General features: G+C 48.2%; 2 protein-coding genes and 1 long non-coding RNA gene across 7 annotated transcripts; 1 reads left to right on the forward strand and 2 right to left on the reverse strand.

The window, feature by feature from the left end:
• Positions 1 to 3,498: 3,498 nt before the first annotated feature.
• LOC144246977 (nuclear pore membrane glycoprotein 210-like) lies at positions 3,499 to 23,742 on the reverse strand. 3 transcript variants are annotated; one of them, XR_014958210.1, is made up of 9 exons: positions 17,811 to 18,346; positions 16,493 to 16,630; positions 13,663 to 13,818; positions 12,149 to 12,346; positions 11,429 to 11,573; positions 10,305 to 10,526; positions 8,919 to 9,092; positions 7,388 to 7,950; positions 3,499 to 5,244 (listed from the first exon to the last, which is right to left on the reverse strand). XR_014958210.1 is itself a non-coding variant. In XM_085590811.1 (5 exons), the coding sequence occupies exons 1-5, from the start codon at positions 23,657 to 23,659 to the stop codon at positions 12,263 to 12,265; spliced, it is 729 nt and encodes a 242-aa protein (XP_085446937.1). In that variant the 5' UTR covers positions 23,660 to 23,742; the 3' UTR covers positions 11,585 to 12,262. The 3 variants fall into 3 exon arrangements, 1 of the variants encoding a protein (XP_085446937.1); XR_014958209.1 differs by lacking the exon at positions 3,499 to 5,244 and adding an exon at positions 23,450 to 23,742 and having other exon boundaries at positions 7,559 to 7,950; positions 17,811 to 17,951; XM_085590811.1 differs by lacking the exons at positions 3,499 to 5,244; positions 7,388 to 7,950; positions 8,919 to 9,092; positions 10,305 to 10,526; positions 11,429 to 11,573 and adding an exon at positions 23,450 to 23,742 and having other exon boundaries at positions 11,585 to 12,346; positions 17,811 to 17,951.
• Positions 23,743 to 23,778: 36 nt separating this feature from the next.
• On the reverse strand, positions 23,779 to 32,182 carry LOC144246976 (uncharacterized). Of its 2 annotated transcripts, XR_014958212.1 has the most exons (4): positions 28,102 to 32,182; positions 26,449 to 26,599; positions 25,984 to 26,116; positions 23,779 to 25,274 (listed from the first exon to the last, which is right to left on the reverse strand). It is a non-coding gene; the product is annotated as an uncharacterized LOC144246976 (long non-coding RNA). The 2 variants fall into 2 exon arrangements; XR_013340691.2 differs by having other exon boundaries at positions 26,449 to 32,182.
• A 5,288-nt stretch (positions 32,183 to 37,470) lies between these two features.
• LOC146766301 (nuclear pore membrane glycoprotein 210-like) lies at positions 37,471 to 45,300 on the forward strand. 2 transcript variants are annotated; one of them, XR_014958211.1, is made up of 5 exons: positions 37,471 to 38,968; positions 39,937 to 40,129; positions 40,400 to 40,506; positions 42,647 to 44,228; positions 44,678 to 45,300. XR_014958211.1 is itself a non-coding variant. In XM_085590816.1 (4 exons), exons 2-4 carry the CDS (start codon positions 40,081 to 40,083, stop codon positions 42,938 to 42,940), a joined length of 450 nt encoding a protein of 149 aa, XP_085446942.1. In that variant the 5' UTR covers positions 37,471 to 38,968; positions 39,937 to 40,080; the 3' UTR covers positions 42,941 to 45,300. The 2 variants fall into 2 exon arrangements, 1 of the variants encoding a protein (XP_085446942.1); XM_085590816.1 differs by having other exon boundaries at positions 42,647 to 45,300.
• The last annotated feature ends 24,605 nt before the right edge of the window (positions 45,301 to 69,905 follow it).

Raw genomic sequence — 69,905 nt, forward strand, 5'->3', positions numbered from 1 at the left:
CTTATGTCAGAGAGTCATCACATGCTAAATGCCTTTTTATACAGCTTAGAAATTGATGCCTTTCCTACGAGAGCACAGGGGCTTTGCTGTGGAGAACACAGGCTGGAGTTTAAGGCCAGCTATAACCTTGAACTTGAAATTGATACAAAGAAACAGCTGAAAAGGAATGGTTTTAATCAAATCACCAATACTACACTAACTTAACACAGAATCATAAAGCTAAATACACAAACAATACCTCTAGTTGCCTTACCAGGAAAAAAAAAAAAAAAAAAAATTAACTGGAGAGCATGTACCTTGCCCAAACACCATCTGTCTCCAGGGCTGCTCCAAGGAAAGTTCCTTGGGGAGGATTGCTGCAATCCCTGGGACACAGCGAGGAGACACAGCCTAACACAGCTGTGTCTCTAACTGGGGAAACTGGGATGGGGAAACTCCTCAAGCTTCTTGGGGAGCCTCTACTAAGAAATCACCAGAGGATGTTCACGAACGAACTGACATGCGCTCCTGAGTGCCAGAATCAACCACCAAACACAGAAGGCAAGAATGCCTTTATCTGCAGGCCAAGGCAGGGGTTAGCCAAGGCTGGACTCTCACCTGGACAACTTTAATCCTTCACATAAACTGCAAAAGGCAGCTAACAGGCTGCCAGGAAAACCTTCCCCTGAAGCAGCACACCATAATCTTGGCTGCCCATCAGAAAGAGCTCTTTGCTGAAAGGTGTGTGCCGTGTTTCATTCATCATCTGCCTTGCTTTTGAAAGGGGGCAGATGGAGAAATAAAGATTGGGCTGTGTTTGGGATGTTTGATTAGGGAGCAGATTGGCTTGAAGACCAGTATTAACCCAGCCTTGCTGACCTTAATCTAATTGAGTAATTCCTTGGGACACACCTGTTGATCAGCTGTGGGCAGGCAAGGATTTTCTGGATGCAGGAGTCAGCCTGGCACAGCTCAGACATTTCAACTCAGATAAGGGCTGGACCTTGGAGCAGACACACTGCCAGCAGCCCTTCTCCCTCTCAGGGAGAAAACAGGAACAAGCAGTAAGTGAACCGGGAGGGAAATCAGCATTAAATGCAAATCTCAGTTTATTTAATAATAAGAAAAAAATCTTTACATTGGCAGCAACCTGCTGAGAAAAATTTATATCCCCAAATCCCCCCAGCCCCAGGAATGGCCCCACAGGTGAGGTGAGCTCCTCGAGCCAAAGCCTGGCTGTTGCTTGCAGGAGGTTGGCTCCTGAGCCATACCAGCTCCCTACTTCATACCTTTTTTTTTTCCTTAACAGGACACTGCAACTTTTCCTAAAGAAATGAAATAAACAGCAAGCATTTGCCAAAGTACTCCCATCACTTGGAGCAGTTTGTTTTTCAGAACATTCAGTGCCAGATTGCTGAATGGGAAAGGGAAACAACAGGAGAGCAAAATCTCTCCTTTAATCATTTCTGAAGAGTTTATCACAGGAGCACTGAGATATTCACAGCCCACTGGTTTCTTGCTGAATTCAAGTGATTCAAGTGGAAAAAAGATCACATCTTTCTTTTAAAACCCAAATGAACAAAATGGTAAGTTTGAACAAACCTAGAAAACGAGCAGCTGCTTCTACAGTCATCACTGATTTCAGCAGGAATTGAAGATGCTTTGTGAAAACTGGAAGAAATCTCTGACAACAAATGCTAGTGGAAGAATTGTCAAAGTATTTCAAAACATTACATTGCCAACAGAGAGAAAATTAAGATTGGAAAATTGTGATTGCAAACACTGAGGGGCTGTAGGAAGTGAAGTTCCAACAACAGCCAATGCTAAATTCTAAACAGCCAAACTGCAAAAAATTCTTCAACAGCAACATGAAGGAATCCTTAAAAGCTTTATTAAATAATACAGATTTAAATAATATAGTCCAGTGCTAGACTCTGAACAACCGCACCACAAGAAAATTCAAAATAAAGAAGTCTAAAAAAGCTTTAATACAGATTCAACTGATTATCTACATCCAAACTGACCTTTTTTAGTAGTACTAGCAGTTAAGGCAGATTTTTTCCAAAATTAGCCAGTAAGTTAAACAAGACTCAATACAATTTCATGTAACAATCCTTTTGTTTATAACACTGTGTGAAACCAAGTCTCCATGCCATGCACTGGGTTTGCATTCCATTCATCTATTTGCCTGCACAGTTCTGCACACAAAGTATTTTGTTATTTCACTTTTGTTATGGTCCTTGGCAAAGTTCAGAGAGCCAGAATATTATTCACAGTTAAAACTGGGATGCCTGATATATCTAAAGAAAACCCTTATCTGATAGTTGAAAAACCCTGCTTACAAAGAAAAGTGACTGGGATGTGATTATATCCTCAAAAGAAAGGATTCCTACCAGAAGAAGGGTGCACTTAGAAGGCACATGCTTTCACAGTCCCAGTTCAGAAAAGTGCTTACAGTACCAAGGAATACTGCAGTTGTACCCAAAGCAACTCACACTAAGTTCTGGGTTTCTTTTTTTTTATTCCTTTTCCAATCATTGTTGTAAAAAAACATTTTATTATTCACAGTTGTTCCAGCATTTCTCATGCTAAACCAGCATATTGTGCTGGCGAATCCCAGTGTAAGGCTAAACAAAGAACACTTATCAGTGCAATACAATCCTGAGTTTTTGGAACACAAAATAAAAAACAGTTCTTCAAAATAAACAATCCTTCAACATTTTTGGCTCATATTTCACCTGTTTCTCTAATTTCCCCTTTTTAAAAAAAGTTCATTAGAAATAAATCTTATTTTTATAAAAAGTAAATAAAAAACTGTTATTGGTCTAACTTAGATATAACTTCTAGTTGCTTGAAGAATCCAAGAAAGCCAGACTAGCCTAAACATTGCTTTTTGTGCAGGCAGCAAAAAACAACAGATAGAACAAGCTTTTGAGAATTGAAGCACTGACATAAAAAACAAAAATAAACTCAGAGCCCTAAATAGTAAAAAAAGTAAATAAATTAAGGTCCTAGTAATATTCCAGAGCAAACCTGAATTACATCCCAACTGCTGAAGTTGCTGAGCTTGCTAAGGCACTGAGCTGTACATTTGTTTTGATTTGCCAGGAGGAGAAGCCGTGCTGCCCCTACTGAGAGGCGTAACCCGTGCTCCAGAGCCTGGCCGAGGGGATGCTCTGCCTGCTGGAGGCCTGGGAGCTGAAGGAATGTGCAGGTGACCCGATGGAACCTGAAACAGGGGAAGGAGAAGACAACACTCACGCTTGGGAATGAATGGTGGGAGAAGGAGCAAACAACTGCTCTTGAGCATCTGCTGGACACTGGCAATGAACCTGATGATCCATTCCAAGTGAAATCATCCCTTTAGCTCAGTGCCTCTTGGAAAGATACCCTGCAAGTATCAGAATTTGTGGGTCTTCCCGTTCAGGACTTAAGTCTGAGGGGAGCACAGTACATTTCCCCTCAGCAAGTGACATTCACTTGAATTTGCCTTATTTTACCTGAAGCATCATCTGTGTGTACAACCATGCCTGCAGCTCACTGTAACTTCAACACATCTGTAGGAATGTGAATTATTTTTCATTGCCACTCTTGATTACAGACCTTCCTACATTCAATTCCAGAGCAATGGCCAGACTAATCAATTAATTCCCTTCTAACTGGGTGACAGCTGCTTACTGTTAGGTGTGTGCTGAAGACTTGTCCTTGGGTGGAATACTGGCTGACTGTGCTGTTCATTCGGTGAGAAATGGTAGGCTGCAAGAGAATTGAAAAACAAACCTAAATAATTTTGCATGGCAATCATTCCTTTTTTATCTTACAGCTAATGCACTGTAAGAAGCTATGGAGAAAAATTCTTGTGCAATCTTTCCTTCTCTTACCTATGATCATTACAGCTGTCCCTGCTAAGAGTGCAAAAAGCGTGAAGATCATCACCTGGTAAGACTCAACAAACTGCTGGAAGAGACTGGCTTCATCTGCAGAATTGATTAGGAGGAGGCAATATTGAGTTAAAAGGAGCATCTTCTCCAACCTGCTTTAAGAGTTAACCTCATAAACATCAGAGAAATTAAGGGTTCCTGCTGGCATACGGAGTGCAGATCTAAACTTACAACTCACGGGTGCAGTGGTTCTGTCAGTCAGGTAGATCACTGTCACTGGGATGGTGATGGACTGGTCTGTCATGGGACTGGAGACAGTCACACTGGTGGACAGGGAGCCCTGGCTGGGAACTCTGGGATCAGCCAGGCTCACAGTGTACACCACATCACTGGGCAGCCCATAGGACTTCTCCTTCTCCAGCACCTTCACGGCTGGGGACTCACATTTCACCTGCACAGGGAACATCCAACCTGGAACAGACTGCTGGCACAGCACAGCACAGCTCCCTCTTCCAGGCCAGCTGCCAGCAATGGGCGATTCCTCAGAAACACTGAGCAATTCACCCCTCCAGAGGAGTCAGGTGCACCCGTACAGTGACACCTGCAGCATTTCCCCCTGCCTATTGCCTCTCACCTGCCCCGTCCACAGGTCTGGGCTAACCCCACACAGCCAAAACCCACAGAGCCTCAATGGGCTGTGTGAGCTATGGGCAGTCAGTCACACACTTACTTGGGCAAGACCCCCACAGGGGTAAAGCAGGTTTTGGCTTCCTGACCCGTGAGCTGGCTCACACATGCCAGGCTGTATGCCCAGGTGAGCCTGCCACACCTGCACGAGCCCAAAACCCGAGGCCAGGCTGGATGGGCTCCTGAGCAACCCAGTGAGTGAGTGGCATCCCATGGCAATGCATTGGAACAGGATGAGCTTCAGGGTCCTGCCAACCCAAAGCATTCTGGGATCCTGTGAAAAGTGAAAACTGAGGAATAATCAGCATTCCAAGATGAGCATTTCCAAATCATCTCAGGAATAAACCTTGACACGGTGAAGATGGCAGGGAGTGCCTCGCATTAGAAAGCTGCATGTGACAGCTCAGAATGCTCTCAGCTGTGCTGAGACACTCCCTGGGAATGCCCTCACCTCCAGGCTATCCAGGATTTCCCTGGCACCAAAGATTCTCAGCACGGAGCTGCCATCCTGGTTGCTGAGCAGCATCTCAAGCATCAGTAATGTGTGATGTTTTCCTCCCTGCAGCTGGAAAGCAGCAGAGTAACTCCTCACCTGGATGTCAGGGTGGTTGTAGATGGAGAGCCCAGTGGGGCTCACTTTCACATCTTCCACAAGCACCAGTTCAATGGTGGCAGGCCCTGGGAGCACAGCCTCGTGCTGCAAGAACAATGGTAGCAGTTACAGAAAGAGGCACAACACTGTAGAGTCCTGTGTGTGCAGGGAGGATGTTTAAGGCAGGCAACCAAAGCTCAGAGCACAGGCTGAGGGATGAGATGCCCACAAGATCCAGAGGGCTCAGTCAGTCAGCACAGGGAAGGGCATCCTCAGGGCTGCTCTGTTCTGCACCCTTGGCACAGGCAGAGGACCAGGGCCCAGCACTGCAGCATCAGTGAATGATGTCTGACAAGCACAGACAGGGTATTAACTCTGAGCCACGGCCCAAGTTCATACAGAATGATAAGGAACATGCACAAGGTGTTCTAGCTCTAACGCATCTTTTCATGCTTCTTAGCAGGCCACCAAAAGAAATTCTTCCTTAAATGTAAGTACATGAATACTGGAACAAATGCAGCTTTAATCACTCACTCATAACAACATTAGCTCAGAAAAGGAAAAGATTTCTAGAGGAAGTCAGTACTCTGTACCCATTTCACTTCATTAGTAGAATTATCTCCTTGATGTAGAAAGGATGTGATCTTTCCCTAATGGCATAATAGGGTGTTCCACTTAAACATGGAACAACAGTCAAGGCATCTTAATATCCCATCTACTAGATTTCTGTTTGTGTTTTTGGCTGCAAGAAAGGAGAATGGGCAGGTTTGAAAGCAGAGCAGAGCAGCCCATTGCTGATGTACTTGAAAAATGCACCCACGTCACCTCATTTAAAAAAAAACAGCTCATTCATGAGCCCACAAAGTGCAGCAGGACTGGCATCTACAGAGTCCTCCTAAATTTAAACACAGAGAATAAAACTTAAGAATATGCCAGTGTTCTCTGAACTCAAGGCAAAGTTTACAGCAGTCTCTTTACTAATTATTTCAAAAAGTAAGAAAGAATATATAATACTGGCTTAACAAAGCAGAGCACAGTGAACTACAAAATGATTGTAGAACATCAAGTATCCATATTACAGCTCGATTTCTAAGAGAGAAAAAAAAAAAAACCACAACCAAATATCTCAAATAACTTCAGCAGCAAAGTAACTGTGTCTCTGCAGTAATTCTCATTAAGCCATAGTCAAATGCTTCAGGGGAAATACATCTGCACCATGCTTTCCCAACATGAGAAGAGTGGAAACCTCACAGAAAAGTCAAGAACCAAGTGGCAAAAAAGATCACTTCTCAAAGAATTTACTAAGCAGATGCCACACCTGGGCCAAGCTGAGAGGAACCTGGCCCACAGAGTATTTCACATTACTGGTGCCCATCTGCTACCTGCTTTGAGTTAAACCCTGTAACCTCTCAGTGCATATTTAACTTTTTGCCTCAAGTATGTTTTCAAGGTACTGCATATAGTTCAAATCCACTTAAATCTTGCTAACAAGATTAAACAGAAATTCCAGTTAGGAAGCAGAATATTTTAAGAGTCAGTTATTGCACATGTCAGGTTATTCCACAGGCTGAAACCTGCCCTTATATTCAGCTTACAAAAGTGACATACACAGAAAACTGCCAGCTGTTTACACCTGCCCCCTTTGCTCATCATCATCACCTTTTACTGTTTTTCTTCCCTAGCCTGAGTATCAACACACTAAGTATTTCAGGGAATGGCTAATGACTTGTAAAATGAGAGCCTGGGCTTATGGCTGGCATCAGAAAGAAAAAAAAAAAACAGAGCATCAGTCAGAGCCCAGAATAACACATGGTCCATATGAGGAATCAGTCAGCTTTTGCTTTGCTCATGCAGAACTTTCCCACCCAGCTCTGCAGGGGCAATAATTCATTTGCTTTCCCCAGTGACAGCTGCATGAAGCACATGGCTGCTTTAGTGAAGGACAAGCAGCAGAGATTCATTAAAAAACCCTAAACTGAAACAAAACCAACTGAAACACTTCTCTGTAATGCCCTTGCTCAGATGGTTAAAAAACTTCCAAGAATTTGGACAAATTTGATTTGGATAGCAGCACCTAGCGCAGAGGAAAGCAGGAAAACCATGAACCAGTATCAAACCTCTGCAGAATGAACCAGACTGCACCAGGGGGCTGCCTGATTTGTACAGTACTGTGTGTGGAGGAAATAAAGCCACCAGAACACTGGGCATTGACCACAGGGAAATGGCAAATCCCCCCAGGTACTGTTACCGGTGTTTGGGCTCTGGCTGCCTTCAGGTGGGGCTGCTGGAATCCAGTGGCAGTGGCAGAGATGGCAGCAGTTCCAAACTCACGGTCAGCTACCACAGTTTGTAAGCCTAGAATGCAACAAAGATGAGATACATCCAGCTCCTCTAGGCTCATTCTCATCAGAACTTTCTCTCTCAACACAGGTTCTAGACATTGGACTTGGTTCCTTTTCTCTCCTCTCTTTAATAGCACACACTAAAACATGCACACTGATGTTAAACTGAAGTATGACTGCAGATTACAGTAATTTCTTTAATCAAGATCAGACACTGCCAAACAGATTTAATCTGGACCTTCAAACAAAGAAATGCTCATTTCAGCTCACTCATACCCTGCATTTTCTTCTGACCATTGCCCTCCTCCTTCAGAGTCAGCTCCATTAGCAGCTCCGCCTCAATACGAGCAATGGCCTTATTTGTGGATTCCCACACAATACTAAGGGAGCTGAAGCTATCAAATTTCCTGCCTTGCTGGTCATAGGCAGCCAACTCCAGCACTGGATTGTGGTAATTGGAAACAGGAACCTGAAACAGAAGGAATATTTTGAACTGAACCAATACAATAGGATTTTTTAATCATTAAAGAAAACATATGCTGAGTTCCATGAGGTTTGTTACAACATCAATGCATAAGGAATGTTCATTAAAAGGAGCCATCAGTGCAAGGCATTCAGCTGTGCTCCAACAGCCCTGAGATTATCTCAGCTGGTCAGAGCATAGTGCTGCTTACACCAGGTACGTTCAAGTCCTGTATGGGCCATTTAGAGTTGGACTCCATGATCCCTTTGGGTCCCTTCCAACTCAGAGCATTCTGTGAATCTCTGAACCCTAAAGGGGTTTTACTGGAACATGGCTTTGGGGTTTTTTAGCCAGTGAATTACCATAAGAAAAAAACAAATCCCCAAACCAACAACAACAAAATTGAACCACAGCTCAATGAAATTGTTTTTAAAATTCAAATAAATGATGACAAACACTGCTGTTTGTTAAAGCTCAAGATTCTGGTGTTGCAATTCTGGTGAAATACATTAGCAACAGCAGTGCCCCAAGGTAAGCTGACACGTAATGGAGCCAGAAAAGCAGGTGAGCTCTGAGGTGGCTAACAATACACAAAAGTCTCCATCTCCTCTTGTTATTACATAGAAGCTCTTTAAAATGATTCATTTTAGGGAAGGAGGATGACTTTTACATTTGCCAGGGAATATTAACACAACCAAATGTGGCTTACTCAGCAGCCAACATGTGACAATACCTGTTAGCAAGAAAAACAGAATAGCAAAGTTCCTTATGCCTGATAATCGATACGTATCTCTTGTCCATTTACTGCAGGACTCCCCCAGCCTGCTCTGTGCAGGGCTCCCAAGGGCACAGTGTGGCCACAGAACCAGTTACTGCTCCTCTTGCAGCAGCTGCGATGTTTCACACATGGAGCTCCAAACACTGAGTTTTCTGCTCTAAGAACACCTTCTTCTCCTGACACTTCCCAGGCTTACCAGTTGCTTGCTCTGCTGGAGCAAAGGGCAGGAGAGAGCAAGCTGAGGGCTGCCATAAACAGGAATCAAAGCCAGCCGGGAAGGGAGAGCACAGATGAGCTTCACCACAGCAGGCTCAACCACTGGGAAAGGGTTGGTGACTGTGGGGCTGTTCCCAACTGTTAAGGCAATAACCTGAAAACAGCAAATGAGGAAAGAGTTTAGTTCAGGCACGCTGTATTTCCACAGGTCTCAATTACACTGTGATATCAGAATGAAAAGCAAAAATACAGTGCTTGGGGATTTACAGCACTATTAAGACACAGGAAGATGTAAAAGAGGGAGCACATCTCAAGAACAATTCTTTATCACTATGAAAGTACTGTTCCTGGGAACTCTTTCCTCGGTGTTCATGTTCATTACTATCAAATTTGATTCAAACAACAAATCTCATGTAACTGAGAATGGAAACTGCAGGTGTTCTTGCAGAGTGAGAACAGAACAGCCCAAAGGCAACATTTATAGTCACTTCAGTGTGTTTAAAAACATCTTATCTTTTATTTTACACTCCTTTTCTAGCCTTCAGCAAAGTGAAGTGGATCTAAAACCAGAGAAGGCTGAGGCAGCTCTGGTCACCTGCCCCATGCCCCCACGCACTGGTGCTGGGCAGAGCCATGCAGGTGTGATGTGCTGGGGACAGCCAGCCTTGCACAGAGCTGCACACCAACAGCAAGGCCTGTTCCTTTGGAATCTGCACTGACAGAAACAGCTCCACTTTGCAAAGTGAGGAAATCAGTGGAACTTGGCAGCCCAACCAAAATGCTTAAGCCTTTCAGAATTGCAGAAGAACACTATATTGAAGCTAAAAGCTTCATGGGCTGAGGGGGGTGAGTAAAGCAGGAGAAATCACTTCTGTATGTTGGAGAGAACAAAACCAAGTGGAAAATGAGCACAGCCATGCTCACCAAGGCTGCACAGAGAGTAGAGCAGTCAATTCCTGGGGCTGCCATTTGTTACAATAAACAGAATTACACTGGAAGGTAATACAGTTAAGAGGAGCAGGTAAGGCAGGGGAGTCAGCCTGCTCAGTAACCTCCTGCTCTGATCCTGTTCATGCAAACTGAACCTGCACTCATTAGGATGTTCAATGCATCCCACAACACAAGGCTTCCACAACTTGGGTTTATACTGCAATAAACCCATCATAAATCACTTTTTAATGTAATGCTGTGAAATGCTCACTCTAAAATCTGCATCAAAATGCATAAACAATGTACTTACCCAAGTTCTTTACTGGCTCATTATAAAAGCATCTAGCTACATAACAGGCATATGGCACCATAAATGTGTCTGGAGCCAGTTCTCAGCACCTGATGGAGGGCAACAGCAAGCCCTTCTGGCACTCACCTGCTCTCCCAGGCTCCTGCACAGCACCCTAACCCAGTGCTGGTTGCTGTTTCGAGGTGTGGCACGTTCAAGTAAAGAGGAGGCAATGCTTTCTGCATCCTCAGCAGCAACCTTCCTGAAGAACTTGGAAGGTTCTTGGACCCATGGCCTGGGTCCTCCTTCAAACAACACATCCTTGGAGGAACCCAAAGTCACTAAAGCAACTGATGGTAGATCGATAGCCTGCAATCAATTAATTAATTGAAAATTAATCATCTATTTACATTGTTTGGTTGTGCTCTGCAAAATAAACCTCCTTCTGAATGGAACAGCTATACTTGGATAAGGCTGTGATTTCTCCCATGCAGTGGTTTTTCAGCACACTTAGCAAAAAACAGAGCTGCACTAAAATCCACAAGGATTCTGTCCAGCTGGATTAGATTCAAAGGAAGCAACAGATCCAAAGACAAGTTTTAGCTGCCTTTTAATCACATCTCTCTCATGAAGAATTACAGCAAAAGGGAGACCCTTAATATATTTTTCTGAGCACAGAGAGATAGTATTCTGCTATACTTTCAAAGAAGTATTTAAAATGGATGAAATTACGTCAAATTGTACTTTCACTTGCCAGTGCTCTCTCCAGAACAATTCAGTGTATGTAGTTATTCTCCTACACAAGTTTTACTTCACACTTGTCTAACAAATTCTGCACTGATGTGCATCTCTGGGACAGCCTGTGCTGTTCACCACCACAGCAGTTAACCTGACATTTAGTGCACAAAAACCTTTCCAGTTTGTGTTTCACAACATCACATTACATTCATTATAAACACAAATCCGTAGTATTTGCACTAACATTTTTTCCATATTGAGGGAAAGCTATGGTGAAATACTCAGATTTCAGCCTGCAGTCAGTGCTAGGCTTCTGCAGATGAGACAACAAAGCAGCCTCTTCTGTATTTCCATCTATTGACCCTGCACTCAGCTTCTTTCTTATTTTCTTCACTGAACCAGCCAGTGGTGGAATGTAAACCCACCCACCTCAGTTTTTCAGACCTATTCCTTGCATAACCTGCTCCCTGTCATGTAAAGGTGCTTCAGTGCTGGATCCTGGATCTCTCCAGGAGCAGGGGAAGCAGACTCACTCTCAGCGGGAGATAAGCGGCGATGGCGATGCTGGCACTGAGGCGCACGTGCCCGTGGGTGTACACAACCACCAGCCTGGTGTACCCTGAAATTCAGCCTTCAGTCTCACTCCACTGCAAAAATCAGCAGCTGGCTTAAGTCTTCCTGTCAGATAAATGAAAAATATACAAGAGCTTATTTGGAAAGAAATGCCGAGGCATGGTCATCAAATTCCACACAGCTGTTTGAAGGCAGCCTACCAGAAAGATGGAGAGAACTTTTTACAAGGACATGTAGGGACAGGACAAGGGAGAATGGCCTCAAACTGAAAGAGAAAAGGTTTAGACAGGATACTGGGAAAGAATTCTTGGCTGAGAGAGTGGTAGGGCTCTGGCACAGGGTGCCCAGAGAAGCTGTGGCTACCCCTGGATCCCTGAAAGTGCCCAAGGCCAGGCTGGACAAGGCTTGGAGCAGCCTGGGACAGGTGAAATGTGTCCTTGCCCATTGCAGAGGGTGGGACTGGAAGAACTTTTAAGTCTCTCCAACTCAAACCATTCTGCATAAGAAAGCAAATATATCCTCAAAATAAAACTATTCGGACCCCCTCCCCTCTGAGGTTGGCAGTTCTGTGGGGATACTGTACAGAACTATGAATCAGTGATTTAAGGGAGAAGTGTGACTTGGGAGAGGTGTGACCTGTCACCAATTTAACTTCCAAACCAGGGAGGGAGTTAAAGCACCTTCAAGTGGGCTGAACACGCCAGGGTTCTCCAGCTCCACCCCCAGCTCCAGCTGTGAGCAGTCGCTCAGGGGGACCAGCTCGCCCCTGTCCATGCTGGTCCGGCCACTGATCCTCAGGGGCAGCTCCAGCACCTGCCCCACGTGTGCCTCCACCTGCAGGAAGTGAACTCCATGGCGCTGGGCTCGCTCACGGACACCTGCCAGGGACGGAACAGGGACAGGCTGGGTCACTGCTCTGCTCCACGCCAGCCCAAGCCCACAGCAGCTTGGTGAGCTTCCCTTTTACTGCTGATCCTGTCATTCTCTCCTCTGCTTTGCAGACTTTGAAGTGTGGACTGCTGTGTGCTATCTCCAGGGGCTATCATCACCAGCTGGGAGAGGTTTAGCATCCATTAAAGAACCTACCTCAGACCAGAGATTTCACAGCAATCACAGCTTTTATTTGCAGGATCTTAACTACTTAATCTTCTGCAACTGGCTTCAGGATACCAAACTATATGGGACAGAATTAAAGATGTAATCTGTGTGGATTAACTACTCCTAAAACTACTACTACTAAAAACTGACTCACTGAGGTCAGTAAACAGAACTCTGAAGAGCTGTTCACATAGAAGGCAGCTCCTAACACAGGAAAAAAAAGCATTCAAAAATAACCTATTCAGATTGTGAAATACACTGCTCTGAAAGCTCACATGGTCTGAAGGTTTCTTTCTGTCTTCAGACTTTGACTCATGTTTGAGGATAAGAAGTTTTAGCTGAAAAAATCTTCCTCCCTGTGTCTCCAGCTGGTAACTGTTGCACTGCTAAAAAGCAGCATCTTAGGCTGTTCAGAGAATTATTTCAGAGTGAGTGTGTAAGCTAAATTCTGAACAGATTTTAATTCATGTCACACCCCTCCCTTTGGGCCACCATATGTACTGTTCCTGCATTCTCCTCGCTCCAAGCCACACACACTGACCACCATGACCTAAGAACAGGGGATGGTCTGAAGAGACACCAAAAAATCCCTCTTGGGAGCTATGTTTTTTATTGCCATTTTCTCCTAATTTTCCTAAAGTACTGTTTTTTCTTGGCCAGCTCGGGTATTTGCAGCCCGTCTGCAGCACAGTGCTCAGCTCAGGTTCTTCTCCAGACAGAAATTTCCTTGTACATCCTGGTAACAACTGTCACCCTTTTGTATCAAGGGAGAGCACCCACCTATCACCCTACAGAATGAATTTCTAGTTTGGCTTGTCTGCCTGGATGGCCAGGCCAGGAGTTAATTACCATTTCATTCTTGCACTTAAAACTTCCAACAGGGAAAAAGGTTTGCCAAGGAAATCAGGAAGGGGCAAAAATGGGAGTCAGGTTAATGCACTGGACAGTGCTGGATTCCCTAAAGCACAAACTGAAAGGAATCACTTAACCTGCCACAGGGCAGGAAGTGGAAGGGGATTGCCTATGGCATTCTCAGTGCCTTTGCTGTTTCCAAAAGCCACATTCAAGAACAAGCACTGAACAATGAATCTCTTGCCTTCATTTCGCCATAAAGCAGCGGATTCCGCACGTCAAACGCCCGAATAATGCTGACCCCAGCATCACTCCCCGTGCTCATCACTCCTGTGACTGTCACTGTGGCTACTGCCTGGCTAGAAGAGGACCAGCTGAAGTTGTCACTTCCACCCTGAGCCTGAAATACAGAGGGAAAAATCTTGCAAACATTTAATCAAGGACATGGTTTTCACATTCCACAGCTTTGGATATCTTGCGTGAAAACCAGGAGTGCACTGAGAATAGGACATACAAAAAAAATAACACCTCAGAACTTGATAAGCAATAGAGAGATGAGAAGATTTCTACCTTTCGTTTTATATTCGGCTTCTTTCACACACCAAAACAAATGTCAAAAGTTCCATCAGAGTAAAACACGGGTGAACACTGGAGCTATTTTAAAATTTATATTGTTTTAATTTCTTTTACTTCCTCAGCATTTCCTTTAACCAATTTCATAATTAAAAATGAACAAGGTGATAAATCTTCTCTAGAGGGACAGTGTGGAAAACAAACAAGTCTAAATTATACAGGAGCTTAGCTAGTAATTTTTACCAGGGAAAGAGAAAAAAAAAAGAAAATTAAGAGGAGGGTCATTTCCCATCTTCCCATCTTCCTTTCTCAGAGCACATGCACAATCTGATTACAGAAGGACACAGACAAATAAACAGGCAGAGGTGTGTTACAGGAGATGCATGGGATGTGGTGAGAAAGGCTGAAAGAATCCAAGGGCTCAGCATATTTGTAAAGGTGTTTCAGTTGAAACAGGGGGATGAGCATAGTCTTAATGACTATGAAGTCTCAGGTCCCTGCCATAAACCCCAGACACGTCACTACGCTTTCTGTGTCTGACAGTCAGTATGCACTGAGGAGAGAGAGGAAGGGTAAAGCAGCTTCCCATGCAGCTTCACCATTAGCCAGAGCCTGGCAGGAGATCCACACTGCTACCTGGGAGCAGTGCCCTCCCCAGGAACCTCCACGTGCCCATCTCGCACAGCTGCTCTGCACCTCTCATGCCTGTGCCCAAGGAAGGCAACAGAAACCATCTCATTGGCACAAAGATGAACAAAGCAACCCCCAACAAACCAGACAGCTGCCAAAGGAAAACCTGCCAGGCATTCTGGTACCATCTGGAGCAAGTTACTTCAGCTATCAACAGAATTTGGCTAGATCCAAAAATCCCTTTCAATTTATTTTCAGAAAAACTTTATTCACCCATTTGAAATAGCCTGACTGAAGCTATGCAGTGGGAGGCAAACTCTGATGGAGAGGCAGGAACAGTTGAGCTGTGTGTATGCTGTCGACCACGTGTCTTGTGGAATCTATAGACCAGAAGAAAGGTCTCAGTTTCAGCAAAATTTAAATCTTGGGAGAAAAAAGTTTCTATGTTTTTATAGAAGAACATCAGAGTAAAGTAAGACAATTATTGCAGTACCATGAAGGAATGTTCTCTAGTGAAATACTTCATTATATTTGCAAGATAAGGTGACAATAGAACTGTGAAAGACGTAGGAAACAAAACCACATTTCCTTTCCTTTACTGGGAAAATTCCAGCAGAATTATGAAGTACTGCAAATGCAGACTTAGTACTAAGAATTTTTGCCACACTCTGCTGGTGTGGTCAGGAATAGCATGAAGTAAACCAAACCAATCCCACAGAACAGACAAGTCGAGTTATGCAGGGCTTAACTCAGTGTAGCTGCCCTTAGACTCACACTGGAGAATGCAATTTAATCCTGTGAGATTGATTCTCTCCATGGAGTCACTGAATCAGTAAGGCTCTAAAAGACCTCTGAGATTATCAAGTCCACCACTGAACCATGTCTTCAGGTCCCATACCCCATAATTTTTGAGCCCTTCCAGGGCTCGTGACTCCACCACTGCCCTGGGCAGCCTGTGCCATGGCTTGACAACTCTTCCTGTGAAAAAAATTTGTCTAATATCCAAGCTAAACATGAGGATGTTTCCTCTCATCCTATCCCTTGTTACCTGGGAGGAGAGCCTGGCACCAAGTGTCCTGCTGCCTATTTGCTTATAGTTTACTTAATACAGATCCAACACTGAGCACCACTTTATGCTAAAAGGGAGAGGTAGGAGTTGTGCATCCAACACCTGAGTGCAGGGTCTGGGTATCACTGGCCTGAGATAAGAGTCTGGGCTGAGAAAGCACAACTTTCTTTTCCCTACTTAGACTGGAGATACTGGATACTGGCATACAAACCATTTGTTTCATGAAGCAAAAGGAATAACTGACAGCTTGGGAGCAAAGACACACTTAGTAAATATGGAAATCATCCCTTCTGTAAATAAGCTGGGGCCTTTGCCTCCCTGGAACTTTGTATTAGGAGCACAAGGTGTGTGGCCAGTGAGGAATACTGATGTCCAAGGCTGGCAGAGTGCTGCTAATTAATCTTGTCATGCCCTTCTTTGTAGTCACTTCACACTCCCATTCATATTTCCCATCCTTGCCAGCAAAGGGCAGCCTCTAATGATTGCTGTGGATCTTTGCATGTAGGATGCTCCTGGAATTCCAAACCATTCCAGGCACAGGTGCGTGGTGCATGCATGAGGGAGAGAGGAAGGGAAGACAAGAGGTACAAGTCAGTGGGGTTTTTATGTTTGTTGGTTTCTTGGTGCTTTTTTAAAACTGCATATCAACTCCTGTAACTAATGTCCCATGAAGTTCCTGCAAGTTACATTTTGGATGCCACTGTGCCTGAAGTATCCACAGTCAGCCCTAGCTCAGTGGTGTCAGGCCTCAGTGTGCCTGCCTGAGTTACACACCCTGCAGCTGGGTACTTCTTTAGCATACCTGGATGGTGTACTGGTAGACTCCTGCTTTTGCCTGCCAAGGAAACATCAGAATGCTGGGTACAAGCAATATTGGAACATGGATCTCCACATCCTGCTGGTTTCTCACTGGAACTGGTAAGGTGTGAACACCTCCATCCTGCAAAGTGCAAAACCACGGTGTTATAAATGGCATCACAGAGCTTCCCAGAGTTAATGTTTAGTCCTTAGGTACAGACATGTTCTTGAAAACACATCAGAGAGGAAGGAAAACTATTTAGGACCACTTACGAGCAGAGCTCCCAGTGAGCAAATAGCTCCTGGCAGCAAGGTGTGCCACTGTACTAAAGGAGTGCTATTGTTATGAAGATCCAGGTGCCCACATTAATGTAAAAGGCAAGAAAAAAAGATACTCTTTCATTGCTCCTATTTTGAGACCTCACTTGGAGAACCAATCTGGAGGCTCAACACCTATATTTACTCTTTGCTCATCCACTGTGTACAAAATTCAGCCTGAAAGAGCCCTTGCTCAGCCCTCCCTCCCAAACATTGGCCTTCAGAGCTCTGCTGTCACTGCAGTGCTACAACCCTCTGGCACAACACACTGTTACTGCATTTCTGAGGGAAAAACAACTCTCAAGGGATGCTCTTCCACTGAAGAGAACATCTCTGACACACAAAATGACTGAGGTGTATCACATTGAAGGAGCTGTTAAATCCTGCCCAAGGAATCACTAAATTGATTTTACAGCAAATGGGTTGAAGTGTTGAATTTTCAAGCAAAAGCAATTCACTTCCACACCACGTGCCCTAGTTAGCCATACATTCAGCAGCCTGCCCAACCAGCAGAAAGTAAATGAATAGTAATTTGGAGAAATGTGCAGGCTGATACATTTGGCAAATTGTCATTCCAGAGTTTAAGGGCACTTCCCAACTGACAGCAAACTTCCCCAATGTAACTGACTGCAGAACAAGGTCAGGGTATGAGTGATGATCCTACCACAATAAAGTGTAAAATTCCCTCAGCCTGTGAGAGGCCCCTTGCCCAGCACAAGGATCTGCCACAAGAAAAGAAATCAGTGCTGTGCACCACTGCCCTAACAGGAGTTTGCCACAGGCTCGGGAGCAAAATCCCACTGTCTTTAATGTAAGCAAATCCTCTTTTGACTCAATTGGCAGTTTTCATGAAGAAAGGATTTTAGAATTTGGTTCTTAATCTGTTCAAAGACAGCTCAGACCCATGTCATTCTTAGGTTTCCTTTTGCCAGGAAGTCACTACTGCACAGCTCAATTATTTTTAGTCCTACCAGTGAAGCAGAGGAGTTTTCACACAGACGCACCCGGTCAACAACTGATGTCAGTGCAGCATCAATCGTGGTCTGACCTGCCTTTACAGCCCTCACACAATGACAGGACCCATTCAGAGAGGACTGCAGCACCTCAAAGTGTTCTCCGGACAGCTCTGTAGTAATTCGGATCTTCTAAAACCAGAACATGAAATAGAAATTGCCACAGGTGACTGACATCAGTGGGGGACAGAAAGCCCTAAACATACAACAAGAAGTCAGTAAGCAAATGTTTAATCACACAGTTCAAAGACATGCTGCTGAAACTGATTAGAACTCTCCCTGTGGAAGTTTCAGTCTTTCAGTAAGATTTTACCTTTAGAGACATTAACTCCGCAGAAAGTTTCTTTTTAAATTTCATGCTAAATGTAATTTAACATGAAAGTACCTATATTTATACCACTAAGTAATTCATATTTTACAGTATTTTTCTAATTTTTTCGTTCTTCAACATAAAAGAACACATGAATATACTGTCCCAAAGGCACACTACTAAGCTCTAGCTCAAACTCAGATCTGTATCCCAAAAAGCAATTATGAGGTGTGGGAAGAGTAGGCTCCTTTGCACGGTTGGGGTGTAGGGAGGCAGAGATCTCTGAAGCTTGTTCTTGGGGGAAGAGGTTTATTGGAGAATTCAGGGATGCCCAAGCCTCGTGCTCTCAGGCGTAGCATGTGGCTGGGCTTAGGAGGACGGGGGAGGGGAGAGAGAAACGGAGGGTTTAGGAGAGGGGAAGCCCCAAGCAGGGAGGGAGTCCAAGAGAGGGAGGAAGTCCAAGAGAGGGAGGAAGTCCAAGAGGCCGCATGGCCGCTCAGAGCCCCCTTATCAGGGGCTCCCAGGTGGGCTGGGACAAGGCATGGGCCAATGGGGTTACAGACTCTGTTTTAGGGGCAGGTACAGAGCTGCGGGATGAACCACAATCTTTTGCAGGGTGGGATGGAACAGTCCATTTCACTCCAGGATTCATCCAAGGGTAGAAGTGACATCCGGCTAGCTAAAATAACAATCATATCTATCTATCCTCTGCAACAATTGCCCTTTTTCGTTAAACTTTTGAAAAGGTAAATACAGACTTAATTACTATTTTTGCACAACTTGGGGTATATAACATATTGGTACTGAAACTATACTTATTACTCTTAAAACAATCAAGCTTACTTTACAGAGTTCCTTCAGCCAAGATGCAGAGCTCAAACCTTCAGATAAACTGTTTAGCTAGATTATTAATTGAAATTGAGGTGGCATTTATTTCTTTACTGATTGAGCATTTTAACCTTTTGACTGCTTTAGTCTAATGGAAGAATTTAACTGAGGTAGTGTTGTTAAAATCTTTTGAGGAAGGTTCTATAATTGACTAGGTTGAAAAAGTCTATTAGAGCTTTGTATCAGTTAGAGATATGGTATCAGAGCTTGCAGTCTTAGCCAGAGTTACCCAGGCATTTGTCTTTGGTTAACCTATAGGTGAAATCTCAATACAAAAATTTGAAATAAGAGAACAAATGTAACAACAAGGGTACAAAATTAACATGCATGTGAAAATAAATGTCCATAGTCTTGAATTGTTTCTGGCAGGTAGTTTTCATCTCGTCTTAGCACAGTTCAAATCTGAGCGCTTGCTTCTTGGTTTGCACCTGCAAAGTCACTGCCATTGGTGAGGGCACTGCCAGATTTCGGTGTATGGTAAGGCCTTACATTCTTTGCCGGGGTCCATCTGAGTCCTTCGCCTGTAGAGACACAAGCAAACCCTCTCTCCCACGTTACAAGGTTGCATGGGCTTTCTATTTGTCCTGTGACTGAGGTCTTGATCAAGACTTTTATTTTTACTTTTTTGTTGTTCAGAAAGTGTCTGTAAATGGGCATGTCAGGCTGTCCTATACAGCAATTTGAAAGATTGTATGCGTATGGGGCTTTGCTGAACCAATTTTGGGGTGTAGCCTTATATATTCCCCTCTTCTGTTTTAATAAGCTGCTTTTTAGGGCTTTAGATGTCTTTTCTATGGTACCCCCTAACAGCTGGTAACAATAGGAGAAAGGGAAGCTACTATCTCCTGCCGCTACTAGGAATTCTCTCTCGTCCAGAGATGGGACAGCTGTCCACTCTCTGGGACTGTGAGGCTTGGATATATGCCTGTCTATCAGTTGGAGGCTATCAATGCTCCCCTGAGCATCCTGGGAAACTGAGGCAGCAGGGGTGCTATTGGTAGGGGTAGCACAGTTCTCTGTGGATCCTGTACTCGTCAAAGCAGCTGCCAGGTGCTGTTCTTGTTTCCCTGGCTGCATGCTAAGCTGTGAATTAGATGCAGTAGCTGCCAACAGCTGGGGCAGAGGGGCAGGAGTGGAGACTGTCAGCAAAGGCTCATGGGAGAAACCTGAGGATGTGGAGGGCTCTCTCCAAGCTGAGGCTGCAGCTGTGGAATGTGGATGCAGCCTAGGAGAGGAAGTGGGGGCATCCAGGGGCTGCAGGGGCGGCAGTGGGGTGACGAGAACTACTTGTTGCACGGCTGGCCGGAGTTCCGGGCGGGCACCCAGCACGGAGGGCTTTAGCGGCAAACCCGGAAGCGACTCGAAATTCCCCGGCAGCGGCGGTGGAACTCCTTCTGGCGGCTCTGGGGGTCCTGCCGGCGCCGCCGCTGAGCTCGGGGGTTCTGGCTGATCGCACATCGCGGCACGGGCGGCGTGGGGATCAGCAGGCTCCATCGGCGGTGGGGCAGCGGCGGCAGGAACTGGCCGGACCGGGGACACCGCGAACCGCGCATGCGGGGAGGGCGTCACGTGGTCCGCCGGCCGAACCAAGATGGCGGCCGCGTCTGCCGCCCCGCCGGAGCTCTCTGGGGTTGGGGCCGCACCGCGGGGGGGTTGCCGGGAGGCGGGGGGTGGTGGGGTCTCGGCACGGGGCGCGGCGGGAGTGGCAGGCGGCGCGGCAGAGGCGACGGGGACCGGCGGCACCGCGAACTGCGCATGCGCGGGGCGCACCACGTGGTCCGCCGGCCGAACCAAGATGGCGGCCGCGTCTGCCGCCCCGCCGGAGCATGCTGACGATGGGCACGTTCCGCGGGGGGGTTGCCGGGGGGTGGGGGGTGACGGGGTCGCGGCGCGGGGACCCGGGGTGTCCCCCCACGGCCAGGGCTCGGGCTGGGGTGGGCGCACCGGGCCTCCCGGTGCTTCCTGTCGCATGTCCGGGATTGGGGGCGTGGCCACGCACTCTCCCGGCGCGGGCAGCGGCGGCAAGGCAGCGGCGAGCGCTGGATTGAGCGTTTGTAGAAGCGCGGTGAAGGCGCTTTGTAAGGAGCCAGCGAAAGTAGCAACAGCCGCTGCTATTAGAGGGTTTTCGGGGGGAGCCAGGGCGGGCACGAGCCCCGCGGCCAGTGGGGGGGGCGGGGCGGCCGCGGGGGCCGGGGGTGGGGTCACGGTGGAGTCGGGAGGGGCGGGGGCGGCCGCGGCAGGAGGGGCGGGGGCGGCCACGGCGGGGGCCGCCGAGCCCGGCGGCAGGTGGCGCGGCGCGGGGATCGGGGGGGTGCGGGGGGTGGTCGCGGGGGCCGGCGCAGCCGCGGCGGTTGGGGGTGGGGTCGCGGTCGCGGCGGAAGCGGCAGGGGTGGAAGCGGCCGCGGGGGCCGGCGGCCGGCGGCGCGGCGCGGGGGTTGGGTGGGGGGTCACAGGGGCCGAGGCGGCGGGAACCGCGCCACTCAGGGGGGCGGTTGCGGCCGGGGCCGCGGCGGTTGGGGGTGGGGCGGGGCGGAAGGGGATCGCGGCGCGGTCGTCAGCAGCCGCGTGGGCCGGCCACATGGCCGGGACCGGCTTTCGTGGAACGAACAATTCGGCCACAGCTCTAAAAGCTGGGAGTAACTTGCAAGCAACGGCGTCTCTCCTGGAAATCTCAATAAAAAGCTTATCACCTACTGAGTCCCAGAATTCTTTGGTAAAGGCGGCTGATCGATCCGCATGAAGGAAGTGGGGCAGGACCCATTCCAAAAGGGATTTTAACTCTTTCTTAGGCAAACTACTGTTGTGACTACGTAAAAGACGGTTCAATTGTTTGTAGAGATCTCTATCTTGAGTAGAGTGGGATTGTCCCATATTTTAGACCTGTGTAGCTCACCTCGAGTTCGCTAAAGCAGAGATCCTCTCCTCAGGACTCTGCACAGGTCCCCTCAGAGCTCCGGGCGTCTCTCCGGACGGCTTTTCCGTGCTCGGGACCTTCAGACCTCCCCCCTCGGGGCTTCCAGCGCAGGCAGTGCTGGGCAGTGCTCGGTGCGCTCTCTTAACGTGGCCACGTGCCACCAGCTCACAGCTCCTTGCTCGGGCAGTCCCAAGAGCTCCAAAAGCCGGCTATTCACAGGCGATGGTGCTCGAGGGTAAAATGCCTCGGCAAACTTTAAAGAGATAAGGCTTCTACGTTGCTTAGCAACGACAGCCTGTGCTCAGAGCGAAGAGGAGGCTATCACAGGTAATTACCGTGCATGAAGGTATCGAGATTCGTGGATTCCTTTTTCTTTCACGTTGGGCGCCAGTTGTGGGAAGAGTAGGCTCCTTTGCACGGTTGGGGTGTAGGGAGGCAGAGATCTCTGAAGCTTGCTCTTGGGGGAAGAGGTTTATTGGAGAATTCAGGGATGCCCAAGCCTCATGCTCTCAGGCGTAGCACGTGGCTGGGCTTAGGAGGACGGGGGAGGGGAGAGAGAAACTGAGGGTTTAGGAGAGGGGAAGCCCCAGGGAGGGAGGGAGTCCAAGAGAGGGAGGGAGTCCAAGAGAGGGAGGGAGTCCAAGAGAGGGAGGAAGTCCAAGAGAGGGAGGAAGTCCAAGAGGCCGCATGGCCGCTCAGAGCCCCCTTATCAGGGGCTCCCAGGTGGGCTGGGACAAGGCATGAGCCAATGGGGTTACAGACTCTGTTTTAGGGGCAGGTACAGAGGTGCGGGATGAACCACAATCTTTTGCAGGGTGGGATGGAACAGTCCATTTCACTCCAGGATTCATCCAAGGGTAGAAGTGACATCCGGCTAGCTAAAATAACAATCATATCTATCTATCCTCTGCAACAATGAGGAAATAAAATTATATTCCCCTAGATCAAATACTCTCAAAAGCAGTAATTCAATAAATTTATTCTTGTTGCAACTGAATTATTTTAATTTCGTTTCCTCTGCAGTTTAAGAACTATGTGTATTTGGTACCTGGTATATAGAATTAAGGAAGAAGCTCTTCCCTGTGAGGGTGGGCAGGCCCTGGCACAGGTGCCCAGAGCAGCTGTGGCTGCCCCTGGATCCCTGGCAGTGCCCACGGCCAGGCTGGACACTGGGGCTGGGAGCAGCCTGGGACAGTGGAAGGTGTCCCTGACCATGGCAGGGGTGGCACTGGGTGATTTAAGGTTGCTCCAAGCCCCATCCAACCTAAAAGACATTGCCCAACTTCCATTTTTTTTCTACAGCACTTCAGACTCCAATAACTTCACATGAATCACCTAGAGTGCTTTATTTTTATAAAGTAACAACAACAAAACAAAGGAAAAAATGAAGAGGCAAGAAACAACAAGCTTTGCACTGTCCTGTCTCAATGTAAATAAGAAATCACTCAAATAATTCCAAAGCAAGTCAGGATTTAGGAGACAGTCACAGAAAAAAAGTATCTAAACATTTCAACTTACATCAGATAAATACACCTTATTGCTTGATTTATCATACATGTCAACTGTAATTTCATAAAGTCTGTCTGTTTCCAGGACCCATCTGTCACCTGGATGAACTGTAAATCCTGCAAAACAGGAAATATTGAACAGCACAAACCAGCAGCCTCTTAATCCAATGGAGAAAAGCATTTTGCTTCTGGTGCCCACACTCTGCAGATGAACACTCATTATTTTAAACTGCTGACTACAGAGATAAAAGAAAGTACGTAAAACCTATTTCACATTGAGCTACTTTTATGAATAAAATTCCTTTTCTGTGAAAGCTAACGCTGAATGGAAGCGTGGAGATACAGCATGAAAATCACAGAGACAAGGCCAGAACTTGCATGATTCAGCTAGAAGACTGCAGCAATACCAACCCAAATATGCAGGAGCTACCACACAGACAGTGCTGCTGGGCAGCCGGGACACCCCCTGCATGCGGATACCTGCGGCTCAGCCAAGGAACACATGGCTCAGCACGAGCCAAGATCAGCATTCTCCTGGGACTCCTCAAGCCTCTTTGGCTATTCTAAAGCTAAGTGTGCACTGCAAATAAACGTTCTCCCCACTTCACTGCAGGACATCGAGCACTTTGGAGAGATCTCACTAGAGAATATAATGACTGTAATGTAAACATTAAATAAAGCCCCATACATTTCTACAGTGACTGAGGGGAACAGACGTGATTTAAGTGATCTTTTGCCAACTCTCCTGGGTTGTAAGATAAGCTTGTATTCTATTTGCCATCTGTCGAAAGGTTGGGCAGGTTTTGTTATCTCTCCCAAAGACAATGGTTTGCCCCGTAGAGGCAATGGTTTGTTTATACACTATTGACTGACTCACTGCCGGGCTGGTAAATGTAACACCATCCCATTGTGAGGGGTCCCACCCAGAGGGGGAAGCCAAGCACTCTATTATTGTTTAAAGGAGTAGCTTTTTGGGGAGAGAAGCAGCTCTCTCTCTCTCTTCGCGGGATCTCGCAGCGAAGCAGCCGGAGCACAGGGAGGCGGCGGCGGCGGAGCTCGGAGGCAACCCCGGCGCAGAGGAAGACCGGCCCCACTGCCACCAGATCTTCAGAGGAAAACTATACCCTTCAAAAGATCACCACTGCAGCTGCAATACATCAGCCACTGCAAGAGGAGCAGCTATCATTGCCACCGGACTACTACCAGCACCCCGACTCCTCAGGTTGTGGACATTATCACTAGTTTTTGTTTGTACCAATTGCATTTGCCTTTTTAAATTGTTATCTAGTTTTCTCCTAGTAAAGAATTGTTACTCCCATTCCCATATCTTTGCCTGAGAGCCTTTTAATTTATAGATCCTGGTAATTCAGAGGGGGGGGGGGGGCGGGTTTGCCTTCTCCATTGCACAGGAGGCTTTGCCCTCTTTCACAGACTCCTGTCTTGTCGAACCAAGACACCAACTCAATTTGTTAAAGCATTCCAAGGCATCAGACAGCTGTGCTGAGACTGAATTCACAGCAGTGCTGCTTTCCACAGCTCCTGATTTCCAGACTCTCGATACAAATAAGGATAACTTGATCCTTCTGTGTTGCCAAGGGTGGAAAGCTTGTCTCCTGCCACAGAGTGGTGGCTGGAGAAGCATTCCCAAGGAAGGATACTCTTGTGCACCAGGATGAGCTTGGTTTGGCCCTGCTGCAACGCAGTCACCGTGGATGTTGCCTGGTCCAGCTTGGCAACTGGCCAGGAGGGATCTCCCTTGGGATGGAGGATGTTGTTCTGGAGCTGCAGCTCGTACTGCTCTGATGGCATTGCTCTTTCTGGACGTGAAACAAAACCTAGGAAACAATAAAAGCAGGTGTGGCAGTGGCTATCTGCTGCTAATTATTGCTGATTCTTTTTTACTGATGCCTAGTGCACAGATTAAATCAATATTTCTAGTGGCTTGTAAAAATAGCACTTCTGCCCTCACATCACACACACAAAACCAGTTTCTTGGAAAATTTAATGTCTGTGAAACTGCAGTTCTCAACTAATGTCATCTCAGTATTTCGACCTAACATTCAACTGATTTCCAGCTTCAAAAGAAAAAAAAAAAATAGCTGAAAGGGAAAAATGGAGAGAAAACTCAAGGCACTGCATTTTGAAATGGGCATAAAGCCAGATAACCCACATTTATAAAGGCTTCACTTTGTGGAGCAAATCCATTTGCCAATAAAACATTTTCTGTTAGAGAAGTTACTAATCTAAATTTGATTTAAGCAAGAAAGTCAGTCAATTCCTTAGTGACTGTCAGCAACTAAAATGACAGTGTTAGCTCTCATTTTAAGTTACCCCTGACTCCACATCCTTGACAAATCTGCAAGAGTATATTCTTAAGAGTCACAATTTTTTTGTTGGAAAGAACTAAACAGCTCTATCACTGTGTGCCTTAGGAAAACAGTATTAAACATTAACATAGTAGCTTAAACACAATTAAAAATTTCTCAGCTGTTAAAAATTCACACAACGCATTAAAAAATAAAAATAAATAAGAATAGAACAAACCTGTGATCTTCCCTTGCCTCGGTTTCTGAACTCTGTACTGAATTGATGCTCCAACCAGAAGATAAATGTCATCTGTTGGATTTAAAAATATGTTTTCCAAAATAAGCAATCTGACTTCTGCAGGCTGTACATTCTGTTGATAGAGGGGGAAAGAAAAGTAACCACATTAAAAGGAGCTCATTTGTTTGAAACAGACCATGAAGCAGGAACTTAGAATCTGGAAGTGAAAAACATTATTTGCTGCCATTTTATTTTTATTATTTGGCTCTTTAGTTTCATCTTGACTTTTGTCACAACAAAATGCAAGGGACAGTGAATGGTACAGAGATCTGCTCTGTGCACACAGTGCAAGAATGAAGAAAAAATTCATGTTGATATGAAGATCATTTTGGAGACTACAGAAAAACAGATGCTCATTCACACATTCAGAAATCCATCCTCCCCTCTGACATTCAGAAATCTTACCTTATAGATGCTTTCCTGAAGTCTTGCCTTTAATTTACAACTCCCTGTTTTCATTCCAGACACCAGAATGGTATCTCCTTGCTTGGCAACTTTTTCCATTTCCAATATACAGGAAGGTGAGATGTAGGTGGATTCTAAGAACTTGAAAATACTGAAAGGTGAATCACAAAGTGAACAGAAAATTGTTAACCAACCTTTGTAAACCCACAGAGAAACATCACCAGCATCTACTCCCAGCCACTTCCATTTTTAAGCCGATTTAAGATACTTGCCTGGGACCAGATATCCCAGTTTTACTCATTCTTTGAGGTATCTGCAGCTAATTTCTGTGACAGATAAGTTTGTCTGAAGCTTGCTGATGAGCTATCACAAGACCGCACATGTTGTCTACAATTATCCCTCCAGTTTGTTCAGTAGGTGAGACTGCAAAAACTCTCTGTATTGTAGAAGAACTGATGTGCAAGACCCAAAGCTTATGTTGATAAAAGCAATAGCTCAACAAAGCCAGAACGCAACTCTGACCTCCCTCAAGAAGCCAGAAGGTATTTAACAAATGACTATGAAAATAGTCTGCAAGTTGAAAGCCTGTAGTAACTGTTAGAAATTTCAGTGAAAAGAGCAAAAGAGGGGGAAAGAATTTTCCATGAATGGGCAAATGACAGGAAATTTTGGAAAGAGGAGCATGTTTCACAGGGTGTCACCTTCTGCATGCACATGATCTGCTTGGCTTCATGTGCATGTTCAGAGAAAAACCAGTGGAGCCATCTGGAGAACAGTTATGGATATTAACATATTCCTGACAATTTATGATTTATTTTGCAAAGCTGCACCACCTGTAGAACATTTCTATGGTATCATAGTTATGCTAACAGTAGAGTATATATCAATATTAGTTTGGTTAAAACCACATCAGCAAATAGTTATACTGACAAAAAAAGCTCCTTATGTACCAGGACTTGGGATATCCTGTCCCACTAAGCCATTCATTCTGGCTCTCACTTGTACCTGCAGCTTCAGGTGTATTATGGGCTTAGCAGGCTTTCCCCAGCCAATGCTGCTTCTCTAAGGCTGCAAAAATTAGTTTGTGTTTGCCCAGGAGCAAAGTCTTGCTGGCTCCCCCCATCCCACCTGCAGCGTATTTGGAGTGTCAGTTTGAGGATGGAAGCTGGCTGTTAACCATTCTGCTCTGTAGGAGAACTGGTTTCCCCACAAGGAATCCTCCTATTTCAACACCAGAATTAAGTGTCCACTGACACCTGAAACTCTTAAGGCTCAGAGAGCTCCTTTCTGAAATGGAAAGTGACTTTTTTTCCTTCAAAAGCGAAAAATAAAACTCTGCTGAAACCCTGAGATAACAATTTTACTGGTAAATCTTCCTTCTGCATGAGATGTTTCAGAAAGATCAACGACTGCATCTGTTTATTTCTAATTATTGCATCAGAGCTACCAGAGCTGCTCACTAACACTATCAGTTAAATTAAACAGAGAACAAAGTGCCCAGGCTGCTGAGTAGGTTAAAAAAACCCAAACTGAATCAACTGATCCTTAACATTATAATTTTAGGCACCAGTTCAGTAAACTGCCTAGATGTGGGGAAGTATTTTTTATGCATCAGACTGAACCAACTTTTGAGACCAAAGGAAATTACTTTACCGTAGAGCGTTGTGGGAATCTGAGAAGCAATCAGCCTCTGGGTCCTTCACCACTGTCCAGTCAAACACCAACCCTGCCAAAGTGCTGAAAGTGTTTCCTACAAATCAAACAACCAGATTAAAATAAAAATAGAGAACAAGCATAGAGTCTTCCTGGAACATAAACCAGGACTTATTTCCCCGGGAAATTTCTCTATTTTATCCCTACAAGAAGAACCATGAAGTACCCTTGAATTTGCACAACACCAAGCCACAAATCCAGCACTGCACATAGGACTAAAACAAATTTACTTTTTGTTATTAACATATCACCATATTACCATACTTCACCTGACATTCACGGTTTACAAACACAGGTGGGATGGGCACAGTAACCAAAACAGTTAATTCCACCTTTTACAGCAGCTTGACACATTATTTCCCTTCAGTAGCTGTTCTAAAACTCCCTTGCTTGGAGTGTTGTGTGTGCACAAAACTTGATTGTTGTAAGCGTGGAATTCATATCAGATCATGGCTCTTTTTCTGATGCTACAAAAAGCAGAAGTTTTCTGCTCCTATTAAATAACAATGCATTCACAAATGCACTGACTCTTGTAAGCCTAAATGGTGTGTCCCAGAAGTGTTTGTGTAGTAGTTAAACAGATTGAGCAATAGGTGGCTGGTCTCAAACATCACCTCTGAACCTCCTGTCAGATACCTGACTGTTCACAAAAACATTCTTTTGCAAAATTCTTTAGACTACTCCAGTTCAAAAGAAAAAAAATAACAGAAAACTTCACCAGGTATGATCCAGAGAAACTCCTTAAAATTCTCCACTTGCAGGGAGCCCATTCCTGTCAGGAGTAACACAACCATCCCACCTTAGGAATGGGTTTTGTGAGATACAACTGCTCACTTTAAAAAATTTAAAACGTTTATTAAACATTTACAAAAACATAAGAGAAGGACTACTAAGGAAGAACAGGCCTGGGAAGACTCCCTGCCCCATGGCTGCCTGCCAGGTGGCTGCCCCATCTTCAAGATTGATGCTTCACCTTTTACATTCCTGGAGGGTGCATCAGCCACCCCTGGCCCCTCCCAAAGTCTGTCAGTCAACCCTTCTTTGCCCTTTATTGGTGGAATTTATGTCTTGTAGCTGCATTTGAAGGTCAGGTGTTGTCCCCCCATGCCACCCCAGCAATAAGCTTTTCCATTCCTAACTCTCTCATGCAAGGGTTATACGTCAACACCTATTGTGGTGGACCCCCACCACAGGGAATGACGTGCATTGACTCCATGTTTGCAGAAGGCTGAACAAAAGCTTTATTAAGCTGTCCTATATTACACTATACTAAAAATTAGGCTACTACTGTACTGAAGAAAAGCCCGTGACCCTTAGAGACATCCCAACACACAGTGGCTCCAGTTGGCCAAATGAAATCAAAACACCATCACCAGAGTCCAATGAAGAAACCCTCTTTGGTAAACAATCTCCATAGCACATTCCACATGTGCCAAACAACAGATGCAGCAAATGAAGATAATTGTTTTTCTTCTTTCTCTGAGCTTTCTCACAGCCTTCGCAGGATTTTCCTGGTAAAGTCTGTGTCTCTCACCATTCAAATGTTATGTGACTACCACACACGCCTTCTCTCTACCTGTCCTAGACAGCCCAGGCTGCCTGGTGGGAACAATAGGGAGTGGGGGGGAAGGGAACTGTGGGGAGAACAGAGAACATCTAAACAACAAATCACAATAACATAACTCTACATCAATAAAGCTTCTCTTAAGATACACACAATATTCATCCCTTAATTGTGAGAGCAAATCATCTCATTATCTATCTATTACAGTTTGGATGGAGACCAGAACTAACACCTTGCAAAAGGAAAAGAGGGTACAAGGTCCCTGCAGTCCCCTGGCCTAGTACCTCAGCCCGTGGGGAAAGGAAGAGGGCAGCATGTGGCCAGGAGTTTAAAAGGAGGCTGTGTCCTTCAAAACTTTGAGAGAGAAAACCCCACCAGCAGATGTCCCCATGGACTCTCTCCTTGTATTCAAATAAAGATGCAGGGCTCCTCTGGCTCCTTTATGGACACTGGCTTTTCACAGTGTGGTTTGTATGCACGCCTGTTTCCTTGTATCTCAGCATCACCAGCCTGCAGTGGAGATACTCTGACTCGCTGCCACTCTGGTCTGCAGGAGAAATGGAACTAATTTCCATTAAGGCCCTCCCAGAGGGAAGGAAAAACACACCCAGAGGAGACAAGCAACCCCTGCAGGCATCCAAACTTCTGCACCAGATGCCGAGTGAGTCGCAGAGGGAATGTAGTGGGTGCATTTCCCTCAGCCTTCCTCTGACACTCAGCAGCCAGGGCCTTGCTCTGCACATGTGTGTTGGATAATATACCAAGTTCAATTTTGTAAAATTTCTCTAGTCAGGCTTGGTTTGCCTTTGCTCTGGGGAAAGGAATTCTAATGGGTTTTTTAAGGGATGTTACACCACTCAAGGGAAATGAGTTGGACAACCAGGGCAGAACCAAGAATACATGGGGAAAGGAACAATCCATTAAGGATAAAATATGCTAATACAACACAAAAGTGGGAGGTTTATAGAACCGAGCATTGAAACAGAATTGCAATTGAAAGCACAATAAAACACAGCACAACACCTCAGTGCACAAGGGAAGAGCTACAGATGCCTCCACTCTGGGCTTCTGTAATGCCCTGGACACATCAGCCCTGCCCAGCATCCTTGTCCCTCGTTTGGTGAGCTGTGGATCTGATGCAGGCACAGTTCGGAGAAGGAGGAATTGGCTGGGCGCTCACATCCAGGGGGATTGTGGTCAATGGCTCGGAGGCCCAGTGGATGTCAGTGAGCAGTGGTGTCCCTCAGGGAGACAGCAAAACCATCCCTGGACACTGGGAACTCAATGTCCTGATGGTGCTGCTGGACAAGAGACCCCAAGGTGCCTCCCAAACAGAACTGTTCTGATCCCCAAGTCTTTCAGGCTTGCTCAGTGAACGAGCAGCTGGTTGAAGTGCAAAGATACTGAGAAACCACAAAATCCCTTCCCTAGGAAGAAAAATCTCCCCAACCAAACCTCACCTGTCTTTATCCAGCTCCAAGGGGAACAGACATGTATCTATATCTATATATCTATAGATCTAATCTATGGCTATATCTAATCAAGTAACTTCAGCTTTAAATAAAATCTCTTCACTTATCCTTTTCCTGTGAAGTTGTGTTTAGAAAGAAGTTTTATTTTATACAGATACATTTACTAAAGACATTAAATAACAGATGCTTTTAAGGTGTCCAATACTGGAACTTCAGCAAATTCCTCCCTGATTTCCTTTCATGAGTGCCTGCTGTCAGGGAGGGATCAGAAGGTCCTGTCCAGAGGGTGGGAGCAGATGTATGCCCTCTTCTCCAGGATCTGCTTTGCAGCTTTTTTAATGGAGTCATCCAGGTTTTCATCAGCATCTATGGAGAAAGAGATAAAAGTCAACTAAGGCACCGTAAAGAGCTGTTGTAAATTTCTTTCAAGAAGTGTTTTTGAATAAAATTTAAGTGGGAGTGCCAGGAAGAAACTGAACATTCCCTTCTGAAAAAGATTGATTATTACAGACTGAGCTTCAGAGAGCCAATGTCCAACTGGTCAGCACTTCCCAAAGAGCCCAAATCCCTAATTTCCATCAGTTACTTGTCAGGAGTATATAAAGAAAATACAGATTTTATATTTCTCAATAAAGAGCCCTGGCAGTTTGCTTTAGCTATGAAGTGAAGAGACTCTTCTCAACAGGTTCTAGGGCTTCTTCTTGTTTGAATTAAAAGCAAAGCAAAACTCTTCTGTTGGTCACATCAAACCAACATAAGTTTCATGAATCTGTGAAAGACATAAGAGTGTAAATATTATTTCATATTATTGAACTTACTGTTTTCCAATTCGCCCATGGGGTAATAAGGCCATCATTCACTATATCAAATAGGTGGAATAAGCACTGGAAAAAAAGGATTTTTTAAAACACAATTTTTAAAAAGGGAATGAATTCCATAAAGAAGACCATGTACAAAAATACAGCAATTTAAACTTCTCAGAGCCTGTTGATAATGGAGCCCTGAACCCCAATCATGTGAAGTACAGCCTTGGTGGTCCCTTTGAGCCCAGAACTGCCAAGGCTCAAGGCTGGGATGAGCTTTCACCCAAAACTGGCTCCAAGACTGAGTGGGAATCAATTCAGAACAGGGCTCACACAAAGAGCAAAGCCTCAAGGCCAAAGCCAAACCTTCATTGCTTGGATTTCTTTAAAAACTGAATTGGAGCAAATTGCCTTGTCCGGTAACATTACTGTTACCATTACACTTTTCAGGAGGTACTAAATAAGCAGTGTCCTGTCCTGAACTGTGTTGCCCAAATACTGTTGAGAGCTTGCTGTGCTTCTGCCCTGTGTCCCTGGGGCTGCTCCTGGCCAGGCAGCCTCAGGGGGAGCCAGCACTGGCTGCAGCCCCAGTGGCCCCCCAGGACAAGGCCCAGCAATGGAGAGGCCAAGGAAAGCACTGGGCAGCAGCAGAACCCTCAGCAGAGTGCTTTGGACAGCCATGGACTGGCCACAGCTCCCCTGCAGCATGACTACGAGTCAAGCTACCCATGCTATGAGCAGAGATACAAGAAAATTGGAGAGAAAATTCCACAACTGACCGTCTGATCTCATACAGCTTCCTGATGCCAAGATAGCAGCCGATCAGCACAAGTGGCACAGTGATCAGTATCACCACTGTGCCTATCATGCAGGACCGGCGCACATCTCGGGGACAGACAATTCTTGGGAGGCGCACTGGATCCGGGGCATATATTCCTGTTCCAGTGATGACGTCTGTGGGAGCAATGGGGAGCGTGAGCCCGCGCTGTGCTGCACTGCTGAGCTGGCAGCACGGTGCATACGGCCAGGACGTTCTCTGTTTGCCCAGAGCTGGGGCCTGCAGGCACCTTGCCGCCCCTTGGCACAGGCTGTGCCCCCCAACAAAGCCCAGCAGGCCGGCAGGAGAGCCCGGGGCCAGCGCAGCTGCTTGGGCCGTGGCTGCTTGGAGGGACAGGGGCCAAACCCATCCCTGAGCAGCCCCTGCCAGCCCTGGCCCTCCCTGCCCCGTGACAGCTCCCCCAGCCCCAGGGGAGAGAGCCAGGCCCTGTCAGGACATACTGGAGCCTTGCTCTCCCCCTGTGGCCTTTCCCCATCCTGGACACCCCATGCAGCCACTCCCAGGTTTCAGGACGGGGACTGCTCAGCCTGGCTGAGCCTGGCACAGCAATCACCTTCTGTGGCGGTGTCTGGCATCTCCTCCCTTCGTGTATCAGCGGTTGGAATGGAGCCGCTGCTTCCTTCAGGAAGTGCTGCCTTCAGCAAAGCCCTGTGGTCCATCTCTGGAGAAAGGAAAACAGCTGGATCAGGTGGAACCATTCCCCACTGGGGAGGTGGCATCTTCAGGATGTAATACTTGTCAAAGACATGGATAAGGATCAGGAAAAGGCCAAGGCTGTTGAGGCTGCCACAGGGCCCTCCGTTTAACAAAGAGCTGCCCTTCCGGATCTGCCTAGAGACCAGGAAATTGCAGGGGACTGCAAGCCTGTGGTGCAGCTGGGGCTCCCTGTCAGCCTGTGCCAAATGCCTTCCTGCAGAGGCTGGGGAGAAGCTGCAGCCAGGCCAGGCTGGGAAACAGCCCTGCAGCCGTGAGAGCAGCAGCGGTGCAGCGAGGCTGCCATGGATCCCTTCCCGCTGTGCCGGGCACGGCCTGTCCAGATGTGCAGGGAAAGGCCCCGGCTGCTGAGTCCCAGGGGAAGGGGGAGGGAAATGCACCCACCACGGCGTCTATCCAGATCACCCAGCAACTGGTCCTGATATTTGGATTCCTCCATGGATTTATTCCCACCTGTATGTTTGTTCTTTCTTTGCAGGGGACCTTAAAGGAAAAATTTCCATTTCCCAGGAATGGATCCCACAAAACCCGGGCTCAGCCTGTGGGATCAGCAGGGACATGCTACTCACCCCTGCGATGGATGATGGGCTTGCGAGCAACATCCACCAAAGGACCTCAGAAAGTTCTCCGTGCAGCCACGCCTGTAACTCAAGAGCCACAGAAGCTTCTGCCATCTCTGCAGATCTGCACGGGCAGCACTGAGCCGCAGGAGCAGGGAGGGGATGGCCCAGGGCGAGGGCACACACGTGCATGGTTCTGTGCTGGCATCTGCAGCGATGCCCCCCTGGCCCAGCTTTGGGCTCTGAGCTGGCAGCTCTCGCAGGGGGAAAGGCCTTGACCTACCCTCAGCATCTCCCAGAGGCTCAATCCTGAACGTGGGTTGGGAAGCCAGATCACTTTTACCAACAGGGTTACCTGCAAAGAAAGGCAGGACAGAACAGCTCCTGTGACACTGCTAAAGATTCTCCTTCAGGCCGCAGTGGCAGTGAGTGCCCCTGGGTGATTGGTGCCCTCCAAGGCACTCCCTCAGCTCTGCCTTCCACCCAGGAGCAGGGGCAGGGGCACCACGAGCCTGCGGTGGCCCCACACTGGGATGGAAGGAGCGCCTTGCGGGGCAGTCGGGGCAGAAAGGACTCCCTGGAGCTGCCAGCAGCTCTAAACCCAGCCCCAGCCAGGGCCAGGGCTTGGCAGCAGCAGCAGGAGCAGCTCACGCTCCCTGGGGATGGCAAAGGAGCTGTGAAAGGCTCAGCCCCGGGGCACAGCCCTGGGCCCGGCCCCTTCCCTCTCTGCTCTTCTCTGGGGCTGCACAGAGCACAGGAAAGGAGACACTGGCATTGCACATGGGTGAAAGATGGACAGCTAAATGCTCCTTCCTCCCGCTTACGGGGATCCATGGGATCACTGAGGGATCCAGAATATAGTAGGGATGGACTTCCAGAATTGAACAACCTTCCTACTCTTAAGGAAAGTGGTATATACGGGAGCTCTTGCCACACTGACCCATTGATTATACTCTAAGTAAAAATGGACTTTGAGAACTTGGCTACAGCATGTGCTAAGGACTTCAGACTGTGATCCAGAAGGATGAGCAGGGAATCCATGTTATGATTCCAATCTAGAAAGGGACCATAAAAATGAACTGCTTCCATGGTGTGCTGGGATCTCCTTTTGCCTTTGGGAACTGGCCACTGCAAGGGGCTTCGGTAAGGCCATGGGTGCCAGATGTCAATGGACATGGCCAAAGCTGCACAGGAGACTGGGGAGCGCTGGGCTGGCTCCTGGTCACTCTCCACCCTCTTTGCAGACCCTGTGCAACATCCCTGGAGGGGTGGCAGGAGTACCCCAAGGGCCCTGGTGCCCTCTCCCTCCCACAGAGGGAAATGTCCCTAAAGTCCTGGGGAGAAGTGCAGCATGTAGTGCCGGAACCATTCCTTCCCTCTTGCACTCCCTCTCTGCCCCCCTCTGTTGTAACTGCTCCCCCAGCCCCAGGGCTCATACCCAGAACCTGTCAGGACACCCTGGAGCCTTGCTCTCCCCCTCTGCCCATTCCCCACCATGGGCTCCCCGTGCAGTCGGTCCCACAGAGGGACCCCAGCAGGACTGCTCAGTACCCGAGTGCCCTGAGCATAACAATTCCTCTGGGCTGTGCCGGCCTCGTCCGGCTGTGCCCGCACTGCCAAGCAGCAGAGAGGGCAGCTCAAGGCTCAGCAGGGCTCAGGCCCAGAGGCACAGCAATTTCCTCCTGTGACTGTGCCTGGCAGCGCCTCCCTTCCTGCAGCAGAGGCTGCCAACAAGACACTGCATCCTCTGGGAAACTCAGCCTTCAGCACAGCTTTTTGGTCCTTCTCTGGAGCACGGAAATAGCACAACTGGATCGCATGGAATCATTACACAGACAGGAGGGCACATGTTCAGGAGGCATGGCTTGTGAAACTCTTTGCTATGGATCAGGAACTCATAGAAACTATTTGGGTAGTCCAGGGCCCTCCATTCTCCAAGCTGCCATCCCACAGGATGTGCCTGGGGACTGAGAAATTGCAGGGGACATCAGGGTGTGCATGGCCCATGGTGCAGTTGGGGCTCCCTGTCAGCTAGTGCCAAATGCCTTCCTGCAGAGGCTGGGGAGAAGCTGCAGCCAGGCCAGGATGGGAAACAGCCCTGCAGCCGTGAGAGCAGCAGCGGGGCAGCGAGGCTGCCATGGATCCCTTCCCGCTGTGCCGGGCACGGCCTGTCCAGATGTGCAGGGAAAGGCCCCGGCTGCTGAGTCCCAGGGGAAGGCTGAGGGAAATGCACCCAACTTGTCCGGCCTCTTCCATTTCCTTCAGCATTTGCCTCATGTGTTTGGATGGCTCATGGGGTTTCTTGGGCCCTGTAGCTTTGTTCTTTCCCATTGGAGGACCTTAGAGAAATGTAATTCCATTTCCCAAGAATGAATCCCACAAAACCATTGCTCAACCTGAGCGTCAGCAGGGACACACTACTCACCCCTGCGATGGGAGCCAGGCTTCTGTGTAGGAATCAGCAAAGGAGCAGGGAAAGTCCTCTCTTCAGACACACCTGTAACTCAACAGCCACAGAAGCTTCTGTCACCTGTTTCCTGCCAGGTTGTCAACAATTATTCCTTGGTGGCACAGTAAGAACATTCCTGAAGCAGGCCGAAGCAGCTTTAAAACATTATGCAGCCAAGCTAATGGAGAAGCCTTCCCAAGAACCCCAACTAGAAGGGAACACAGATTAGAACCATTTCCATGGTGTGCTGGGATCCCCTTCTGCCTCAGGGAAATGGGCACTGCAAGGGGGTGGGTAAGGCTGGGGGAGTCAGATGTGAATGGGCAAGGCCAAAGTCTGGGCTGGCTCCTGGTCTCTGTCCACCCTCTGTGCAGGCCCTGTGCAACATGCCTAGAAAGGTGGCAGAACAGACTGGGGCCTCTCAAGACTCTCTCATTTCCACTGCAGAAACTTTTCTTAAAGGCCCGAGAAAAACTACAGGAGGCCATTCCACAAGTATTCCTCATTTCACCACTCCCTGCCCCGTGACAGCTCCCCCAGCCCCAGGGGACAGAGCCAGGCCCTGTCAGGACCCAGTGCAGCCCCTGCCCAGCCGGGAGCCAGGGCTGGCTCTGGCCCTGGGCTGGCAGCAGGGCTCCCGCTCGGGGCTGCTCCTGTGCCTGGGGCCTCTGGGCACTCAGGGCGGCTGCGGGAGCAGCTGCAGCGGGAGGGACGTTGGTGCAGAGTCCCGATTCCCCGGGGCTGCCAACGAGCTCCAGAGCCCTGGAAGCCGAGGCGCCTCCAGCTTTGGCTGCTGCCGGGCCGTGCAAGGGCAGGGCCTGGGGGAAGAGCTGCTGCCACACAGCCCCGCCGAGGGCTGAGCCCGGCTGAGCCCGGCACTGCAATCACCTCCTGTGCCTGGGCCCGTGCCTGGCATCGCCTTCCTTCCTGCAGCAGAGGCTGCCAACGAGATGCCGCTTCCTCCGGGAAATGCCACCTTCAGTACAGCTTCTTGGGCCATCCCTTGATAAAGGAAAATGGACAGCTGGATCAGGTGGAGCTATTCCCTCTTGGCGAGCTGGTATCTTCTAGAGGCAATGTTCGTGAAAGTGCTGGGATCATGAGAATGGGCAGACTCTTCATGCTGAGCTATGGCCCTCCCTTCTCCAAAAAGCTGCTCCCCCTGCCTGTTGTCCTTAGAGACCAGAAAATTGCAGGGGTTGCAAGCCTGTGGTGCAGGTTTATGATGGGTTTATTGCAGTATAAACCCAAGTTGTGGAAGCCTTGTGTTGTGGGATGCATTGAACATCCTAATGAGTGCAGGTTCAGTTTGCATGAACAGGATCAGAGCAGAAGGTTACTGAGCAGGCTGACTCCTCTGTCTGACCTGCTTCTCTTAACTGTGTTACCTTCCAGTGTAATTCTGTTTATTCTAACAAATGGCAGCCCCAGGAATTGACTGCTCTACTCTCTGTGCAGCCTTGGTGAGCATGGCTGTGCTCATTTTCCACTTGGTTTTGTTCTCTCCAACATACAGAAGTGATTTCTCCTGCTTTACTCACCCCCCTCAGCCCATGAAGCTTTTAGCTTCAATATAGTGTTCTTCTGCAATTCTGCAAGGCTTAAGCATTTTGGTTGGGCTGCCAAGTTCCACTGATTTCCTCACTTTGCAAAGTGGAGCTGTTTCTGTCAGTGCAGATTCCAAAGGAACAGGCCTTGCTGTTGGTGTGCAGCTCTGTGCAAGGCTGGCTGTCCCCAGCACATCACACCTGCATGGCTCTGCCCAGCACCAGTGCGTGGGGGCATGGGGCAGGTGACCAGAGCTGCCTCAGCCTTCTCTGGTTTTAGATCCACTTCACTTTGCTGAAGGCTAGAAAAGGAGTGTAAAATAAAAGATAAGATGTTTTTAAACACACTGAAGTGACTATAAATGTTGCCTTTGGGCTGTTCTGTTCTCACTCTGCAAGAACACCTGCAGTTTCCATTCTCAGTTACATGAGATTTGTTGTTTGAATCAAATTTGATAGTAATGAACATGAACACCGAGGAAAGAGTTCCCAGGAACAGTACTTTCATAGTGATAAAGAATTGTTCTTGAGATGTGCTCCCTCTTTTACATCTTCCTGTGTCTTAATAGTGCTGTAAATCCCCAAGCACTGTATTTTTGCTTTTCATTCTGATATCACAGTGTAACTGAGACCTGTGGAAATACAGCGTGCCTGAACTAAACTCTTTCCTCATTTGCTGTTTTCAGGTTATTGCCTTAACAGTTGGGAACAGCCCCACAGTCACCAACCCTTTCCCAGTGGTTGAGCCTGCTGTGGTGAAGCTCATCTGTGCTCTCCCTTCCCGGCTGGCTTTGATTCCTGTTTATGGCAGCCCTCAGCTTGCTCTCTCCTGCCCTTTGCTCCAGCAGAGCAAGCAACTGGTAAGCCTGGGAAGTGTCAGGAGAAGAAGGTGTTCTTAGAGCAGAAAACTCAGTGTTTGGAGCTCCATGTGTGAAACATCGCAGCTGCTGCAAGAGGAGCAGTAACTGGTGCTGTGGCCACACTGTGCCCTTGGGGGCCCTGCACAGAGCAGGCTGGGGGAGTCCTGCAGTAAATGGACAAGAGATACGTGTCGATTATCAGGCATAAGGAACTTTGCTATTCTGTTTTTCTTGCTAACAGGTATTGTCACATGTTGGCTGCTGAGTAAGCCACATTTGGTTGTGTTAATATTCCCTGGCAAATGTACAAGTCATCCTCCTTCCCTAAAATGAATCATTTTAAAGAGCTTCTATGTAATAAGAAGAGGAGATGGAGACTTTTGTGTATTGTTAGCCACCTCAGAGCTCACCTGTTTTTCTGGCTCCATTATGTGTCAGCTTACCTTGGTGCACTGCTGTTGCTAATGTATTTCACCAGAATTGCAACACCAGAATTTTGAGCTTTAACAAACAGCAGTGTTTGTAATCATTTATTTGAATTTTAAAAACAATTTCATTGAGCTGTGGTTCAATTTTGTTGTTGTTAGTTTGGGGATTTGTTTTTTTCTTATGGTAATTCACTGGCTAAAAAACCCCAAAGCCATGTTCCAGTAAAACCCCTTTAGGGTTCAGAGATTCACAGAATGCTCTGAGTTGGAAGGGACCCAAAGGGATCATGGAGTCCAACTCTAAATGGCCCATACAGGACTTGAACGTACCTGGTGTAAGCAGCACTATGCTCTGACCAGCTGAGATAATCTCAGGGCTGTTGGAGCACAGCTGAACGCCTTGCACTGATGGCTCCTTTTAATGAACATTCCTTATGCGTTGATGTTGTAACAAACCTCATGGAATTCAGCATATGTTTTTTTAAATGATTAAAAAATCCTGTTGTATTGGTTCAGTTCAAAATATTCCTTCTTTTTCAGGTTCCTGTTTCCAATTACCATAATCCAGTGCTGGAGTTGGCTGCCTATGACCAGCAAGGCAGGAAATTTGATAGCTTCAGCTCCCTTAGTATTGTGTGGGAATCCACAAATAAGGCCATTGCTCGTATTGAGGCGGAGCTGCCAATGGAGCTGACTCTGAAGGAGGAGGGCAATGGTCAGAAGAAAATGCATGGTATGAGTGGGCTGAAATGAGCATTTCTTTGTTTGAAGGTCCGGATTAAATCTGTTTGGCAGTGTCTGATCTTGATTAAAGAAATTACTGTAATCTGCAGTCATACTTCAGTTTAACATCAGTGTGCATGTTTTAGTGTGTGCTATTAAAGAGAGGAGAATAAAGGAACTAAGTCCAATGTCTAGAACCTGTCTTGAGGGAGAAAGTTCTTGTCTGATGAGAATGAGCCTAGAGGAGCTGGATGTATTTCTCATCTTTGTTGCATTCTAGGCTTACAAACTGTGGTAGCTGACCGTGAGTTTGGAACTGCTGCCATCTCTGCCACTGCCACTGGATTCCAGCAGCCCCACCTGAAGGCAGCCAGAGCCCAAACACCGGTAACAGTACCTGGGGGGATTTGCCATTTCCCTGTGGTCAATGCTCAGTGTTCTGGTGGCTTTATTTCCCCCAGACACAGTACTGTACAAATCAGGCAGCCCCCTGGTGCAGTCTGGTTCATTCTGCAGAGGTTTGATACTGGTTCATGGTTTTCCTGCTTTCCTCTGCACTAGGTGCTGCTATCCAAATCAAATTTGTCCAAATTCTTGGAAGTTTTTTAACCATCTGAGCAAGGGCATTACAGAGAAGTGTTTCAGTTGGTTTTGTTTCAGTTTAGGGTTTTTTAATGAATCTCTGCTGCTTGTCCTTCACTAAAGCAGCCATGTGCTTCATGCAGCTGTCACTGGGGAAAGCAAATGGATTATTGCCCCTGCAGAGCTGGGTGGGAAAGTTCTGCATGAGCAAAGCAAAAGCTGACTGATTCCTCATATGGACCATGTGTTATTCTGGGCTCTGACTGATGCTCTGTTTTTTTTTTCTTTCTGATGCCAGCCATAAGCCCAGGCTCTCATTTTACAAGTCATTAGCCATTCCCTGAAATACTTAGTGTGTTGATACTCAAGCTAGGGAAGAAAAACAGTAAAAGGTGATGATGATGAGCAAAGGGGGCAGGTGTAAACAGCTGGCAGTTTTCTGTGTATATCACTTTTGTAAGCTGAATATAAGGGCAGGTTTCAGCCTGTGGAATAACCTGACATGTGCAATAACTGACTCTTAAAATATTCTGCTTCCTAACTGGAATTTCTGTTTAATCTTGTTAGCAAGATTTAAGTGGATTTGAACTATATGCAGTACCTTGAAAACATACTTGAGGCAAAAAGTTAAATATGCACTGAGAGGTTACAGGGTTTAACTCAAAGCAGGTAGCAGATGGGCACCAGTAATGTGAAATATTCTGTGGGCTAGGTTCCTCTCAGCTTGGCCCAGGTGTGGCATCTGCTTAGTAAATTCTTTGAGAGGTGATCTTTTTTGCCACTTGGTTCTTGACTTTTCTGTGAGGTTTCCACTCTTCTCATGTTGAGAAAGCATGGTGCAGATGTATTTCCCCTGAAGAAAATGACTATGGCTTAATGAGAATTACTGCAGAGACACAGTTACTTTGCTGCTGAAGTTATTTGAGATATTTGGTTGTGTTTTTTTTTTTTTTTTTCTCTTAGAAATCGAGCTGTAATATGGATACTTGATGTTCTACAATCATTTTGTAGTTCACTGTGCTCTGCTTTGTTAAGCCAGTATTATATATTCTTTCTTACTTTTTGAAATAATTAGTAAAGAGACTGCTGTAAACTTTGCCTTGAGTTCAGAGAACACTGGCATATTCTTACGTTCTATTCTCTGTGTTTAAATTTAGGAGGACTCTGTAGATGCCAGTCCTGCTGCACTTTGTGGGCTCATGAATGAGTTGTTTTTTTAAATGAGGTGACGTGGGTGCATTTTTCAAGTACATCAGCAATGGGCTGCTCTGCTCTGCTTTCAAACCTTCCCATTCTCCTTTCTTGCAGCCAAAAACACAAACAGAAATCTAGTAGATGGGATATTAAGATGCCTTGACTGTTGTTCCATGTTTAAGTGGAACACCCTATTATGCCATTAGGGAAAGATCACATCCTTTCTACATCAAGGAGATAATTCTACTAATGAGGTGAAATGGGTACAGAGTACTGACTTCCTCTAGAAATCTTTTCCTTTTCTGAGCTAATGTTGTTATGAGTGAGTGATTAAAGCTGCATTTGTTCCAGTATTCATGTACTTACATTTAAGGAAGAATTTCTTTTGGCGGCCTGCTAAGAAGCATGAAAAGATGAGTTAGAGCTAGAACACCTTGTGCATGTTCCTTATCATTCTGTATGAACTTGGGCCGTGGCTCAGAGTTAATACCCTGTCTGTGCTTGTCAGACATCATTCACTGATCCTGCAGTGCTGGGCCCTGGTCCTCTGCCTGTGCCAGCGGTGCAGAACAGAGCAGCCCTGAGGATGCCCTTCTCTGTGCTGACTGACTGAGCCCTCTGGATCTTGTGGGCATCTCATCCCTCAGCCTGTGCTCTGAGCTTTGGTTGCCTGCCGTAAACATCCTCCCTGCACACACAGGACTCTACAGTGTTGTGCCTCTTTCTGTAACTGCTACCATTGTTCTTGCAGCACGAGGCTGTGCTCCCAGGGCCTGCCACCATTGAACTGGTGCTTGTGGAAGATGTGAAAGTGAGCCCCACTGGGCTCTCCATCTACAACCACCCTGACAGCCAGGTGAGGAGTTACTCTGCTGCTTTCCAGCTGCAGGGAGGAAAACATCACACATTACTGATGCTTGAGATGCTGCTCAGCAACCAGGATGGCAGCTCCGTGCTGAGAATCTTTGGTGCCAGGGAAATCCTGGATAGCCTGGAGGTGAGGGCATTCCCAGGGAGTGTCTCAGCACAGCTGAGAGCATTCTGAGCTGTCACATGCAGCTTTCTAATGCGAGGCACTCCCTGCCATCTTCACCGTGTCAAGGTTTATTCCTGAGATGATTTGGAAATGCTCATCTTGGAATGCTGATTATTCCTCAGTTTTCACTTTTCACAGGATCCCAGAATGCTTTGGGTTGGCAGGACCCTGAAGCTCATCCTGTTCCAATGCATTGCCATGGGATGCCACTCACTCACTGGGTTGCTCAGGAGCCCATCCAGCCTGGCCTCGGGTTTTGGGCTCGTGCAGGTGTGGCAGGCTCACCTGGGCATACAGCCTGGCATGTGTGAGCCAGCTCACGGGTCAGGAAGCCAAAACCTGCTTTACCCCTGTGGGGAAGTCTTGCCCAAGTAAGTGTGTGACTGACTGCCCATAGCTCACACAGCCCATTGAGGCTCTGTGGGTTTTGGCTGTGTGGGGTTAGCCCAGACCTGTGGACGGGGCAGGTGAGAGGCAATAGGCAGGGGGAAATGCTGCAGGTGTCCCTGTACGGGTGCACCTGACTCCTCTGGAGGGGTGAATTGCTCAGTGTTTCTGAGGAATCGCCCATTGCTGGCAGCTGGCCTGGAAGAGGGAGCTGTGCTGTGCTGTGCCAGCAGTCTGTTCCAGGTTGGATGTTCCCTGTGCAGGTGAAATGTGAGTCCCCAGCCGTGAAGGTGCTGGAGAAGTCCTATGGGCTGCCCAGTGATGTGGTGTACACTGTGAGCCTGGCTGATCCCAGAGTTCCCAGCCAGAGCTCCCTGTCCACCAGTGTGACTGTCTCCAGTCCCATGACAGACCAGTGCATCACCATCCCAGTGACAGTGATCTACCTGACTGACAGAACCACTGCACCCGTGAGTTGTAAGTTTAGATCTGCACTCCGTATGCCAGCAGGAACCTTTAATTTCTCTGATGTTTATGAGGTTAACTCTTAAAGCAGGTTGGAGAAGATGCTCCTTTTAACTCAATATTGCCTCCTCCTAATCAATTCTGCAGATGAAGCCAGTCTCTTCCAGCAGTTTGGTGAGTCTTACCAGGTGATGATCTTCACACTTTTTGCACTCTTAGCAGGGACAGCTGTTATGATCATAGGTAAGAGAAGGAAAGATTGCACAAGAATTTTTCTCCATAGCTTCTTACAGTGCATTAGCTGTAAGATAAAAAGGAATGATTGCCATGCAAAATTATTTAGGTTTGTTTTTCAATTCTCTTGCAGCCTACCATTTCTCACCGAATGAACAGCACAGTCAGCCAGTATTCCACCCAAGGACAAGTCTTCAGCACACACCTAACAGTAAGCAGCTGTCACCCAGTTAGAAGGGAATTAATTGATTAGTCTGGCCATTGCTCTGGAATTGAATGTAGGAAGGTCTGTAATCAAGAGTGGCAATGAAAAATAATTCACATTCCTACAGATGTGTTGAAGTTACAGTGAGCTGCAGGCATGGTTGTACACACAGGTGATGCTTCAGGTAAAATAAGGCAAATTCAAGTGAATGTCACTTGCTGAGGGGAAATGTACTGTGCTCCCCTCAGACTTAAGTCCTGAACGGGAAGACCCACAAATTCTGATACTTGCAGGGTACCTTTCCAAGAGGCACTGAGCTAAAGGGATGATTTCACTTGGAATGGATCATCAGATTCATTGCCAGTGTCCAGCAGATGCTCAAGAGCAGTTGTTTGCTCCTTCTCCCACCATTCATTCCCAAGCCTGAGTGTTGTCTTCTCCTTCCCCTGTTTCAGGTTCCATCGGGTCACCTGCACATTCCTTCAGCTCCCAGGCCTCCAGCAGGCAGAGCAGCCCCTCGGCCAGGCTCTGGAGCACGGGTTACGCCTCTCAGTAGGGGCAGCACGGCTTCTCCTCGTGGCAAATTAAAACAAATGTACAGCTCAGTGCCTTAGCAAGCTCAGCAACTTCAGCAGTTGGGATATAATTCAGGTTTGCTCTGGAATATTACTAGGTCCTTAATTTATTTACTTTTTTTTACTATTTAGGGCTCTGAGTTTATTTTTGTTTTTTATGTCAGTGTTTCAATTCTCAAAAGCTTGTTCTATCTGTTGTTTTTTGCTGCCTGCACAAAAAGCAATGTTTAGGCTAGTTTGGCTTTCTTGGATTCTTCAAGCAACTAGAAGTTATATCTAAGTTAGACCAATAACAGGTTTTTATTTACTTTTTATAAAAATAAGATTTATTTCTAATGAACTTTTTTTAAAAAGGGGAAATTAGAAAAACAGGTGAAATATGAGCCAAAAATGTTGAAGGATTGTTTATTTTGAAGAACTGTTTTTTATTTTGTGTTCCAAAAACTCAGGATTGTATTGCACTGATAAGTGTTCTTTGTTTAGCCTTACACTGGGATTCACCAGCACAACATGCTGGTTTAGCATGAGAAATGCTGGAACAACTGTGAATAATAAAATGTTTTTTTACAACAATGATTGGAAAAGGAATAAAAAAAAAGAAAACCAGAACTTAGTGTGAGTTGCTTTGGGTACAACTGCAGTATTCCTTGGTACTGTAAGCACTTTTCTGAACTGGGACTGTGAAAGCATGTGCCTTCTAAGTGCACCCTTCTTCTGGTAGGAATCCTTTCTTTTGAGGATATAATCACATCCCAGTCACTTTTCTTTGTGAGCAGGGTTTTGCAGCTATCAGATAAGGGTTTTCTTTAGATATATCAGGCATCCCAGTTTTAACTGTGAATAATATTCTGGCTCTCTGAACTTTGCCAAGGACCATAACAAAAGTGAAATAACAAAATACTTTGTGTGCAGAACTATGCAGGCAAATAGATGAATGGAATGCAAACCCAGTGCATGTCATGGAGTTTTGGTTTCACACAGTGTTATAAACAAAAGGATTGTTACATGAAATTGTATTGAGTCTTGTTTAACTTACTGGCTAATTTTGGAAAAATTCTGCCTTAACTGCTAGTACTACTAAAAAAGGTCAGTTTGGATGTAGATAATCAGTTGAATCTGTATTAAAGCTTTTTTAGACTTCTTTATTTTGAATTTTCTTGTGGTGCGGTTGTTCAGAGTCTAGCACTGGACTATATTATTTAAATCTGTATTATTTAATAAAGCTTTTAAGGATTCCTTCATGTTGCTGTTGAAGAATTTTTTGCCGTTTGGCTGTTTAGAATTTAGCATTGGCTGTTATTTGAACTTCACTTCCTACAGCCCCTCAGTCTTTGCAATCACAATTTCCCAATCTTAATTTTCTCTCTGTTGGCAATGTAATGTTTTGAAATACTTTGACAATTCTTCCACTAGCATTTGTTGTCAGAGATTTCTTCCAGTTTTCACAAAGTATCTTCAATTCCTGCTGAAATCAGTGATGACTGTAGAAGCAGCTGCTCGTTTTCTAGGTTTGTTCAAACTTACCATTTTGTTCATTTGGGTTTTAAAAGAAAGATGTGATCTTTTTTCCACTTGAATCACTTGAATTCAGCAAGAAACCAGTGGGCTGTGAATATCTCAGTGCTCCTGTGATAAACTCTTCAGAAATGATTAAAGGAGAGGTTTTGCTCTCCTGTTGTTTCTCTTTCCCATTCAGCAATCTGGCACTGAATGTTCTGAAAAACAAACTGCTCCAAGTGATGGGAGTACTTTGGCAAATGCTTGCTGTTTATTTCATTTCTTTAGGAAAAGTTGCAGTGTTCTGTTAAGGAAAAAAAAAAGGTATGAAGTAGGGAGCTGGTATGGCTCAGGAGCCAACCTCCTGCAAGCAACAGCCAGGCTTTGGCTCGAGGAGCTCACCTCACCTGTGGGGCCATTCCTGGGGCTGGGGGGATTTGGGGATATAAATTTTTCTCAGCAGGTTGCTGCCAATGTAAAGATTTTTTTCTTATTATTAAATAAACTGAGATTTGCATTTAATGCTGATTTCCCTCCCGGTTCACTTACTGCTTGTTCCTGTTTTCTCCCTGAGAGGGAGAAGGGCTGCTGGCAGTGTGTCTGCTCCAAGGTCCAGCCCTTATCTGAGTTGAAATGTCTGAGCTGTGCCAGGCTGACTCCTGCATCCAGAAAATCCTTGCCTGCCCACAGCTGATCAACAGGTGTGTCCCAAGGAATTACTCAATTAGATTAAGGTCAGCAAGGCTGGGTTAATACTGGTCTTCAAGCCAATCTGCTCCCTAATCAAACTTCCCAAACACAGCCCAATCTTTATTTCTCCATCTGCCCCCTTTCAAAAGCAAGGCAGATGATGAATGAAACACGGCACACACCTTTCAGCAAAGAGCTCTTTCTGATGGGCAGCCAAGATTATGGTGTGCTGCTTCAGGGGAAGGTTTTCCTGTCAGCCTGTTAGCTGCCTTTAGCAGTTTATGTGAAGGATTAAAGTTGTCCAGGTGAGAGTCCAGCCTTGGCTAACCCCTGCCTTGGCCTGCAGATAAAGGCATTCTTGCCTTCTGTGTTTGGTGGTTGATTCTGGCACTCAGGAGCGCATGTCAGTTCGTTCATGAACATCCTCTGGTGATTTCTTAGTAGAGGCTCCCCAAGAAGCTTGAGGAGTTTCCCCATCCCAGTTTCCCCAGTTAGAGACACAGCTGTGTTAGGCTGTGTCTCCTCGCTGTGTCCCAGGGATTGCAGCAATCCTCCCCAAGGAACTTTCCTTGGAGCAGCCCTGGAGACAGATGGTGTTTGGGCAAGGTACATGCTCTCCAGTTAATTCCTCTTTTTTTTTTTTTTTTTTTTTTTTTTTTTCTGGTAAGGCAACTAGAGGTATTGTTTGTGTATTTAGCTTTATGATTCTGTGTTAAGTTAGTGTAGTATTGGTGATTTGATTAAAACCATTCCTTTTCAGCTGTTTCTTTGTATCAATTTCAAGTTCAAGGTTATAGCTGGCCTTAAACTCCAGCCTGTGTTCTCCACAGCAAAGCCCCTGTGCTCTCGTAGGAAAGGCATCAATTTCTAAGCTGTATAAAAAGGCATTTAGCATGTGATGACTCTCTGACATAAGGTCTTTGGGTGATACTAAATATTCTAATTTTTATTTATTTTATTGGCAACATTCAAAAACATCTGCTTTATTTTCAGTTTGAACAAAGCTGGGTTCACTTTTCATCTGTTGACTTCAATGAGACAACTTCTCCGTGTAAATTTGGCACACAGTTTCCCAGGACCTTCTCCTGAAGCTTGCAAAATTAAAACAAGAAAGGGAAACTATTTTTTCTCCTTGATCCACACTTCTCACCACTGCACTGAGCTGTAGCTGTACCACCAGTGAGCTGCTGTGCACATCTTTCCTCACACCTCTTGCCCTCTCCATCTGCAGAGCAGTTTTTATCCCAGGTGCTGTGTTCACCTCTGCAGGTGGCCTCCTCCAGAGCTGTGTGTGTTAATAAATTATTTCCTGCCATTTCTACCACCTTCACCCCTCAGCACAGCCTGGTGGTGCTGTGCTGTGTGTGCTGCCTCCCTCCCAGTGCTTTGCCAGAATCCCCAGACAGACTGGGAGCTGCAGTTGCTGTTTTCCACGGAGCAGGCGTTGTGTACATGTTTGTTCTTCACCCAGTCATTCATTTTTCCCTTCTCACTTCTTACTTGCCATGTTGTGTTTTAAAGTGCTGTTCCCATTCTGCTCAGTTCAAAGCTTTATCCCAGGCCTTACTTTTGCATTTAGCATAAATAAGTTTATTTAAAGCTGTTGTGCTTCTGGATATGCCAAGGTCTCTTTTGTGACCTTTTGTTCATTTTTTAAATTTCATTTTCATGCAAGCCAATTGCCACCTCGGGACATCCTTTCACACTTTGGTTGGGAAAGCACCACAAAACTTCACTGGAGAGCCAGACCGGAAATCCCTGCAATGGAGAACCTGAGGCTGCCTGTGCCAAGGGCAGCCCTAGTAAATAATTTTAGGCCAGCATGTGCATACAGTGACCATCTTTAAATCAAACAAAAGCAGTATTGTCTGGATAAAATCTGGTGATTGAAATTCAGTTTCTTGGTGAACGAGCTTGGGAGTTCTGGAACTAGTTTTAAATAATTGTTCTATTTCCCATGTATTCATCTGTGAGAGAGACATGAGGTGGCAGATGCTTTATTTAGAAAATAAATTTCTGAGACTCTCTTAAGTAGTAGGAAGCTGCCCTTAGTAACAAAATAGTGAAAATGGTTGTATTTTATCCAAAAGGAAGGGGAAAAAAAAAATTCCAAAATAATAGCTTGTAATTTGACAGCATGAATCACTTGTGTTATTATGAATGAGTCATAAATAGAGGAGGCACCAAAAGAATTTTCTTTCAAAATGTACAAAGATAACAAAGAAACAAAGTCTCCTGAAATGTTGCTAAAAAGGCACCAGGTCATTGAACAGGCTAAGCTTATTTGAAATACTAACTCACCAAAAGTGCTTTTTGTTAGTTTTTTTTTGTTTTGTTTTGTTTTTTGTTTTTTTTTTTTTTTGTAAAAATAATAGAAGAGGCTGCTTTCAATTATCTTTTCCTCTAAAAGCCAATTAGCCTGTCTTTAGTGGAAGCTGGGTCAAAGCCCTCCCTAGAAGCATTAAGAATCCTGGAGTTTCAGTATTATGATCCAGCCTTTACCAGCTCCGGAACTCTCCTGCCACACACAGTTGGTCAAGTCACCAAACACAGCCAATAAAGCTGATTTGGCCACTGTACTTTGTCATTGCTCCTATGCATGTTTATCTTTCCAAACATTCTTTCCTCATGCCTGACTAGTTATCTTTGGATCTGAAGCTGTGGCCATGTCCTGGTGGATATTTGGTTTGTTCACTTGCTAGATTAATATTTCATTTCATGCTGGGTTAAGACTGGCCAGTAGAAATAAATAGCTTTTGGTTATAGCACAATGAAGGAGCTCTTGTGAAGAAAAAAGAACTCTGTTGTCCTGAGCATCTGACCCCAGCTGGTGCATTCTCTCTGCCAGCTGGTTCTTGCATGGAAGGAAAATTAATAAAATTGCCAAACAAAGAAGTATTTTCAGCAAGTACGCAACAAACATTGAAGGCTAAACATCCTCCTTGCAATGCCAGAAGGATTCCAAATAAGCAGCTGAACTGAAGGATTATTTTGATAGTGTTACAGAAATATTGTTCTACTGGAAATGTTTAAAGGTCAGCTGGAGTGTTTTGTGGGGTTTTGTTGCTGTTACTGAGTTTTTTTTGGTGCCTGACTCCTTAGTTCTGGGCATGCTGCTTTCATAAGACATCACTGACAGGCTGGGCTCTCAGAATCTGTGTTACACAGATTATCATCACCATTACTACAGTTTCCATATTCCTCCCCTCCTACAAAAAATGGGTCCTTTGTCACATTACACTTTGTGTAATTTTGGGATTTTTGTTGTTTCTTTTCTTTTTTTTTTTTTTTTTTTGCATCTCTGGTGTGAGATTCCACCTCCTTCAGCAGGAAGAGATCAATGAATTGAGATAATTGAAGAAGTAGGCAGTAGTTGCTACCACTCTCCAATGATTTCACTAAATTATTAACAATGTGCTCAGAGCTGTCTTGGGAGTGCTGGGAGAGCAGAATGTAGTTTAGGCATAAACCAGAATGTAGTTCAGGCAGAATGTAATTTAGGCATAAAACATGATACAGCAATTTCATTTTAGTTCCAGATTTACTGGATGTGCTTCTGAAAGCAGAAGCTACAGATCACACTTCTGTCTGATTTTTAGACTTAGGGTTCCAGTGACAGTGCAAAATGTCAGAATTATGTGTAAGTTAAAAAGCAGTGCTGAGCTGTAAGGTCACAGAACCCTGTTAGTGTTCACTCCATGATCTGACTTAGCAAATCACAGCTTCATATGCTCAGCAGGGATGGCAGAAATCACTCCCTCTGCTTCATAATAATCTCTCCTTTTATCCGGACTTTCAGTTGCTGTTTAGAAAAGGCCTGAAGTGCTTTGTGTCCTTGACCCAAGTGACTGACCAGCCTGCAGGGCTGGGAGAGCTGGGTACAAGTGTAAAAACACCTTCAATGCAGTGACTCATCAAGCAGTAGAATTGGCATAAGAGAAGCTATTGTTCCATGGAACACAGTAAAAGCAGGGTGGAAATACATCAGGTGTTTTCAAAGTCGTGTTTCCCAAGGGGAATCCCGTTCCAGCAGTGAATCACAGAAGCAGGTGGTATAGGAAGCACTGGACAGTGAAGTTCCCCTCCTTAAGAGAGGAGGGCAGGGAAAGGCAGCCTGCTTGTACATCTGGAAATTACCCTAGGCCCCAGTTCTGGGTTTAACTGTGGAATGTTTGATATTGGTGAACTTTAGATACGTGACTTAGATAAAAATTATATTCACAGAATCCCAGAATATCCTGAGCTGAAGGGACCCCCAAGGATCACCCAGTCCAGCCCTGGCCCTGCACAGACACCCCAACAATCCCACCCTGGACATCCCTGGCAGTGTTGTTCCTGCAGCTCTGGCAGCCTCGGGGCCGTGCCCATTCCCTGGGCACTGCCAGCACCCTCTGGGGAAGAAGGGAAGGACTTTTTCCTGATCTCCAGCCTGAGCCTGCCCTGGCACAGCTCCAGCTGTTCCCTGCATGCTGTCCCTGGCCAGAGAGCAGAGATCAGTGCTTGCCCCAGTCTGCTTAAGGAAGCCCTTGGAGTGAGCTGCTGTTAGTTGTTGTGATTAGGCACAAGGCTCCGGTGGGAAAAGAGCCTCTGAAGCAGGCTGGGTGTCTTCGGGTGCCTGAGTTCTGCCCACAGTAAAGATTACCAATTAAATGCAATTTATTTTTTATTGCATTAAGTGCAACAAAAGTGCCAGAACTGTAAAACTACTTTCAAAAATATGGAGGTATTGTGGAAAAAGGGATTTGGGGATTTCTCTCTTCAAACAATATTTCTAAATATGTCTAAAAATGAAAAGCAAAGACAAAATGGGATCTCTTTTCCCGGATTCTAAAACTACCTTGGAAAATCCTTAACTACTATAGCAATTGCAAAAGCTATTTGGGAATGTCTCTCTACAGAAAATATGATTTGAAATATTTCTAAAAATGTCTAATTTCTAAAAATGAAAAACAAAGAAAAAATGGGGTTGCTTTCTCTCAGGCGCCCCATGCTGCTGCCTGTGCCATGGGCTCCCCCAGCCCCTCGGGGCCCCGCTGCTGGTCACAGCAGCCCCTGCCTGGCTCCAGCCTGCCCACACCGTGGGCATCCACGGCTTGAAGGATCAATTAAAAAGGAATCAGAATCAAGGCTGCTGCTCTTGCTCATCCAGCTGCAGAGGTCTCGGTACCAGCCACCAGCTTTCAGCTTTTCCCCAAGGTGGTGCCTGTGGAGAGAGCAGTGGCTGAGGCCCCAGCTGCCAGTGGCACACAGGGACCCTCCTGCACAGCAGGGCCCAGAGCTGGCAAGGCTCCCCAGCACGGCTGGAGCGGCTGGCACACCTTGGCCCAGCTGCACAGCTGCCCCTCGAGGCCCCGGCGAGCAGGGGACGGGTCTGGGCAGCTCCCTGGCCAGGAGCGGCCCCAGAGCGCCTCTGCCTTTCAGGGGCAATCTCGTCCCCGCTCTTTCTCCTGCCCACCTTGCTGTGCCTCTGCCCTGTGCCCCTGGGGCTGCTCTTGGCCAGGCAGCCTCAGGGGGAGCCAGCACTGGCTGCAGCCCCAGCGGCCCCCCAGGACAAGGCCCAGCAATGGAGAGGCCAAGGAAAGCACTGGGCAGCAGCAGAACCCTCAGCAGAGTTCTTTGGACAGCCATGGACAGGGCACAGCTCCACTGAAGCATGACTACAAGTCAGGCTACCGTCCTTTGCACAGAGCTGCAAGAAAAGTGGAGAGAAAATTCCAGAACTGACCATCTGATGTCATACAGCTTCCTGATGCCAAGATAACAGCCGATCAGCACAAGTGGCACAGTGATCAGTATCACCACCGTGCCTATCATGCAGGACCGGCGCACATCCTGGGGGCAGACAATTCTTGAGAGGCGCACTGGATCCGGGGCATATATTCCTGTTTCAGTGATGACGTCTGTGGGAGCAATGGGGAGCGTGAGCCCGTGCTCTGCTGCACTGCTGAGCTGGCAGCACGGTGCATACGGCCAGGACGTTCTCTGTTTGCCCAGAGCTGGGGCCTGCAGGCACCTTGCCGCCCCTTGGCACAGGCTGTGCCCCCCAACAAAGCCCAGCAGGCCGGCAGGAGAGCCCGGGGCCTGCGCAGCTGCTTGGGCCGTCGCTGCTTGGAGGGACAGGGGCCAAACCCATCCCTGAGCAGCCCCTGCCAGCCCTGGCCCTCCCTGCCCCGGGACAGCTCCCCCAGCCCCAGGGGACAGAGCCAGGCCCTGTCAGGACACACTGGAGCCTTGCTCTCCCCCTGTGGCCTTTCCCCATCCTGGACACCCCATGCAGCCACTCCCAGGTTTCAGGACGGGGACTGCTCAGTCTGGCTGAGCCTGGCACAGCAATCACCTTCTGTGGCGCTGTCTGGCATCTCCTCCCTTTGTGTATCAGGAGTTGCAAAGGAGCTGCTGCTTCCTCCAGGAAGGGCTGCCTTCAGCAAAGCCCTGTGGTCCATCTCTGGAGAAAGGAAAACAGCTGGATCAGGTGGAACCATTCCCCACTGGGGAGGTGGCATCTTCAGGATGTAATACTTGTCAAAGACATGGATAAGGATCAGGAAAAGGCCAAGGCTCTTGAGACTGCCACAGGGCCCTCTGTTTTACAAACAGCTGCCCTTCTGGATCTGCCTAGAGACCGGGAAATTGCAGGGGACTGCAAGCCTGTGGTGCAGCTGGGGCTCCCTGTCAGCTGGTGCCAAATGCCTTCCTGCAGAGGCTGGGGAGAAGCTGCAGCCAGGCCAGGCTGGGAAACAGCCCTGCAGCCGTGAGAGCAGCAGCGGGGCAGCGAGGCTGCCATGGATCCCTTCCCGCTGTGCCGGGCACGGCCTGTCCAGATGTGCAGGGAAAGGCCCCGGCTGCTGAGTCCCAGGGGAAGGGGAAGGGAAATGCACCCACCACGGCGTCTCTCCAGATCACCCAGTAACTGGTCCTGATATTTGGATTCCTCCATGGACTTATTCCCTCCTATAGGTTTGTTCTTTCTTCTCAGGGGACCTTAAGAGAAACATTTCCATTTCCCAGGAATGGATCCCACAAAACCCGGGCTCAGCCTGTGGGATCAGCAGGGACACACTACTCACCCCTGCGATGGATGATGGGCTTGCGAGCAACATCCACCAAAGGACCTGGGAAAGTTCTCCGTGCAGCCACACCTGTAACTCAAGAGCCACAGAAGCTTCTGCCATCTCTGCAGATCTGCACGGGCAGCACTGAGCCGCAGGAGCAGGGAGGGGATGGCCCAGGGTGAGGGCACACACGTGCATGGTTCTGTCCTGGCACCTGCAGCGATGCCGCCCTGGCCGAGCTTTGGGCTCTGAGCTGGCAGCTCTCGCAGGGGGAAAGGCCTTGACCTACCCTCAGCATCTCCCAGAGGCTCAATCCTGAACGTGGGTTGGGAAGCCAGATCACTTTTACCAGCAGGGGTATCTGCAAAGAAAGGCAGGATAGAACAGCTCCTGTGGCACTGCTGAAGATTCTCCTTCAGGCCGCAGTGGCAGTGAGGGCCCCTTGGTGATTGGTGCCCTCCAAGGCACTCCCTCAGCTCTGCCTTCCACCCTGGAGCAGGGGCAGGGGCACCACGAGCCTGCAGTGGCCCCACACTGGGATGGAAGGAGCCCCTTGCGGGGCAGTCGGGGCAGAAAGGACTCCCTGGAGCTGCCAGCAGCTCTAAACCCAGCCCCAGCCAGGGCCAGGGCTTGGCAGCAGCATCAGGAGCAGCTCAGGCTCCCTGTGGCTGGCAAAGGAGCTGTGAAAGGCTCAGCCCCTGGGCACAGGCCTGGGCCCGGCCCCTTCCCTCTCTGCTCTTCTCTGGGGCTGCACAGAGCACAGGGAAGGACACACTGGCATTGCACATGGGTGAAAGATGGACAGCTAAATGCTCCTTCCTCCCACTTACAGGGATCCATGGGATCACTCAGGGATCCAGAATGTAGTAGGGATGGACTTCCAGAGTTGAACAACCTTCCTACTCTTAAGGAAAGTGGTATATATGTGAGCTCTTGCCACACTGACCCATTGATTATACTCTAAGTAAAAATTTCTGAGAACTTTGAGAACTTGGCTACAGCATGTGCTAAGGACTTCAAACTGTGATCCAGAAGGATGAGCAGGGAATCCATGTTATGATTCCAATCTAGAAAGGGACCATAAAAATGAACTTCTTCCATGGTGTGCTGGGATCTCCTTTTGCCTTTGGGAACTGGCCACTGCAAGGGGCTTCGGTAAGGCCATGGGTGCCAGATGTCAATGGACACGGCCAAAGCTGCACAGGGGACTGAGGAGCGCTGGGCTGGCTCCTGGTCACTCTCCACCCTCTTAGCAGGCCCTGTACAACATCCCTGGATGGGTGGCAGGAGTACCCTAAGGGCCCTGGGGCCCTCTCCCTCCCACAGAGGGAAATGTACCTAAAGTCCTGGGGAGAAGTGCAGCATGTAGTGCCGGAACCATTCCTTCCCTCCTGCACTCCCTCTCTGCCCCCCTCTGTTGGAACTGCTCCCCCAGCCCCAGGGCTCATACCCAGGCCCTCTCAGGACACCCTGGAGCCTTGCTCTCCCCCTCTGCCCTTTCCCCACCACGGGCGCCCCGTGCAGTCGCTCCCAGGTTTTGGGACGTGTCTCCCACAGAGGATCCCCAGCAGGACTGCTCAGTACCCGAGTGCCCTGAGCATAACAATTCCTCTGGGCTGTGCCGGCCTCGTCCGGCTGTGCCCACACTGCCAAGCAGCAGAGAGGGCAGCTCAAGGCTCAGCAGGGCTCAGGCCCAGAGGCACAGCAATTTCCTCCTGTGACTGTGCCTGGCAGCGCCTCCCTTCCTGCAGCAGAGGCTGCCAATGAGCCACTGCTTCCTCTGGGAAACTCAGCCTTCTGCACAGCTTTTTGGTCCTTCTCTGGAGCACGGAAATAGCACAACTGGATCGCATGGAACCATTACACAGACAGGAGGGCACATGTTCAGGAGGCATGGCTTGTGAAACTCTTTGCTATGGATCAGGAACTCATAGAAACTATTTGGGTAGTCCAGGGCCCTCTCTTCTCCAAGCTGCAGCCTCACAGGATGTGCCTGGGGACTGGGAAATTGCAGGGGATGTCATGGTGTGCATGGCCCATGGTGCAGTTGGGGCTCCCTGTCAGCTGGTGCCAAATGCCTTCCTGCAGAGGCTGGGGAGAAGCTGCAGCCAGGCCAGGCTGGGAAACAGCCCTGCAGCCGTGAGAGCAGCAGCGGGGCAGCGAGGCTGCCATGGATCCCTTCCCGCTGTGCTGGGCACAGCCTGTCCAGATGTGCAGGGAAAGGCCCCGGCTGCTGAGTCCCAGGGGAAGGCTGAGGGAAATGCACCCAACTTGTCCAGCCTCTTCCATTTCCTTCAGCATTTGCCTCATGTGTTTGGATGGCTCATGGGGTTTCTTGGGCCCTGTAGTTTTGTTCTTTCCCATTGGAGGACCTTAGAGAAACGTAATTCCATTTCCCAAGAATGAATCCCACAAAACCATTGCTCAACCTGAGCATCAGCAGGGACACACTACTCACCCCTGCGATGGGAGCCAGGCTTCTGTGTAGGAATCAGCAAAGGAGCAGGGAAAGTCCTCTCTTCAGACACACCTGTAACTCAACAGCCACAGAAGCTTCTGTCACCTGTTTCCTGCCAGGTTGTCAACAATTATTCCTTGGTGGCACAGTAAGAACATTCCTGAAGCAGGCCGAAGCAGCTTTAAAACATTATGCAGCCAAGCTAATGGAGAAGCCTTCCCAAGAACCCCAACTAGAAGGGAACACAGATTAGAACCATTTCCATGGTGTGCTGGGATCCCCTTCTGCCTCAGGGAAATGGGCACTGCAAGGGGGTGGGTAAGGCTGGGGGAGTCAGATGTGAATGGGCAAGGCCAAAGTCTGGGCTGGCTCCTGGTCTCTGTCCACCCTCTTTGCAGGCCCTGTGAAACATGCCTAGAAAGGTGGCAGAACAGACTGGGGCCTCTCAAGACTCTCTCATTTCCACTGCAGAAACTTTTCTTAAAGGCCCGAGAAAAACTACAGGAGGCCATTCCACAAGTATTCCTCATTTCATCACTCCCTGACCCATGACAGCTCCCCCAGCCCCAGGGGACAGAGCCAGGCCCTGTCAGGACCCAGTGCAGCCCCTGCCCAGCCGGGAGCCAGGGCTGGCTCTGGCCCTGGGCTGGCAGCAGGGCTCCCGCTCGGGGCTGCTCCTGTGCCTGGGGCCTCTGGGCACTCAGGGCGGCTGCGGGAGCAGCTGCAGCGGGAGGGACGTTGGTGCAGAGTCCCGATTCCCCGGGGCTGCCAACGAGCTCCAGAGCCCTGGAAGCCGAGGCGCCTCCAGCTTTGGCTGCTGCCGGGCCGTGCAAGGGCAGGGCCTGGGGGAAGAGCTGCTGCCACACAGCCCCGCCGAGGGCTGAGCCCGGCTGAGCCCGGCACTGCAATCACCTCCTGTGCCTGGGCCCGTGCCTGGCATCGCCTTCCTTCCTGCAGCAGAGGCTGCCAACGAGACGCCGCTTCCTCCGGGAAATGCCACCTTCAGTACAGCTTCTTGGGCCATCCCTTGATAAAGGAAAATGGACAGCTGGATCAGGTGGAGCTATTCCCTCTTGGTGAGCTGGTATCTACTAGAGGCAATGTTCGTGAAAGTGCTGGGATCATGAGAATGGGCAGACTCTTCATGCTGAGTTATGGCCCTCCCTTCTCCAAAAAGCTGCCCCTCATGCCTGTTGTCCTTAGAGACCAGAAAATTGCAGGGGATTGCAAGCCTGTGGTGCAGTTGGGGCTCCCTCTCAGCTGGTGCCAAATGCCTTCCTGCAGAGGCTGGGGAGAAGCTGCAGCCAGGCCAGGCTGGGAAACAGCCCTGCAGCCGTGAGAGCAGCAGCGGGGCAGCGAGGCTGCCATGGATCCCTTCCCACTGTGCCGGGCACGGCCTGTCCAGATGTGCAGGGAAAGGCCCTGGCTGCTGAGTCCCAGGGGAAGGGGGAGGGAAATGCTCCCACCACGGTGTCTATTCAGATCACCCAGCAACTGGTCCTGATATTTGGATTCCTCCATGGACTTATTCCCTCCTATAGGTTTGTTCTTTCTTCTCAGGGGACCTTAAGAGAAGCATTTCCATTTCCCAGGAATGGATCCCACAAAACCCGGGCTCAGCCTGTGGGATTAGCAGGGACACACTACTCACCCCTGCGATGGATGATGGGCTTGCGAGCAACATCCACCAAAGGACCTGGGAAAGTTCTCCGTGCAGCCACACCTGTAACTCAACAGCCACAGAAGCTTCTGCCATCTCTGCAGATCTGCACGGGCAGCACTGAGCCGAAGGAGCGGTGAGGGGATGGCCCAGGGTGAGGGCACACACGTGCATGGTTCTGTCCTGGCACCTGCAGCGATGTCGCCCTGGCCGAGCTTTGGGCTCTGAGCTGGCAGCTCTCGCAGGGGGAAAGGCCTTGACCTACCCTCAGCATCTCCCAGAGGCTCAATCCTGAACGTGGGTTGGGAAGCCAGATCACTTTTACCAGCAGGGGTATCTGCAAAGAAAGGCAGGACAGAACAGCTCCTGTGATTCTGCTGAAGATTCTTCTTCAGGCTGCAGTGGCAGTGAGTGCCCCTGGGTGATTGGTGCCCTCCAAGGCACTCCCTCAGCTCTGCCTTCCACCCAGGAGCAGGGGCAGGGGCACCAAGAGCCTGTGGTGGCCCCACACTGGGATGGAAGGAGCCCCTTGCGGGGCAGTCGGGGCAGAAAGGACTCCCTGGAGCTGCCAGCAGCTCTAAACCCAGCCCCAGCCAGGGCCAGGGCTTGGCAGCAGCAGCAGGAGCAGCTCAGGCTCCCTGTGGCTGGCAAAGGAGCTGTGAAAGGCTCAGCTCCGGGGCACAGCCCTGGGCCCGGCCCCTTCCCTCTCTGCTCTTCTCTGGGGCTGCACAGAGCACAGGGAAGGGGACACTGGCATTGCACATGGGTGAAAGATGGACAGCTAAATGCTCCTTCCTCTCCGACAGTGATCCTATTGGATCATTCAGGGTTTGAGAAAAGAGCGGGGCAAATTTTCCGGAATCCATCAACCTTTAGAGGAACTTAAGGGAAATGGTAGAAGAGAGCTCTTGCCAGATTGACAGTGATTATACTGTCAAAGAAGGTATATTGAGAACTTGCCTTCAGCATCTGCCAAGGTCATCAAACCATCATTCACATACATTTCCCAATCATCCAAGTCACCATCCCAGTCTAGAAAGGAACCCAGATCAGACCTATTTCAATGTTGTTCTGGGATCCCCTTCGGCCTCAGGGAACTGGGCACTGCAAGGGTCTCAGGCAAGGCTGTGGGAGCCAGGTGGCAATGGACAAGGCCAAAGCTGCACAGGGGCCTGGCGAGCTCTGGGCCGGCTCCTGGCCACTCTCCACACAATTTCCTTGCCCTGTGCAACATCCCTGGAGTGGAAACTGGGGCAGCCAAGGCCCATGGAGGCTCTCTCCCTCCCACAGAGGAAACCCTCCCTAAAGCCCAAGGGAAAACCATCCCCAGCTCTTCCCAGGGAGCAGGGAGCGCTGTCCCGGGAAAGGGCAGCCAGGCTGCCGGCTCACCTGCTCCCCGCACTTCCAGCGGAGCAGCCCTGGCATCCCTGGCAGGCAGGGCCACGGCCAGGAGCAGCAGGAGGAGGAGGTGCAGAGCAAGGGCCATGGTGCCTTGCCCTGTGCCAGTCCCGCCGCTCTCGCTGCCACCACTGTCGTAACTGCACCAGCACTGCTGCCACCGCTGCTGCTGCCACAGCAGTTGTGCTCAAGCACTGCCTGCTCGGGCGTGGTGGTGCCCTGGAACCACGGGGCTCTGGGACCTCTGTGACCTCAGAGCCTGCTCAGACCTCAGCCTGCCGTGACCCCAGAGCCTGCTGTGACCTCAGGCTGGAGATGCCTGGGCGAGTGGGATCTGCCTTCTTTGGAAAGGAGCTCATCCTGCCCAGCAGCTCTGTCCAAGGGCTGTGACACAGTCCCAGCCCAGCTGATCCCACAGCTCGGGGCATGAAGGGATGGAGAGCAGCCCGGCCAAGAAGGACTTGGGGCTGCTGCCTGATGAGAGGCTGGATATGAGCCAGCCATGTGCATCCAAAGCACAGTGCCCAGCAGGTTGAGGGAGGTGATTGCACCGCTCTGCTCTGGTGAGACTCCACCTGGAATACTGTGGAAGATGTTTCATATTGCTGGATGGGGGTCTGTGTACAAATCAGGAACGGGACAGGACTGCTGCGGAACACAAATCGACCTGTTTCTTTTCTAGCATCAGTCTCATTACATGGTTGTGACAATGGGCAGATGCCAGCAGCTCACAAACCTGGCAGCAGACAAAGAACTTAATGTTACAATGTTCTGTAAAAGTTTTTTGACCTGTCATACAAAGCAAAAACATACTGACAAGAGATTTATCCAATCAGTATAAGCACACGTACCTTTGCTTAAAAAAATGCTTGCTTCTTTCCAATAAAATACCTACTTGTTTTCTAAGCCTTAAAACCCAATGCACAGAGCTCCATTAGTAAGCTTAGAACATCCTAATATTTTGCTAGATATGCTTTTCTGTATCTTAGGGAGTTATTCTAGCCAAGTGTTAATACGCAGAGCATTGTTCAATTTGTCCTTACTTTTCTACTTCCTATATAATTTTTCTGCTGACAAGTCTTACTGCCTAGCTTTAGTCGCAGTTCTGCTGTCTCTGAGGTCTGCCTTTTGCAACTTTCCCAAAACCCTCTAATTTTAATGATTCCCACAATTTACAGCGACTTTGGTGAGCCACAGAGAAGTTTGATAAGAGAATCCATGTTTACCCCTGGAAGAATTTTCTACCAAGGACGTTGACATACAAACCAAGAAAGAAAGAAGGATGAATAAGAGAAACCTGCAACTGCCTTATTCCAATAAGTACTTTGCTTGTCTCTTGTGACCAGTGAGTCAAGTGTAAACTTATGTGCTTTGTCAGAATGTAGAAAAAGCATGCATGCTAGAATCAAAACAGGCTCTGAAGCCTTCTGGAAATGGAGCGTGTTGCTTTGCATTGTCTCCGTCTCCACTACAGCAGAGTACTGCATGCAGCTCTGGGTCCCCAACTCAGGAAGGACATGGTTCTGTTGGGTCTAGTCCAGAGGAGGGACAAAATGCTGTGAGGGCTGGAGCCCTTCTGCTTTGGAGATAGGCTGGGAGAGCTGGGGCTGGTCAGCCTGGAAGAGAGAAGACTCCAGGGACACCTGATTGCTGCCTTTCAGTACCTTAATGGAGCTTGCAAAACTGATGGGACAGAATTTTTAGTAAGGACTTTTGTGACCAGAGCAAGGGGGATTGGTTTTAATCTAAAAGATGGTCGATTCAAACTAGACAAAAGAAAGCCATTCTTTGCACTGTAGGTTTTGAAGCCCTGGCACAGGTTGCCCAGAGAGGTGGACACCAACCCTGCAGACATTCAAGCTCGTGCTCTGAGCAGCCTGACCTAGTTAACGTTGTCCCTGCTCACTGCAGGGCATGGGACAAGATGGCCTTTAAATGTCCTTTCCAACCCAAGCCATTCCGTGCTCCTGTGCACCATCAAAGCAGTGCTGGATTAGTGCTGGGCTGATTATGCTGACACCTGTATTTTGGTAGTTGTGCCATTTAGCACATGGCCAAGAGAGGATTGATGGGCTGGGCACTGAAGTCTGCAAATAACACACAGTGTACTCAAGGAGAAACAGGAGAGGAACACGGCTTCCAGTTCAGATAAATGCCAGCATTTTTCTGCCCATGCCATGTTAAGAAATAAGTGGAATGTCCTGAAGATCCCTTTGTGTGGGTGTACTATTGGCTGTATCAGTACTTGTGTTCTGTAAAACAGGGAAGTTGTTACAGCTTCTTGCCCCATTTTATCACTGGATAAAACCCAAATACTGCATTGCTCCATGTCTACTTTCTTCCAAGTCAAGTCAAATTTTGCTCATTATTAAGACGGACATGATCATCTGTTCACAAGCAAATTCTTCTTGCCATTCACACAATGTTGATTTGCTCTAATTAGACTGCAGCTAAAGCCTACCTCTCACAAGAATTCATGTTGATGCATTGTGAGGCAAAGTGACAAGTAATTTGTCCTGGTGTCTGGCACTGTAGACATTTTTTATGTAGTTAACTGATATTTGAAGACAGGTGTAGACTACCATAATTATAGCATCCTAGGATTGAAGAAACAGTCTTTGAAACAGGAAGTTATCCTTTCTTCCTCCTCCTCCTCCTCCCAGGAATTTTAATCTCTGAGGCCTAAGCTCTTCAGCTGCCTCACAAACATTGTTTTAATTCAGACAGGCATCCAGGCACTGAGCCACAAATCAGGACTGCAGCTGTGAAGCTTGAAGCAATGCAGGATTATAGCACTAAACATAATAATCCGTTAGCCAGGTTAAGTCAAGCACTTCCCAAATAACTCTACCGATCCTCAGGGATGTTTTCAAAAGGATTGCTGTAAAACTTAGGAGTGGGTGTTTGAAAAAGTATCACTCCCTTCTAAAAGGTGGGAGCGGAGAGAGAGTGTCATGAAAATTAAAAATACAGCTTTCTGAGATCTTTACATTCCTAGAAAAAGAGACTTAGAATTGTTCATATATGGAACATTAACTAAGAAGTGAATGACAGATTGCCAAAATAATTGCTTGGGGAACAAAGAAAACGTACATAAAAATAAGTTTACATGTAGATAAGAAACAAACCATCATGCTAAGAGAAAAATCAGACCTGGCAAAACCAAAACCAATAAGGCTTTTTCATCTGTCTTAGTAAAAAAAACAGGACTGAATAGAATCAGAGATCCTCAAGGCCATTGCTAGATACAGGAACTTCCAGGTATTGGGAAAAACTGAAGAAAACTCAAGTGTGCAATTCACAGCGGTAACCAGGAATTTATTAGTCGACTTGTTGGAAAATTTCAGAGAGCACACTGGAACATCATACGGACTGATCAGACCATGTGTGGGCATTTGCAGCAGTATGAGGGATGTTTCTGGGACAAGCATCAGGGAAGAAAAGCAGCACACAATTACAGGGACGATCTCTTTGCTGGCTGTAGACTTTATAATGGTCTGTCCCCGTGGGGCTGGGGGAGCTGTCCCGGGGCAGGGAGGGCCAGGGCTGGCAGGGGCTGCTCAGGGATGGGTTTGGCCCCTGTCCCTCCAAGCAGCGACGGCCCAAGCAGCTGCGCTGGCCCCGGGCTCTCCTGCCGGCCTGCTGGGCTTTGTTGGGGGGCACAGCCTGTGCCAAGGGGCGGCAAGGTGCCTGCAGGCCCCAGCTCTGGGCAAACAGAGAACGTCCTGGCCGTATGCACCGTGCTGCCAGCTCAGCAGTGCAGCACAGTGCGGGCTCACGCTCCCCATTGCTCCCACAGATGCAGCCGGCCACACAAGACCTGTTTTCGATGCCCAGAAGGGAATTGGTTTCTTTCAGGGAACACGCTGCTGGCTAGAGTTAATGGCAGGCCTGGCTTTTCTACGGCATGCAGGTGATGGGGGACCCCCTGTAAGGCTGGCAGATGACCGGCGTCCGTCATGAGGCACACGAGGTGGCGGGGAGGTGTTGTGGGTGCAGGGTTTTACAGTAGGACATGCGGGGCTTTGGGTCCTGTGTAAGCAGTGCATGTGGCTGGGGTTCCTCATAAGGTTCTTAGGGGATTTGGGATCTCTTCTGTGGCGTACAGGTGACTGGAGAAATCTGTAAGGCTGGCAGGGGCTTGAGTTCCTCGTGATTAATGTGGCCATTTAGTGCTTGGTGTCAAGGCCTGGAGAGGAGCCGAGTCCTTCCGAAGGTGGGCAGGAGGCTGGATTCTTTTGTGAGGCACACAGGACTATTTTGGGGTCTCTGCTTTGGTGTGTATGGATTCCTCCTGAGGCACACAGGGCTATTTTGGGGTGTCTGCTGAGGGGTGCAGGGATCCCTCCTGAGGCACAAAGGAGTATCGATAGTCTCTGCTATGTGATGCAGGGATCCCTCATGAGGTGTGCACCGGGGTTAAACTCGAGGGGATTTTTCAGTTTCCTCAGCACAGCAAAGGGCACTCTCGGTCCAGCTGGTGCAAAGTTGGCAGGAGCTTCCTGCAAAGCCTTGAGCCCGGCCTGGGGCCAGGCGGGCGGGCAGAGCCCATCCTTGGGGGCCAGGCAGGGCCCCTGGAGCCGCCGTGCCCTTGTCGGGGCAGCTCTGGCTCCGGTGGGGAAGGGTCGCGGCCCCGGGGTGCCATGGGGCTACTCGGCAATGCCGGAGGCACAACAAGGGCCTCGCTACGCCCTGACCCTGTGCTGCAGCCCAAAACCTTTACAGCCACGGCCGTTCCCTGGGGCACAGGAGGCACCCGGAGCTACAACTCAGGCCGTGCCTTCCCGCACTGAGGAAGGAGCTCCCTGCATTGCCCAGTTCCCTAAAGCACCTGGGGACCCAGCACAGCATGAAAACGCTTCTGGACTGCGCTCCCGCCTTCACTGCGATCGAGATATGGCTTGCCTGAAAGTGCTGGCAGGTAACAGTGTGAAGATCATGGTGCATGCTGGAGGCAACTTCTCCATGTCCCTTTCCTGCCAGAACAGTCATGGATTATAATTCTGGCCAAGAGCAGCCCCAGGGGCACAGGGCAGAGGCACAGCAAGGTGGGCAGGAGAAAGAGCGGGGACGAGATTGCCCCTGAAAGGCAGAGGCGCTCTGGGGCCGCTCCTGGCCAGGGAGCTGCCCAGAGCCGTCCCCTGCTCGCCGGGGCCTCGAGGGGCAGCTGTGCAGCTGGGCCAAGGTGTGCCAGCCGCTCCAGCCGTGCTGGGGAGCCTTGCCAGCTCTGGGCCCTGCTGTGCAGGAGGGTCCCTGTGTGCCACTGGCAGCTGGGGCCTCAGCCACTGCTCTCTCCACAGCAGCGCCTCTGCAGCTTCACGAGACCAACCAAACACTTCAGCCAGGGAGACCTGTGCCTGTCATCAGCCATCCCCAAGCCAGTTTCCAGCATCCCTTCCACAGCTGCATCACCCACTTATTGCTGGGGACATGCTGCCACCACCCATAATAGAACCCTCTGTCCCCAAAGGTGCTGACCCTGGTGTCCAGCCAGGACAGGAGGTGCAGCCCTCCTGCCAGTGGATGATCTGACTCCAGCAGCATCTTTGGGCTTCAGCTCTGGTCCCTGGGTGCTACCACCAGCACTGGCGGAGCTGCTTCTCTGGGCACAGCCAGTCCTGGGAAGGCAGCAGCTGGGCATCAGGCTCCTGAGACCAGCAGCTACCATGCTTAGTTTTCATTTTGCAAGATTTAGGATTATTTTTCATAGAAAATTCTTCAAATATTTTGTCCCTTTTCCCACAACAGTTCTATAATTTTCAAAGTAGTTTTAGAATTCAGAAAAACTTAGTATATTTTTACACTTCTAGAATAAAAATTAAAATTGCATTTAATTGGTAATCTATACTCCACTAAGAACTAAGACACCCTATGATTCACAGCCTGCTTCAGAGGCTCTTTTTCCACGGGTGACTTGTGCCTAATCACAACAACTAACCTAAAACCTTTTCCCTGATGTTTTTTGGGATTCCTGACAAGCTCACCTCTCAGTCTTCAGAGGCAAACTTTGAGCACAGCAGGAATCTCTTCAAGTCACCATCTTTGTTGGCTTCTGCACCAAGTGCCGCAGTCATAGAGCAGGGGCTTTGCTCAGCTTCCATCCGCCCTGCTCCCCCCAGGGCTGTCCTGAGCCCTCTGCTGCAGCTGCTGCGCTGCCATGGAGCTGCTGTAAAACACAACAGCTCTGCCACACCCGCTCAGCAGGACTGGAGAAGCTTTCTGGCCTTGCTTACATTAGGCTGGTGGCTTCTCTAAACACAAGCTGAGCTTTTGAACACTATGTCTCACCTGGCACAGGAACTGGTGCTGCCTTTCTCATGGAGGCTAAACTCCCATGGGCTTTAAACGCTTTCTGGCCAGCATAAGGCCTGGAAAACCATTTAATGCAGCCATTTAGTATTGAAAATGGCCCAGTCTATGTATCAAAATAGCTTGTTTAAATGCTGGAGCCCACCAGAGCATCCCTCCAGGGCATATCTGTCTCTCCCCCACCTCTGCCTCCATGACTGCCAAACTGCACCTTTGAGAGTTCTTTTCTCCAGAAGCTGAATGGCACCATTGTATTTGGGGGAGGAAAAAAAAGGAAATGTTCTATGATACTATCATCATCACAATGATATCATTATCATCACAGTGAGCTGCAAATTAGTTAAATGACATCAACAACTCAGACTGTGGACTTTCTTCTCAGAGTGCAGCACTGGCCTTTACTATCCCTTGAAACTGCAGATGTGCTACAGTCTTTACAATCCTTTTCATGCTTACCTAATTTGGAGTCAAGCCCAGCTCTGTGAGAGCTTTAGGGATTGGGGCTACCCTGGCACTCTCGTGTGTCTGGAGTAACCTGCCCAAGGCAGCTGCCACCTGAAGACAAAGCAGGGTACGGAAAAGCACAGGCTGTAGAACAGCTCGAACTGCAGGGAGCCCATTCCTGTCAGGAGTAACACAACCATCCCACCTTAGGAATGGGTTTTATGAGAAACAACTGCTCACTTTAAAAATTTTAAAACGTTTATTAAACATTTACAAAAACATAAGAGAAGGACTACTAAGGAAGAACAGGCCTGGGAAGGCCCCCTACCCCATGGCTGCCTGCCAGGTGGCTGCCCTATCTTCAAGATTGATGCTTCACCATTTACATTCCTGGAGGGTGCATCAGCCACCCCTGGCCCCTCCCAAAGTCTGTCAGTCAACCCTTCTTTGCCATTTATTGGTGGAATTTATTTCTTGTAGCTGCATTTGAAGGTCAAGTGTTGTCCCCCCATGGCACCCCAGCAACAAGCTTTTCCATTCCTAACTCTCCCATGGAAGGGGTGTATGTCAACACCTATTGTGGTGGACCCCCACCGCAGGGAATGACGTGCATTGACTCCGCGTTTGCAGAAGGCTGAACAAAAGCTTTATTAAGCTGTCCTATATTACACTATACTAAAAACTATACTACTGCTATACTGAAGAAAAACCCGTGACCCTTAGAGACAGTCCAACACAGAGTGGCTTCAGTTGGTCAAATGAAATCAAAATACCATCACCAGAGTCCAATGAAGAAATCCCTCTTTGGTAAACAATCTCCATAACACAGAGATGTCAGTGTGACATCAGAGCGATGTCCGTGTGACAGCACAAAAAGCTTTGTGACATCACAGAGATGTCAGTGTGACATCCCAGAGATGGCTGTGTGATATCACAGAGTGCTACGTGACATCACAGTGTTCTCATTGTGACATCCCAGAGATGTCTCTGTGATGTCACACAGACAGCAGTGTGACATCACAGTGATGGCATTGTCACATCACAGAGATGACCTTGTGACATCACAGAGACCTGTGTGACATCACAGAGGTGTCCGTGTGACATCACAGAGAGCTGCTTGACCTCATATGGTCAAAGTGACATCACAGTGATGTCTGAGTGACATCACAGAGATGTCCGTGTGACATCCCATACAGCAGTGTGACATCACAGTGATGTCATTGTGACATCACAAAAAATTTGTGTGACATCAGAGACAGCTGTGTGACATCATAGACAGCTGTGTGACATCACAGCGATATCATTGTGACATCACAGAAATGTATGTGTGACACCACAGATAGCTGTATGACATCACAGAGTTGTCAGGCTGACATCACAGACAGATGTGTGACATCACAGTTATGTCGTTGTGACGTCACAGTGATGTTGGTGTTACATCAGAGACAGCTGTGTGACATCACAGAGATGTCAGAGTGACATCACAGACAGCAGTGTGACATCACAGAGATGTCAGTGTGACATCAAAGAAATATCTGTGTGACATGACAGAGAGCTGTGTGACATCCCAGAAATTTCAGTGTGACATCACAGTTGTGTGACATCAGAGTGGTGTCATTGTGACATCCTAGAGAACTGTGTGACATCAAAGAGAGGTCTCTATGACGTCACATGCAGCTGTGTGACCTCACAGTAATGACTTTGTGACATCATAAAAATCTGTGTGACATCAGGCAGATGTCAGTGTGACATCAGAGAGCGCTGTGTGATATCATGGTGATATCATTGTGACATCACAAAAAATGTGTGACATCAGAGAGAGCTTTGTGACACCACAGATAGCTGTGTGACATCACAGTTATGTCTTTGTGACAACACAGAGAGCTGTGTGACATCAACGATATGTCAGTGTGACATCGGAGAGAGCTGTGTGACATCACAGACAGCTGTGTGACATCACTGTTATGTCATTTTTACAGCACAGAAATGTCTCTGTGACATCACAGATAGCTGTGTGACGTCACAGAGATGTCTGTGTGACACCACAAAAAAGCTTAGTGACCTCATGGGATCGAAGTGACATCAAAGAGATGTCTGTGTGACGGCACAGAGATATCAGTGTGACATCAGAGACAGCTGTGTGACATCCCACAGACATCTGTGTGATGTCAAAGGAGGTTGTGTGATGTCTCGTAGATATCCATGTGACATCATGGACCGTTCTGTGTCATTGCAGAGATGTCAGTGTGAAATCACTGACAGCTGTGTGACATCGCAGTGATGTCATTGTGACATCACAAAAATCTGTGTGACATAAGACAGATGTCAGTGTGACATCAGATACAGCTGTGTGACATCGGAGCGATGTCATTGTGGCATCCTAGAGAGCTGTGTGACATCAGAGAGATGTGTGTGTGATATCACAGAGTGCTACTTGACATCACAGTGTTCTCATTGGGACATCCCAGAGATGTCTCTGTGCCATCACAGACAGCCGTGTGACATCACAGTGATGTCATTGTGAAATCACAGAGATGTCAGAGTGACATCCCAGAAATGTCCGTGTGACATCACAGAGTGCTACGTGACATCACAGTGTTCTCATTGTCACACCGCTCTATGTGATGTCACAATAACATCTCTGTGACGTCACACTCACATCTCTGCGATGTCACACTTACATCAGTGTGCTGTCACACAGCTCTCTGTGACATCACAATGACAGTTCTGTGGTGTCACACAGCTCCCTGTGATGTCACACAGACATCTCTGTGATGTCACACAGCTGTCCGTGATGTCACACAGACATCTTTGGTATGTCACAATGTAACACATTCCACATGTGTCAAACAGATGCAGCAAATGAAGATAATTGTTTTTCTTCTTTCTCTGAGCTTTCTCACAGCCTTCCCCAGGATTTTCCTGGGAAAGCCTTTGTCACTCACTGTTCAAAGCATATGTGAGTACCACACACGCCTTCTTTCTACCTGTCCTAGGCAGCCGAGGCTGCCTGGTGGGAACAATAGGGAGTGGGGGGGAAGGGGAGTGTGGGGAGAACAGAGAACGTCTAAACAACAAATCACAATAACATAACTCTACATCAATAAAGCTTCTCTTAAGATACACACAATATTAATTCCCTAATTGCGACACTGGCCACAGCTCCACTGCAGGACCGGCGCACATCCCGGGGGCAGACAATTCTTGGGAGGCGCACTGGATCCGGGGCATATATTCCTGTTTCAGTGATGACGTCTGTGGGAGCAATGGGGAGCGTGAGCCCGCACTGTGCTGCACTGCTGAGCTGGCAGCACGGTGCATACGGCCAGGACGTTCTCTGTTTGCCCAGAGCAGGGGCCTGCAGGCACCTTGCCGCCCCTTGGCACAGGCTGTGCCCCCCAACAAAGCCCAGCAGGCCGGCAGGAGAGCCCGGGGCCAGCGCAGCTACTTGGGCCGTCGCTGCTTGGAGGGACAGGGGCCAAACCCATCCCTGAGCAGCCCCTGCCAGCCCTGGCCCTCCCTGCCCCGGGACAGCTCCCCCAGCCCCAGGGGACAGAGCCAGGCCCTGTCAGGACACACTGGAGCCTTGCTCTCCCCCTG

This window comes from Lonchura striata, chromosome 12 (genome assembly GCF_050655825.1).
Source record: "Lonchura striata isolate lonStrDom1 chromosome 12, ASM5065582v1, whole genome shotgun sequence".
NCBI classification, from domain to species: domain Eukaryota; kingdom Metazoa; phylum Chordata; class Aves; order Passeriformes; family Estrildidae; genus Lonchura; species Lonchura striata.

Excerpts from the sequence above, each read along its gene's own strand:
- LOC146766301 (XM_085590816.1), top strand. The coding sequence starts at position 40,081 with ATGGAGCTGACTCTGAAGGAGGAGGGCAATGGTCAGAAGAAAATGCAT. Across the intron at positions 40,130-40,399 it reads TGGTCAGAAGAAAATGCATG|GCTTACAAACTGTGGTAGCT; the intron begins GTATGAGTGGGC and ends GTTGCATTCTAG. Across the intron at positions 40,507-42,646 it reads CAGCCAGAGCCCAAACACCG|CACGAGGCTGTGCTCCCAGG; the intron begins GTAACAGTACCT and ends TTGTTCTTGCAG.
- LOC144246977 (XM_085590811.1), bottom strand. The coding sequence starts at position 23,659 with ATGAGTGTTCATCTGCAGAGTGTGGGCACCAGAAGCAAAATGCTTTTC. Across the intron at positions 17,952-23,449 it reads ATAAGGTGTATTTATCTGAT|AAGATCCGAATTACTACAGA; the intron begins GTAAGTTGAAAT and ends TTCTGGTTTTAG. Across the intron at positions 13,819-16,492 it reads TCTACCAGTACACCATCCAG|GCTCAGGGTGGAAGTGACAA; the intron begins GTATGCTAAAGA and ends TCTGTATTTCAG.